At 34.0% G+C, this 63,347-nt stretch overlaps 3 protein-coding genes across 16 annotated transcripts; 1 reads left to right on the top strand and 2 right to left on the bottom strand.

Moving 5' to 3' along the window:
* Positions 1–13,872: 13,872 nt before the first annotated feature.
* On the bottom strand, positions 13,873–23,880 carry LOC112776480 (mitochondrial intermembrane space import and assembly protein 40 homolog). 14 transcript variants are annotated; one of them, XR_011878169.1, is made up of 7 exons: positions 23,321–23,880; positions 23,169–23,206; positions 22,948–23,073; positions 21,793–22,058; positions 17,840–19,743; positions 17,261–17,562; positions 15,196–17,157 (listed from the first exon to the last, which is right to left on the bottom strand). XR_011878169.1 is itself a non-coding variant. In XM_072229019.1 (5 exons), exons 1-4 carry the CDS (start codon positions 23,439–23,441, stop codon positions 21,879–21,881), a joined length of 465 nt encoding a protein of 154 aa, XP_072085120.1. In that variant the 5' UTR covers positions 23,442–23,880; the 3' UTR covers positions 13,873–14,286; positions 21,840–21,878. The 14 variants fall into 14 exon arrangements, 3 of the variants coding, with proteins under 3 accessions (XP_072085120.1, XP_025676454.1, XP_025676453.1); XR_011878175.1 differs by lacking the exon at positions 17,840–19,743 and having other exon boundaries at positions 15,196–16,572; positions 16,931–17,157; positions 21,840–22,058; XR_011878177.1 differs by lacking the exon at positions 17,840–19,743 and having other exon boundaries at positions 15,360–16,572; positions 16,931–17,028; positions 21,840–22,058.
* A 26,939-nt stretch (positions 23,881–50,819) lies between these two features.
* On the bottom strand, positions 50,820–53,200 carry LOC112779759 (protein NODULATION SIGNALING PATHWAY 1). The gene is made up of 2 exons (XM_025824096.3): positions 52,494–53,200; positions 50,820–52,348 (listed from the first exon to the last, which is right to left on the bottom strand). Exons 1-2 carry the CDS (start codon positions 52,945–52,947, stop codon positions 51,327–51,329), a joined length of 1,476 nt encoding a protein of 491 aa, XP_025679881.1. The 5' UTR covers positions 52,948–53,200; the 3' UTR covers positions 50,820–51,326.
* Positions 53,201–58,691: 5,491 nt separating this feature from the next.
* LOC112778004 (protein MAIN-LIKE 2-like) lies at positions 58,692–59,261 on the top strand. Its single transcript, XM_025822375.1, has 2 exons — positions 58,692–59,048; positions 59,160–59,261. Exons 1-2 carry the CDS (start codon positions 58,692–58,694, stop codon positions 59,259–59,261), a joined length of 459 nt encoding a protein of 152 aa, XP_025678160.1.
* Positions 59,262–63,347: the final 4,086 nt, after the last annotated feature.

Below are 63,347 nucleotides of genomic sequence, written 5' to 3'. Positions count from 1 at the left end.
AAAAATACAAGAACAATTCTATTGTCATAATTATAATCTAACTTTATAAGCAGTACAATACAATGAAACTATATATAAGTAATATAACTAAATTTTACCTACATCTATAGTCACATTTCATAAATAATATAATTAAATTATATTTATGTTTATAATTAAAATATGAATAAAAATACAAAAAAGTATCAGGATGGTTAATTTTTTTCATTCATAATTTTTTATTATTTTTGTTGTGAAAAATTTAATTATTTTAATAATTAATTATTTTTTAAAAAAAGATAATTGAATAACACAAAAAAGTCTTATTAAGAGTAATTTATTTATATATGATTTAAAAATAATTGAATAATTATATACGGTAAAAAATTAATATTATTAAAAAATAAAAATAAAATTTATTTTAAAATAAAAAATAAAGTTTATTTAAAAATAAAATTAAAAATCATGGTTTTTTTTTCTTTTTTCCAAAATTTATCTACGAGTAATTCTATAAATATTTTATGATGAATAAAAATATTAAACTCATACTAAAATTTATTCTAATAAAATTTATTTTTATTCTACTAAACATTAAATAAATTATTGAAAAGAATTTTGTTTCCTCCATTAGAGAAGAATGATAAACTTCCATACTTCTATTATGTTATGGCAATAATTTGGCCTGTTATTTTTTAATGTACATAATAATAATAATAATAATAATAATAATAATAATAATAATAATAAACAAGTATATCACAGTAAAAAAGAAAGCACGTCACCAAATAATTTATCATCCGAATTATATATGAATCAAATTGATAATATGAGAGCTAACACTACAAAAATCGACAACAAAGTTAGAGACTTACAAAACCTTTCTTAAGATCATAGAAAAAAAAAACGTTTATATTTGTGTGATATACAAAGCAATTATCATATTATTATTATTATTATTATTATTATTATTATTATTATTATTATTATTATTATTATTATTATTATTATTATTATTATTATTATTATTATATATATATATGAGCAAAAAAAGTCCAACTGTATGTTTTAAAGTAAAAATTTTTTTAATATTTGATTAAATGTTCTTGTATTTAGTACTTTTTTTTGCACTTCCTCTTAGTTAAAAATATAATCATTATAATTTTTTAGTTATTATTGCTAGGGGTATTTACAGATGGGATATGGCTGACATTTCTATCCAATCCGCACTAAACTCATTAGATCAAATTCGATATTCGCACTTTTTATGTTTGGATCAGATATCATATATATCCTTAAAATAAAAAATATAAAAAAAATTTATTTTTATAAAAAAAGTCAATAATTTTTTTTGTTTACTTTTTTAAACATATTTACTTCTATCTGATTAGAGTGTGGATCCGATTCGATCCAATCCGATCATCTTACAGATCAGATCATATTCTCAAATTACAGATCAGATACGGATAAATACTGTGGATTTATATGGATATGATCTAATCTATGAACACCCCTAACTATTACTATAGGTTCATTGTTGCAAAAGAATGTTTCTTTTATTATAAACTATTATTAGATTTTAATTACCATTAAAACAACTGAATGGTCAACTTAATTACCATTATTATATCCATAGTTGTAAAAACCGAACTGGATCGGTTGGTTTGACAAAATTTTTAAAATGTCTCCACAAGGTCTCGAACCAAGAACCTTGGAGCAAAAATAACCTCTACTTGCCACTTAGCCATTGCACTTCTAAGTACTATATTTGACAAATACTAATTATATAGTATACATAAATATCTAATTTAATTTAATTTTTGTTTTTTCTATTTTTAAAATTAATTATATTTGAATTATATACCATTATTAATATAAATATAAATTTCACTAAAAATTTATTAATTTACTTGATCTATTTTATTGCTAGTATTGTGATTAAGGTTATTTGTTTTGATGTTAGTGTTAAAATCTACTGATATTATAGTTAGATGATAGGCTTTGTGAATTAATTATTTTTTTATTGTGTCAAAATAAGATACTATTGTAGTATTAAAATTTTATGATTTTTTTTATATTAGTTATTTTTAGAAGTTGAGACTTGATTCTTCATAAAATGTTAGTGAAGATATGCATTTCAAATTTTAATTTTAAGTTTTTAACTATTTTATATTTTATATTTACGTGAGACCAGTTTTATCGGTTCAACCAGTGATTTATCAGTTGAACCAATAAACCAGTGAACCAGTAGCTTGATCGGTTCGATCACTGGTTCAGTTCTAACAATTATATTTCAATCTAATTTCAAAAATTTCAATTTACTCAATTTAATAGTTATGACTCACAATTGGTTCCTAATCAAGCAACAACAAATTATGTCTCCCAATTGGTTCCTAATCAGTTCTAACAATTATGTCTTCCAACTTAATAGTTATGACTCACATTGGTTCCTAATATTATTTTTGTCACTGTCTCACAAAATCGTTAACGACATGTTGAAATGGACTAACGACTGCTACATTATACATTCTAGCGACTATTTGATGTGACAATTGAAATTTTTTTACCTTATTTTTTATTTTCAACTAAACACTTAAAACCCTAATATAAGTTACGGATACCTAAGTTAAAAAATCAAACTAAGTAAATTGAAACTTTAAAAATCAGATTAAAGCTCGAATATAACTTCAAAACAGAACTTTAACTTATGTAGTGATTAATTTAAATGAAAATCAAATAAATCAAAATTCAACATAATTTTTATCAATGTTTTTAAATTCGAAATTTCTATATCAAAATTAACTAGGATTTTTCTTTAAATTAAAAATTTAATGAAATAGTGACTTTAATTATCTTAACCAATGTCCTAATTAATTGCTTTTATATCTTAAAAAAACCGTATATGAGAAGAAAATAATTAATTTGTCTACTTTAATAAATAGTTATTTTACTAAAATGAGAAACTATTTTTTTAAAATTTTGAAGAACTAATTAATATTATATATATTTTGTTACACTACATTTAATTATAAAAATTTTATTTATTTCTAATACTTATATTAAAAATAAAAAAATTAAATTAGTGAATCTTAATTTATAATATAATAATAATATAGTAATTATTTTATATATTGTATGAATATAAATTAATTATTTTTTTATTTATAAAAATTTTTAAACGCTTGAGCTTGTTATATATATATATATATATATATTTATTGACGAATGTGATATATTTTTTTATGTAAATAATCTTTAAAAAAAAATCTAATAGTTAATCTATTACCTTTTTTGTTTTAGTCCAAATTAAATGTTTTTTATTGTTTTTGGAAAGAAAATATTTTGACAAATTTAATAATATGTGATGAGGAACACCGAATAAATTATACCAAAACCAATTAAAATACAACATAAAGACATCTTTAAAAAAAGACGTTTTAGGCGTGTTTATCTGAGTGGCCTCCTTATTGTTATTAGCGACCCGGGTACTTAATTTAGAAAATTACTAATAACAAAACTAGGGATATATTGACTACATAAACACCAAACACCAAACAGCAAAGCGCAGACCACGTCCTAACCGTCTCCATTCCAATTGGAACTGCCTAATGATACCAGTTCACGAGGGAGTTATTGCAATTCCATAATAAATACAATAATTGTCCATAAACCGTTTTCACAAACTCCAACTAAACACTTTCTGCCGTCTCGGCTTCCACATTTATGATAATAAGTTGTATGCTCTTCAATTTACTCCATATTAAATGGTATACTACGTTCTCAAAAAAAATTTTCAACCATCACTGGAATCACTTTAAATTTAACATCATTTGAAAGCAATGCACTGTAATCTATAACAAAATAACGCCTACCTTCATGACTATATATGGACTGAAAATAATATATCATATAGATTGTAAGTATTACATATTATTGTAATAACTAGATTGATGTTAGAGTCAGGAACCAAAAACATGAATAAGAAACCCTTGACCACAAACCTTAAAACCGTCAACCACGAACCGTAACCAACAAACCCGAATCCCCATAAACTGTTAAGGGTATGCCCAACACCAAACCAACCTTATCCACGGCCGTGCAAGGTCTCCCAAGAAGCCAGGCGCTCCCTTAAGCGAGCGTTCTCAGCCTCCAGTTCAGCGACACGGGAGTCGACGGACAGACTACATATCCGCTCCAACTCCACAACACGTTCCCTGCAACTCTTAGCCACGTAGTAATTGTAGTCGAGGATCTCCTTCCCTGACTCTCCAACAACCGCTTGCAGGGATGATAAAGCGGCATCTTGCCTGGCCATGCGTTCATCGCGGGAGAACCTGCCATAGGCAACAAAGTTGACTCCGTCCGGTGGGCCCACCACATGAACCACAAACCCATAGTAGCGGACGCCATGGACGGAAACGCAATCGCGGGCCTTAAACACTGGAGGCTCTGTCTTAAGGGCGTCGTATGCCCTCCGCAGCGTCTGCTCAAGGTCCTCCGTGATGACAAACTGGTCAGGACTCACGGTGGGGACAACTTCTAGACTTCGAAATGACAAAAAACAATAACAATGAGCAGACGTAAAGGAAAACCGGGAAAGAAGATAATGTGAAACCGCCTACCGTCGTCGCCGAGAGGGTCGCTAGGGCCAGGTCCTCCGGAAGAACCACTTGCATCACCAACGCTGGGGCTCCACATTGTTCCAACCCAATGAACACCGACTCACTCACTGGAGGATGTATAACAACCTTCGATCTTATTAACAAATTCCGCAACAACGAAGTAATCTCAAACATCAAACTTATATATATTTATATGGGAAGTTCTATGGTAGCATTGGTTTTGATGGCTAAGAGTGATATAAATTTGACCAACAAATAAAATATTGACACATGACAAAAAAAAATTAAATCTAAAACTAAAATGATTCTCTCTTTTTTATAATTTTTTATAATTACTTTTATCAAAATAATTTTTTATAATTTTTTTTGTAATTATAAAAATAATTTAAAAAAATATTAAAATAATTTTTAATTATATTTTTAATTATTATTTTATTTTTAAAAAATAATATCTTATAATTATTTTTATAATTATTTTTACTAAAATAATTTTTTTATAATTATTTTTATTTTTTAATTATTTTTATTATTATTAGTTTTAATAATTTCTAAAAATAATACCAAAATTATTTTTTAAGTATTTTTATTATTATTTATTATCAAAATAAAATCTTTTATAATTATTTTTTCTTTTTGTAATTTTGGAAAACTAAAACTAAAATAATATTTTTTCTCTTAGAATTTTTTATGATTATTTTTAAACTAACACCAAGAGAGAGAATATCATTTTGGTGTTAGTTTTTTGAAATTATAAAAAAAATAATTATAAAAAATTATTTTTAGAAATAAAAATAATAATAAAAATAATTAAAAAAATAATATTGGTGTTATTTTTAGAAATTACTAAAAATAATAATAATAAAAATAATTAAAAAATAAAAATAATTATAAAAAATTATTTTAGTAAAAATAATTATAAAATTATTTTTTAAAAATAAATAAAATAATAATTATAAATATAATTATAAAATTATTTTGGTGTTATTTTTTTTGAAATTATTTTTTATAATTATGAAAATAATTATAAGAAATTATTTTGATAAAAATAATTATAAAAAATTACAAGAGAGAGAATCATTTTTATTTTAAATTTAATTTTCTTGTCATATGTCAATGTTTTATTTGTTAGTCAAACTTATGCCACACTTAGCCACCAAAACCAATGCCACCATAGAACTTCCCTATTTATATATGGCGTGCCCCATCACATTCTCCAATCCAATTATGTATACACACTTATCTCATTCGACAGTCACACCGCTTCCCCAGGGCTTTAAATTGGATAATAAATGCATTAACCTCACCTAACCGTTTTTCCCACCCTCCACCAAATGTTGAACGCTTTTTTATCTCTCATTAGACGCGTCTCATCATCTCCTCTCTATGTGATAAAGAAAACAAATTTCAAAAACACTAACTTCAAATACGTGATATTAAACTATCGTGCACTATGCAGATAACACAAGTAATTAACGATTAACTATTCATATATTAAACGGCTAAGTATCTGCCCGAAACTTTAACATTCTACTAGTTGCACGTGGAATAATGTATACAACAACAGCTTAACAAAAATAAACCCATATTTACAACTTTTGTTTAAGAACGGGTGAACAATGTATTATAATAACATTAATAGAGTTAATTTAATTAGGATAGTGCTAGGGGAACATTGTTAAAACATTTTCTGGTTCATCTATTCTTTTCCAATAATTAATACCATTCCCCATACAGTTTTCAGTTTTCACCACACTACACTTACGCTTACTCTAACGTTTAATATAACGAATGCGATACTCACAACGTATCCGCTACACTCAGGTTCAGGTTTCCAACGGGATAGGTGGACTTATAAATATGGAGCCTGTCTACACTCCTATGCGACACTCAAAACACCATACTCTAACGACGTATCCCCATCCACATCGAAAGAGGAACCAACAGGAACAAACTGAAAATGACAATCGACTGTTGTTCAAATATCGCTTTCATTCCGAACGACATATGGGAAGCAATAACCATTAAAGTTGCGACAGACTCCATCCGATCCCTGTGCAGTCTCAGAATGAGCTGTAAGGCTGCACACGATGCGGGAGAGGCCGATATCGTTCACCGGAGTGTTTCCATACCACCCCCGCATGCTACGCCCTGGTGGTGGTGCCTCAACCCGGAGGCAAAGAGATTCTTTGATCGCTGCATGGCAGCTGGCAACCCAGAGCTTCTGTTTCGGGAGGCACTGCGGGAACTCTTCATCAGACGCAACGAAAACGTTGGCATCCAGATGCTGAACAGTGCATCAAGTAGAGGCCATGCAGCAGCCAAATACGCAATGAGCATGATGTTGATGCTTCGCACGGACTACAACGTAGAAAAACAAAAAGGGCTGGAACTGTATCGGGAGCTTGATGCGGCTGGTTTACTCGCTGGCAGTAACGCGAGGTGCTTTTCAATTCTGACAGTATCGTGGCCAGGTGAGGTCCAAATGCCCCGTTTAGAAGAACAACACACTGTCTGTGCCTCACCTACGTGCTCCACCAGGGGCCACATGCCTCTTCTCTATGATTATCGCAGACGTGCGGCAGAGCGAAACTCCGTCCATGCTTTCGGCAGGGCCGCTCATATCCCCTGCATCCAGTGTCGCGCAGACTACGACCTGCAAGCCTTCGTCAATCTCCCATGACTTAATACAATTTAATTACAACCTGCATATTAAACATTAAATAAATGACTTGCTACAATTGAATTTCCCACTTGTTTTATATTTAGTTTTGGTAATTAAGTTTCGAAGTTTATAGATTATTTCATAATATTTAATTTCAAGCGCAACCCTGCCCATCATCGAAGCAAAATTAGGCAGCTTTATGCTCCTATCAGAACGACACATGTGAGCCCCACATTCGCTAACTTTCCTACCGTTGGAAATATTACAGTTGCAAAATTTTAATTTTCCGTTCAAATCACAGGCACATTCCTCGTTGCCTATAAAAACCACCAAAACCAACCTCCCATCTTAAACATGCGCAACCTCTTAACCTCCCATCTATACTCTCACTAGGAATCTCAACATGGTCCGTGCCAAGAAGAAATACTATGTTGTTTTCATAGGGAGGGTCCCTGGTATCTATAGTTCCTGGCCGGGCTGTCATAGGCAAGTTAACGAATTTAGCGGCAACCTCCATAAGTCTTACGAAACCTTCGATGAAGCTCGTTTGGCGTTCGAACAATTCGTATCTGCCAACCAATTACAGACTCAGCTCACCGACAATGGTTCTCTAGTGCATCCAATGCATGCAGCATCCATTCGACACAACCCATCACAGATCCCTGAGCAACTACTACCTTTCGACCAAGGTATACAGGAGCAATGTCAAATTGAAGGAGGGGACAACCACTCAACTGTCCGTCAAAGCAACCGATCCAACCAGAGCCGCCGCCAACAAAATCCCTACCACTTTATCCTGTTTATCTTCGTAACCATCCTCGTCCTATTCTTAACTCTGGTTAGGTTGGTAGGCTCCTCTTAACCTTACATATAACAGCACCTACAAGCATGTGTTACCTGGTTTGTAGCAGTCTTACTTTCCAATGTCTTGCCTTGTTTACTTTTTATCGTATATTCTATTGTATTAATTAGTCTAATGCTCACTTCACGCAGAACATCAGCTTATTATTCGACGTGAACTGTTATTAACTCAGCGAAGTCTAGTTTTTCATACGTGATTTTAGCAACTTAATCCCTTAATCCATTTACCCTCCTCCTCTGTTCAGGACATCTGAACATTTGCCGGTATATGCAGGCTAAGATTTATACAAATCGACAAATTTAACTTGAAAAGCGATGATTTTTTGTTCATTCTGATTTTTTACATTCCTAGTATGATAGAACGTAACGTTACTTCATAAAACTTCTATTTTTTAAAATATAAAAAGACAAAACGTCGTTACTGAACAATGAAAGATTGCTTCTAATTATGAAAAGCGACTACGTCATACGCGTTTTGTTAAAAAGACAAATTTGTTATACTGAAAACAAAATAACTTACCCAATGTAACTAACGACAAAAAACCACAAGAATCATACGATCTGGTGCAATTGGGGATTGAGAATGACACACACTTAATTAATGATAATAATTTGAAGAATCACGCACAGCTAAAAAAAATTTTATAAACTGAAAACTGCCATAGGAAAGGCAAACTGCATAAAACATTATTTCGTAGTGCAATGCAACGATGCAAGTAAGGGAAAAAGACGACTACATTCTTTACCCACTCTATGACACCTACAACTAATACGCAGAGATTATTAGCGGAATAAAAACATGAATGGCGGAAAAATGTAAAAAACTTCCATGACAAACACAACTGCTTCACTTGCTAAAAGCTGCGTGAAAATGTATAGCACAAAGTAGAGGTGTAATTCATCTTTCAGCCCGACTGGGAAGTAGAAAACGAGAGTTGATGAAATGGACGGGAGGAAAAGGAATGGCATGTCATGAACTTTCCAAGTTAAAACACCTCCATGATGGTTAGATTATTGACAGTCATGGATCCGATTGAGACTGTGTTCCTTCATTGAAGCGATGTCTAAATACAAACAAATTCCGTACAACCCGGTTGTAACATGAATAGGAACTAGACATTTCTTGTATAGTTTCACCATTCTGTAATGAATTGGAGCAGATCTTTCACCAACCCCCTGTCATGAAAGTGACACATTTGAGTTAAAAGGGTTGAAAATTTAAGGCATGTTTGGAAATCTAAAAAAATATCAACGGAAAACGACAATACAGAAGATTTAGTTGGCGAAAACCAAGTCCAAAACAGCTAAAGTGGTTCATCGGCTTCTGTATTTTCTTCATCAAATAATAAGTATAGTTTTGAAAGGGACAATACAAAGTCAAAGGAGGTTCTTTAAACGATTCATAAAAATATATAAATTTTCAAAAAAAGGGAGGAAGAAACATTGGCATAACGATGGAAAAAACAACAAAAAAAAACAAGAACAGAACATAAGCATACCTGAACCGGATAAGCATAGAAGACAAACATGGGTTCCAGCCAACACAGCAAACCGTGTCTTTGCCTTCCACTAAACGAAACACAAAACCCGTGGTTTGTTTTACAAAGCAAAACAGAAAGAACCAGACTTGAACCTTCAAACAATGTAAAAGAACAGAAGCAACCGAACCTATGCTTGTCACTAAAACTGAAGAACCAAGGCAAAGCAATACAGTAAGATGCAACATTAGTCTGATGCTAATAAAGCTTTCACTGCAATAAAACTAGCAAAACTGAACAAAAAAATGGGCCACAAGAAGATACACAATCTAAACAAAAATGAATTAACGTTATATTCAGTAAGTTTATTTCCAACAGAGAAAAAAGGATGAATATATACAGCCTCATGGCCCCAGCGAGGTCAACAAACACAGTCACCTGTTCGGCATGTCACGTGAATGAAATTTATAAGGTACAAATACTGAAACAACATGGCAACAACATATATGTACCTCTCCAACAAAATATCCTTTTCATGTTGCGCAGAATGTAAATCCCGTTTCTGACATCTGCTCACTTTAAATTGCTTCGCTCTTGCCTTCCCTCCTGACGAAAACAGGATTTATAGCCAAAGACGACGGTACATGTCGGCATAAACTTTGCATTCTTCCCCGTATTTTCCAATGCGCGCACGCAACATTTTCTAATCCCCCGTTGTGGGCCTCGTCCTCGGGAAGTCAGCGAGAATTACATGCACATCAAAAAAAATTTCACTGTATATATTATTTCTATTGCGTAATTTTTCGACGGCAAAAGAGATTATACATCATATCAGTTTCAATTTCGTGCATTCCTATTGGATTTTCGTGCTAACAACAATCATTAGAAGACCATGTTGGCAACATCACGAGGTACCATCGAATTTCTTAAAACAGAAATTTTCGAGTAGCCTGCGGAAACAAATATTGTTGGAGCTACCAACCGGGAAAAAATAGAAGTAAAATGGAGCAAGAAAAAAAATGACAGTGTTTGACTGAAAGAACGCTGAGACAAAGTTGTAGAGTGATCGGAACTAAAGCAAGAGTTTCTCGTGGCATTTAAGTACAAAGGAGAATCCAAATTTAAATCCGCGGCGATTCGTTTGGCTGCCTCCGAAATTGATTACTCAAGTTTCAGAGGTTTTCATAGTGATCACCATCATATGAATCGGAAAATTATTTCCCACACAGCGGTCATCTTCATGTAAACTTATCAAACTTGAATAATCAATATCGGAGTCACTCAAATGAATCACCAGGAATTTGAATTTAAATTCCCCGTTGTTCTCAAAAACAACGAAATAATCTTGCTTTAACTCCGATAAGTATACAACTCCGTAACGACCTTCATTCAAACAAACGCTAAAATCTTCTCTCTACCTCCATTTTACTTCTATTCCATCCCCAGCTGGTAGGTCCAACAATATTCAAGTTTTCAAATTACATTACAATAATTCTTTGATCTCTAACTGGCACAATAAAACATAACCAACAAGCCAGCAACTTCTGATGCAACATGAAACAAACCAAATCATCAACTTATACACCCTTTTCGGGCACCAAACAACTATTTCTAAATTTATTTACCAGCACTAATCCCCTTCTTAATTAATTATTTAATATTTGTAAGGCAGTCATCAACTGATTCAAAAATATAAATGACACAAGGACAAACTTCAACGTCACTCACCTCGCCAATTGATACACACGAACTGAATGCCCTATGGCAGAACAATATTGGTTTTGCATCCACATCTCTCATCCCATACATTACGGCAGTATTCTATAACCAAAAATTTATATAAAATAAATTCAAAAAACAAATAAGCTCATTCATAACCAAAATTAGAACTTCAGGATCTCCGAATACAGGTGGTTATACTTACAGTTTTTCCAACGTCTGGGTGTGCTTCCTACACTTGTCCCACCACACTGCACACTCGATCGGTAATCGCTGACATAAACACTCGGGATTTCATCCACCAAATACAACCGACTTCCAGATCCGTCGGAAGGCATCTCTCTCAACCTCTATCAAACAGATTTCAGATTAACCAAATTTAGAGGAAGTTTGACATCAACAAAGATAAAGATCACACACCTGAATGGGAGAAGATGGGCCCCACAACTTACGTAGCAAACAACAACGGCAACCCATTTCTATCCGTATCATGCATGCAGCTGGAACTACTAGATCTGCCAGGTATTAAGTTTCAATTACAAACACTGTTAATGACAATCAATCGGCTATTTGAAACAAAATAAAATGACAAATTCAGAGAAGTTCAAAAATTCAAAAACCATGATAACAGTAACAATTACCAGGAAATTCAAAGAAAGCTACACTGGATTACACACCAAACAAAAGAAATCGTCCAAATTAATACCTAACTTGGAGCCTCCATATCTGGAGTCGAACGGGTTCGGTTCGCCGGTATGCCACTGTTGGGAGGGGATGGTCAACGCTTCATCTTCGCTGTCCGGCGCTGCTTCGACGCCGTTCTTCAACGGGACTCCCATGGGATTAGGGGCCGTCGGTTCCTGGGACTGGGAGTGGCTGTGGGCTGCTGCTTCCGCGCGACTACGACGGTTTGCGAGGGACTGGGATGACTACGTCGGGTTGGGTATCGCGTTTAGAGAGCGGGGTTTCTAGTTTCTTCTACCATGGCTGCGCTAGGTTACGACTACTGATATTTAGGAAATCAAATGGGGGTGGGACATGGTTTTTATACCTGACCCGATCCAACATCAACAACCAGGCCCATGCCTTTTACTGCACAAAAAAACCAACTCCATGCTACCACTCTCCACTACCGCGCTGGCTTAATAGCTGCGGCTCAACTCCATAATTTAACAACACACCACAGCTGGCTGCCCCCCATAACAACAAATTCCTGTGGGTTTTCCTGGTCACCTTTTCAATATGTTTTCAAAACACCTTGCACCCTTTTTCTATGAGTCTACACCATAATAATCCCAATAAATCTACACCCTCAACATTTTTAATGATATATCTCAAGGGTACTGCATCCTGGATCACCAAAGATCCAAAAAAGTGGTCTGGACCACTTGAAAAGTTTCCTATAGTTATATACTATGAAGATACTTATCAAGTTCAAGGTTATAACTGAATTTTTCCTACGAAGAACATTCAAAGTTTAAATTTTTAATATATTTATTATCAATTTATTACAATAAAACTTTTTATAATACCTATTAATAATAATCTTAACATATATTTTTAGAATATATATTAACTAAATTTTTTATTTTACTATTTTAATTTTATTAAACCAAGTCTACTTTAAATACATAAATTCTGTGCAGCTCATTAATTACTGGCTGTATAGCCCAACAACCTTATCAAAGGAAACCATCTCAAATAATGGACAAACATTGATCACATGTACCCTGAATAATTTAGAGGACATCTCCAGCAAATCAAAAGATTAAGGTAAAAGGTTAGGGGCGTTCAAATTTAATTCGATCAAAATTAAATCGTTTATTCAATTCAATCTAAATTGAAAATCGATTAAAACCACACTAATTTAGATTTGATTGGATTCTATTTTTTTCAAATCGCTTGATCGGATCGGTTTTTTCAAATCGCTTGATCGGATCGGATTTTGTCTCTACTATTCATAACCGATCCAATCAAATTCAAACTGTATAATGTGCTATAATATTATTATTTTATTATTATATTTACAATTATACTTATAACATGTTCAATTTGTTATATATTTTTATATTATTCATGTATTATTATTATTTAATAAATATAAATATTTTATGTTCAAAATATGATTTATTTATTTATTTATTTTAACTGACTTATAATTTTATTTTTATTGTTATGTTATCGTTGGCTTCTTAAAATATTGTTGAGACTTGTTATGTCATTATTGATTATTTAAAATGTGATGTTGAGACTTGTTATATGTTTTAATTTTTTTTAATTTACAAAACCGCAAATCCAATCCAATCCAAACTGCTTGAAATTGGATGAGATCGGATCGGATTTTTTTAAAAAAAAATCATCCAATCCAAATCGCACTACAAGTAAAATTAGTGTTCGGATTAAACGATTTTTTTACTCAAAACCGATCCAAACCGCACCGCGAACACTCCTAGTAAAGCCAGATACATTATTCATAAATCATAATGCCTTTTTTTTTTTCTGTCTAACCCATGATAACTTTTTGCTAACATGTTCAAGGTGACATCTATAATACAAAATAAAGATTTTATGACACTCGTTAAAATGCATACTCAGTCTCTCCTCATCACATTAGCTTATAAGAAAGTACGACTTCCATTTACAGTAATAATAAAGGAATCGGTAAAAGCCACTCTCATTTTTTATAACGTTACTCCTCATAATATTTTTACATTGTATATTTGTATAAATTTATAAAAAAAAATAATTAAAATAAGAGTGGCATTATCATTTCTCTATTAAGGGCCATATTTCTGAGAAAATGAATACAATAAAGGTGACCAAATCTTAAATCACTTCGAAGTCCTATGGAGATCCTTCAATGTAAAGCAGCATCATATACTTGAAAAGGTTTCCAATCTTGAAGAAAATTGTAGCCGTGATATTTTCTTATTCCATTTAGTATGCCCAGAGAAGTAAGGGAAGCCATCTATTGTGAAGGAAAAAAAGATGGCACTTTAGTATTTTGTTTGGCGCAAAGTGGGAGACAGAAATTGAAACAAGAATAAAACTCTAATTTAATTTGCACAAAGGTTAAAATTGAAATTAATTAATTGAAACGAGGATATTTTAAGTATAAAATGTTATTAAAGTTTCAGTGTTCATCTTTAAAAATTTCAGTCCTTTGTGTCTCTACTTTTTGGAGGTACTGAAATACTGAAATTTTAGAGACAGAGACAGAAATTTTAGTATTAGTCTCTGAGCCAACAAACATGATACTGAGTCTCAGTCTTTTAGTCTCTGTCTCAGTATCTCAAAACAAACACTACATTCGCGTGCTCCCTGACCCTGAGAATATGATAACTAAGCCTTCAAGGCTTCAACAGCCATGAATCAAAATTTTAAATGTTTTCTTTATATATGATATCCATATGCATGGAAGTATTCACCTTCTATGTGAATTGTTTCACCTCCAGGCCTTCTGATCTTTCTATCTATAAATTAATTGTTGAGGCATTATTCATCTTGTCTACTTTTCTAGGTACTCTAACACCCAAGCTCTTATTGTGTCATTCGATTGGGTTAGGTGTCCATAGGCACACAACTTTTGGATGCTCAAGTATCATATCTCTATGCTAGAGCTACTTAAAGCAAGATTATATGATTTTTTTTTTAAATGGTGTACACTTGTTAATTCCATCTATCTATTTTTCTATATCCAATGCAGCATTCTCATTTGTGATTTGTGAAACATTTAATAAGTTGTTCTTTAGCTGGAATTCTAATTCCTGCTCAACACTTAGTCCAGACACCTTAAGCACCGCCACGGTGAGAGAAATATTTATCTAACCTAGTGCATGCATGGAAAATAAAATAAAAAAGATAAAGAACAAGAAAAGGGAAAAAAAAAAAAGAGCTTGAATCTTGGCATCTATCTCAAGATTATAAAAATATCACTAGATAACAAAATGCGTGGATTATTGTTAGATGTGCATGGATCCCATAGTTCTCTGTTGACTCTGTTACTTTCATAGCTATCATAAACAAAGACGAAATGATCCATAAACAAAGGCTGAAATAATTGCATGACCTGAAATAGAAAAATTCCACTATTCAGATTAGGAGATCCAACAGACATTAATAATCTAAAAGGGCAGCTCGGTGCAGAAGCATTCCGCGTTAACGCAAGATCCAAAGAAAGCCTGCATCCAAAGGGTATAATGTACGCAGCCTAACCTGATAATTAGATCCGTGGCTGTTTCCACGAACAGACATTAATAATCTATATTTAAAAATTAAAAAGACCAGAAAAGAAACAAGAGATGCACGCATACTACTAACTCCCACACTTTTGTCTACATACTATGCTATGCTATCTGCTAACTTGACACCTTGAAAAATTTTGCAAAAACACCACAGAAAAATCAACCATTTCCAAATAAGCATCTGGAGGCAGAAAGCTGTCTCACAAAACACGGGAGGCACAAGCCATCAACAGAAGTGACAAGCAGCCATTCTGCTTGTCTTCGGAAGAAACACTTACTGAAGATGCTCAATCATTCAAAGACTTCTGATTGCATTCAGCCGGAGGAAGACAACACCAGTTTCTATGCAAAGTGGATTCTCTGGTTGTTGATAATTGGTTGGTTTGGTATTTCTTTGTGGTATGATTGTTGGCTCATCTACTACAAAGGAAAGGTCAAATGGATAAAAGAACAAATTGCCATTCCTGAAAGCTCTGAGAGATGACCATTATCAACTTACTAAGGAAGCAGACAAGTTAAGATCGCGAGGCCGTGAATTCTGGGGTTCAGAAGATCTATCTGACATTAATCTGTGGCTAAGCAAGGAAGAAAGTCTTTGGGTAAATTCAACAAAGACACTGGTCAGTGATGCAGATGCCTGTATCAAAAACTACGAAAAACAGAGCCAAACATGGATTCCTGGTTGTTTTTCGGCTATCCTTAGATTGATACCCATCAGAGATGTTCTTCATCAAATAGATAGAGTTAAAACATTGGTGGAAGGTCATCTTGAAAATAAGGATAAAGATGCCAAGGACATCTATGACTCCATGCAGAAGTCACGGTTGAGGAATAGAAGTTTGCTGGATCAATATGCAGCTGAGGAGAGCCAAAAGACAGTCAAAACTGAAGACGACAAAGAAGATCAAAAGCAACGGAAGCCTTCTACTAGCCTTGATGAATTGATGAGAAAGAGCAATGATCTATTTTCAGGCATGGAAAAGAGACGGTCTGTACATCTGCTGCTTCCACTGCATGCTTTCACAAATGAATTAAGTCAGCTGCAGTTGGAAACTAACACAGAAAATCTCTGGAAAGGACAAGCTAAAATGCTAATTGCAGAAGCTGAAGTCCTCATCAGCACCTACTCATGGTGGGTATCACATTTTGGCAGCATAAGCAAAGCAACAACCCTATTAAAGAAATACTCCAATGGCATCCCCATAGTAGGGAGAATGTTTAAGAAATACTTCAATGGCATCCCCATTGTAACAACTCTATTCGAAGAGGACATGGAACGCATTGTCGATGAATTCCATAACCTCCTTGATACAAAGAGCAAATGGAAATTTGATTTCAGTGATAGCGATGCAATGGAGTCTGAATTACCATTTCAGAATGCAGATGATGATGAAATCACGTCAACTGTGAATAGCATCCGTATCAAGCTAGATGAAAGTGGCTCAAAGCAAGAGCCAATGAACTCGCTGTATCATCAATTAGAAGAAATGAATAAGGAGCTTCGGGGAAGGAGGGAAGAAACAGCTGTAAGAAAAGCATGTTTGGAGCACTTAAAGTCAATTAGTCAGGAGGTGGACCATTCAGTGTCCAATTTCCTAAAAGAGAAAATGAACAATCCGGAGCTTCAGCAAATATTAAAGGCAACGGATCTGCTTCAGAAAATAGTAAAAAATTGTTATACCAAGAGGCAGAACTCACCCTCAATTCCTGCTACGAAAAATGTTGCAAGAGAATTGGTCTCCAAGCTGACCACCAGCAGTGGTAATCTTTTGACACTTTCCATTGTGGGGATGAAGGGGGTGGGGAAGACAACTCTGGCAAAGGAAATCTTTTACAATAAAGATGTTATAAACCACTTCCCCATCCGTGTCTGGGTGGCCGATGGAGCTGCTTCCAAAGTAAAAGTTCTGCTGATGAAACAGGATGGAACCATAGACCACCAGGCATTGTCCATCACAGAGGTACGTGATCACTTGAAAGGGAAGCGAGGCCTTATTGTCCTGGATAACATCACAAAAAAGGATGATTTTGATCAATATAAAAAGGAACTGATATCAGAGACTGGAATGACAAATGGAAGCAGAATATTGCTTACAACACCCTCAAACAACATAGCTTCGTATGCTGACACATGTGGCGGCCCTCACCAAATTAGATTAATGACAAAAGACGAAAGTTGGGCACTGTTTCAGAAGGTGACCATGACTGTAAAGCCCAAAGAAAATTCTCAAGAGGAAAAGCTTGCCAAGAAAGTGGTGGGCAGATGCGGGGGCTTACCACTGCTTATTGTTTCTATTGGGTTTCTATTGTCAGTGAAAGGCAGCATTACAGAAGATAACTTGCGGCCACTGCTTCGTCAAATCAATCATGGCCATCAGAATATTCGATGGCTACAAGCTTGGGTGAATACCAATCAAGAACTGAATGAAACTTTGAGCGACTGTCTCTACTACATGACACTCTTCCCTGCAGACTTTGAAATCCCGGTCAGGAGATTAGTCAATCTATGGATAGCAGAAGGATTGGTGAAACAAAGGGATGACAACCAAGAAACATTAGAAGCCACAGCAGAAACATATTTAGAAAACTTGAACAAATGCAACATGATTCAAGCAGTGGCACTGAAGTCTAATGGGAATATTAATACATATCGCTTGCCAAGTATGCTCAGAGAGATCATTTTGGCTGACAAAACAAGCCATAGCCAGTACTCAGGTACACATGTAGAGCGGCGATTTGCCTACCGCTTTGATGATCGTGGTCTTGATGCAAATGCAGCAAATGTATTCAGCAAGAAAAAAATTCCCCTATCTGTTTTCTTCTTTGACAAACGTGAGGGATGTAAGCCAGGAGAACACATAGGGAGGATCCTCTCAACAGGCATCGCAAATGAGCAATTCATGGAAATCAGTGTTCTTGATCTAGAACGCATATTCAGACCACAGTTGCCAGATACTCTAGGTATGTTGATTCATCTCAAGTATCTTGGATTAAGATGGACTTACTTGGAGGAGTTCCCAACATTCATACGCAAACTAGAGAACCTGGAAACACTTGATGTAAAGCATACATGCATCCGTGTATTCCCCAGCTTCATCTGGAAATTGAAGAAATTGAAGAACTTATATCTGAACCAAGACTATCGCAGTAGACTTGAGGGTAGGCCAAGTGGAAACTTTCAGCATAATCTTTACAGATTATGGGGTGTGTTCATATATGGGAGGTGCCCTCTTCTTTTTGACTTTCAAAGGCTGAAGAATCTTGGGAAATTGAAATTGGCCTTCCAGTTAAAAGCAGAAAAACAAGATACACTAGCCAAGAAGATTGTGCAGCTGAACCAGCTTGAGTCGCTCAGACTTAGATCAGTAAATGAAATGGGTGAACCTGAAAAGCTAATATTGAGAGATATATCAAAGCTGGAGAAGCTCGCATCCCTGCAATTGTATGGGAAATTAGAAAATGGTCTTCGCATGAATCACCTCCCACAAAATCTTATTAATCTCACATTGTCAGCTTCAAAGCTGCAAGATGGTCAGGATCCTATGCAACTATTGCAGAGCCTGGAGAAGCTTGAGTCTTTGTGTTTCTATGCTGACTCTTATCATGGAAAAAGCATGCTTTGTAACCCAGGTAGCTTTCCAAAACTTCTAGTGCTAAGATTTTGGAATTTAAGGAATCTGGAGGAATGGAATGTGAAAGAAGGAGCAATGCCTAGCCTCAGGGAATTTGAAGCACGGTCATGTGAAAAATTAGCAGTTCCCAAAGGATTGAAGTACTTGGGGAATATTCAATTGATCAAGTTACATAAAATGTCAAACGCATTCATGAGAGAAATTTTGAGTAGTTATAAGAAGAAGATATTATCACCAGACGTTCGTATCTCACCCTTCAAGTAAAACAGGTACGTTTCCGACTCCCCACCCACTCTTCTCTCTGAATCTGTTCATAATAATACCTAACTTCTCACTCTAACTTGTCACAGGCTTCCTCTTGCTCTTCATTATTCGGATTTGTATCTGTCCAAAAAGCAGGCAAGAAGAGACTACTGTTTTGGTGAATCAGTATTTTCAGTTCTCCATGTTTCACCTCCTTCCCAGGCTTTGTTAGCTTTAAGAATAAGTGGAGGTTTCTTCAGTCATTAAGGCTTTCAATGTACTTCTCAAACTGCTGCACCATTATTTCTGTTTAATTTGGTTGTTATTTTTGAGATGTTGATCTACATGACTAAAAGGTCATGGAATAATATCTATATTATTGCATAGTTGCATTGCTATGTTGGAAGAGTTAAGGCAATTTCTTCGTTTACAAGTTTGTATTATCTTATTGATGAAATTACTAGAGGATTTAGAAATATCATGGATTGCATTGTTATCCACGAGTTATTAAAAAATACTAATGATAATATCAGCAACTTATATCTTAATGATAAATTTTTTGAATGTTTAAAATGTGAACGGAAGAGAAGGTAAGGGTAGGGAATGAAGCAAAAGTTACCAAAACCAAATTCTCTATTTTACCTAGATAAACCTTGCTGTTCTTTCAAGGAGATAAAGTAATTTCTATCAACTCCACCGGGATAGGAAGCCAATGTATCAATGTATTTATGTATTGAACATACGAAAGAATGTAACTTTTAAGATGATTCAAATAAATTATTTACTATTTGAAAAGGTATATAATGGGAAATGGAAGAAGTTTGGTGCACGACCTTTTCTTCTTTGAAAACATACTTCAACATATATAATCCATAAATAACTATATTTTCCTATTTCCAAGACTTATTCTGGACCTCTTAGTTAAAGTATAAGGTACTTCCATTTTGACTAATTTTACATTTATTATTATTACACATATACCCTGGCCAGTAGACAGTCAAGGCCAACTGCCAACCGACTGTCGACCAAGCCCCAACTGATACCACTGACCACCATCCAACCCTGGCCGACTGTCGGCCAACCTCAAGCGGCCAGTGTCACATCAACAGCGGCGGAGGATTATGTAAATAATTGAAAAGTAAATGATAAAAATGTAAAATCGTACTCTTAAAATCAATTCAGTTCTAAGTAATTTATTATCCAAACATAAACTTGATTTGTATTCTCAATTTATGTCATTTATCCCAAACACAATATTTAATTAACATTCAATTCAATTCTAAATATTTTTTTCCAAACACACCCAGAGAGAATCATCAAAATACCTCCTTATTCCAGTTTCTCATTAACACAATAACTGCACACTGTACCCAGAAACAACCTTCATCTTTTGGCAAGCCTCAACAGTAACAACCCAAAACCAAGAGATGGAGGGGAGATGACTAATTACACACTACTAGGCACATTCAGCCTTTCTTCTTCCTTCACTTTCCGGCACTTTAAAGATGACAAAGATTGCTACAACAAGGATGGAGGAGTGGTGTGACACAGTCAATAAGGAAAACAGCTACAACAAAGATGGCATGACAACAGAGAAGTTGATGTGGCAACCTTGTAGGGTTCTTCAAGGGCAGCCACAAATTCTTCTCTTTTCTGTTGGCCACTTGTTAAAAGGATATGACAACAACAAAGCCATATCCCATCAGATGGAACTGACTATATGAATTATAAGGGTTTTCATGTCTTCTGGTAACATATATATAGATTTGAACCGTTAAAATGAATCTGAATCTCCTTTGGTCTCATCAGTAGTTATTGACCAGAAAATATGTGACTGACAAAACAGGAGGAGTGTAAGAAAGGATAAGATAGAATCCGGAGGAAAGGAGACAAAGATGATTGATTTTATGTAGTTTAACATTTAAGCTTCCAACCACCTTTTCCAATTTAGGGATCACAATCTATAAGCATCTATAGTATTTCATAGGCAACTCTAATCATTGTTGCATCATTATGTCACCTATGCTATCAATCTGCATATATTTTGATTCTTTCTTTCCCTTTTCCCATCACTTAATTAGGCAGCATTTTTTAACTCCTGTTTCATAATTAAATGATAACATGAATCAAACTGGAGAGGGAATTTTCTTTTTTCTTTTTTTTTTTTTTGGGCCAAATCCTTGCAGATCTTAGATTTCAATGACTATCTAGAAGAGAATAAAAGATGCCAATTTTTTATTAAGAAAAGTTTAACCACTAAGTTATTGCAGATGTGGTACAGAAAAGCAATTATATATTTTAATCAGAAAATAGACGTGCACAACATGAAGAATTATAAGAAGATTGTCTATCTACCTTTTGACTATTAGGATAAAGGTAAATTTAAAATGAACTTTGCGTACTTCTATCTGAGCCGCAATGGAGAGAATCAAACTCTTCTCTTAAAGCCTGGATTTTGGACTTTGTGGCTCCCTAGACCATTGTGGAGGAAGTATCTTATATTCCTGTGTTGGTTCAGACTTCTCACTTTCATCTTCACCTAGAACATCTTTAGAAAATGCATTTGGATTGGCCTTGATGCAGCTCTGCAGGGCGACAAATGGACTTACGCAGTCTGAGCCCTACAAAAGAGGATTGCATTTCATACATCAACCCTTGTCAATAATATATAAATTAAAAAAATTTTGAATCTTGACCATTTGCACAAAATAATGAAATTCAAGACAAAAACATATAAGTTCACAATTAAAATGGGGTTCAACAATTATGCATGTACGTGATGTACCCAATGTGTTTCTGCAAGCCTCACATGACATCAGCAATATGAAGAGCCCAAATTAAATACATAAAGCCTAGAGTTTAGATTCACTTCTCACCTACTAACGTTAAAGATATTGTTGATCATCAAAAAATGCTATGTGCATACCAAAAATGAGCTACCAAATTAGCCATCATGTATTTGTGTATGAATGAATACATGTATTGTTTAACTCATTTTTAATGTGTATTTTGTATTTCAACATGTATTTTATACAGGTAGCCGATTTTTGTATACATCTAGCATAGTTGATATATCATACTTATCACAGGCTCTTATATTTAAAAGAAACAAAAATCATAACTGAAGAAAAATGCTTATTTATTCAACACTAAATAGTTCTAATAAAATCTGGTTAACATGTATATCGCTACTAATTGCAATTATATGGATTATCATTATCATAATACTAACAATAAAATATACGGCCGAAAACAAATTATATGATGATAACTAATTACTGTCACATTAACCGCAAAACACACTTTGTTAATTCCAAACTTGTACATCCTCAACCAATGTAATCAACTAAACAAAGCTCTAAAAAGGAATAAAAAACAATTAAATAAAATGGCACAAACTATGAAGTAATAAATACATCATTACAAGCTAACAGGGTTACTTAGACCTGGTTTGTAAGTTACTTAGATTTATATAGGAATACATATATGACAGACATGTTTGGAACTTACCTTTTCTTCAGCAGTGCTCTTTAGAAAACAGAGAAACGCCTCCGAGAACTGGAAGCCGCAGGGACCAGTTCGCAAGTCAGCAATGCAAGGACATTCTAGAGCTCTCTGAGCCTTTGCCTCAATAGACTGAACAGAAAAAAAGTTACACAAAAGAGGGCACAATTTTCAACACTTCCATTCGCTCATTGGCATGTCAATTCATGAGATTATCATGTACAAACCTCTTCAGTGTCATCGTTGTTTCCATATGCCGCAGCTTCTGTAACAAAACGAACGAAGACACAGCTTTAAGGCATTTACACAAACAGTTGAAAGGCATAAAAGAACAATAAAATAGAGAGAGTGCAATCAATGAACGAAAAAGTGAAAGAACCTGCAAGAACGGAATCGAGGGAAGTGGAATTAGAATTGTTCGAGGTTGAGGTCTGGGTTGAGGTTTGGGTTTGGGTTTGGGTGACGTGTGCCGCAGCTTCGGCGCTTTGAGCTAGACCCATGCTCTGAAACTTGATTGACGATTAGTTATCGCAGTTGAGTTTGAATAACCACCTTCCTTGAATCCTTGTTAGCTCTGTTTGGAAAACACAAGTATTAGAATTCTATTCAGAATTGGATTCTTTTTCTTATTTTAAAATTTAAAAAATATATAATTTAAATTTTTGTGAGAATTTTAATTCTCAACTTTAAGCCAAAAATAAATCAGATCGAAATAAGTTTAATTTATAAATTTAACCTAGTAAAATTTATATTTAAAGTTAAAATATCTAAATTAATTCTAATATAATTTAATTTTTTAAATATATTTATTTTTCTCTCCTTTTTTTCTTTTCGTTTATCGAGGGTAACATAATAATATTATGTAAATTTTAACATTTTTTAAAATTTATTTGTTCTAAATTTAAAAATTGATGTGAGAACTGAAATACAAATTAATTCGTTTTAGAATTCAATCCAATTAATCTCATTAAAGTTTCAAAACACACCGTGTGTTTCCTTTCACTTTCCTCGAAGCAACGCTCGCTTCATTTGCCTCCTTGCAATCCACAAGTTGAGGAGAAATGATATAGAAGTAACATTTTTTGGAGTTTTTTGGGCGAGTTTTTGAGATAGTATTTTTTTAGTTTATTTTTTAAAAAAATTAGAAAAAATAAAAGTAATTTGATGATTAGATATGAGATAAACATTTTTTTATTTATAAATTATATTTAAGTATAATAACATAAAAATAATTATTTTTTATTATGTTAAAATATTTTTTAATATTTTTTTAAACAAAGATATAAATTATAATTTTTAAAAAATATATTTTTATTTTTTAATATTTATATTTTTATTATTAAATTTTTTTAAATATACTAAAAATAAAAAAATTATTAAAAATATTTTTTTAACAGTTTAATGATACTCAAATAAATTCTTTATTCATATTAGTTAATATTTTGTTTAAAATTTGTGATGTAAATATAAATTATTTAATCTTATTCTCGTGTATTATTGTATGAGTATAAAACTCCAGTCTTTTGAGATTAAAATTTAATTGGATCAATTTTAAAAAGTTATCCAAAATCCTGTTAAATTCATGTCGACAATTGTGTAGAAAAAGTATATAAAAATGTGATCCAATTTATATAATTTAGAGAAAAGAATAAATAGGTATATGACTTTTTGTTTCGCGGACATTTTCGTTTCTAACTATTTGAAAATATTTTTAAATCCCTCACCTCCTTAAAAGTTTGACGGATTAGTCCCTCCGTGCAAATACTTCCGTCAAACTCTGTCAAACTCAACGGAAAAATTTGACGTCACTCCCGTTCTGATGACCTAGCATTACGGCTGCACACGTGGCACATTAGTGGAAGGGTAATTTTGAAAACTGGACAAAAAAGTCTCCCTCCCTCATCCAACAAAATCAACCGACCGACGACCCCCTCAACACCACCATTAACTTTCTCCTCCACCTCAATCACACCACCAAAACCAACCGCCACCTCCGCGGCAGCAGCAGCAACAACAATCTTCGGTAGTACTATATCCCGTCGTCGCATTAATGAGTCCCACAATTCCATTTGTACCCTCGTCCCCGTGGCAATCCAATCCCATCCCTCAGCTCCATCACCATCACCATCATCAACAACAACAGAACCATCTTCAGCTTTTTTGGCCACATTCTCTCTCTTACCCGTAAAATCTCTTCGAGTTGACTCATAATCCGTTTGCCCCTCCTCCTGGTGTACCCCAAACCTAAACCCTAACCCCAATTCCCAACTCCAACATTGGAATCAACGATCTTAGGAGATTAGGATTTTCAGTCAAAACTGTCGCTACTATTACTACTAATATAAGCAATAACAGCAACATTAAAGTTGATGCTTTTTGTTCAGTAGCAGGAGCTGAAGCTAAAGTTCAGGTTTGATCTTTGCCTAATGACACTTTTGCTCATAAAGTTTCACTTAATGGGGTGGTGGATTCGTTGTTGTACTTAAAGTTGAACAATGGAAACTTAAACTTCCATGTTAAACTGCATAAACAAGGTCCAAATTTTTTAAATTCTGCTGCGAATTTATATGTTGTTGAACAAGATAGGAGAGGGATTGAGAGGAGGAATAACAACAACAACATAAATATTAATAACAATAGTTTTCATGGTGGTGGAAGGAATCTTAGGTTTGAGACTAGTACGCCAGGGTTTGGGAACAAGCAAAGGGGAAAGGGTCATTGGGGCTCTACGGGGAGAAGGAAGGGTTCAGAGGTTGAAGATGATCGAATGATGCCTGTTGATTCTGGGGGATTGGGTGGTAGGATTGAGGGTATGCACCCTAGGAAGGAAAATTTTAGGATGGTGTCTGGTGGGAGAGGGAGAGGGACTTTTTTGTCCAATTTTCAAAACTACCCTTCCATTAATGTGCCACGTGTGCAGCCATAACGCCAGATCATCAGAACAGAACCACGTCAGACTTTTTTGATGAGGAATAAGTTTACATAAATTAAGTTTACATGTGGTATCAGAGCATGTGTTTTGAAAGTATGTGATTTTCTCTAATTTATTATGATGTTCACTATGTTTCAGATTAATTATTTATAATTGAATTTTAATTGAGTTTCAATTTCATGCCATCAAAACTACATATTTATGGTTGTATATATTCTATATGTTTTCTTTTGAATATTTTAATTTGACCATAAATTATACTCATGTATGAATTTAATTTTGAGTTTATGTTTAGTGATGATGACAATTATGAAATTATTTTGAATACGTAATGTATTCTAGTTTTATGAAAAGTCTATAAATATTTTATTTATAGTATTAAATTTATTTCGACTATTTACTGCTTGTGTACACCAAAGTGACCAAGTTATAACGTAAAATGCCAGTATAGTTAATAATGTGTTAATTAATTTTAGAATTAGATTTACCCAAAGAAAATCTCTTCTATTATTAATAGACTTGAACGAGAAAATTTATTATTCTTGGGTCAGATATATGTATTGTCCAAAGATGGTATATGTATTTGGTAGAGAATTTTAATCTTCAAGTATGATAAATATGGCATTTATTTTGTATGTTAGTATATTATAGAATTTTACCCAAAGGTGAACTATAATATGCTTTGTTATGTTCTATAATCTGAGTAGATAATAAAATTAAAATTAATATGAGCATTGTATAATTAAATGACAGGTATTTCAATTCATTCACAAGCTTCATCTGTTACCATGTTTAATGGCTTAAACTTCTCTGAATGGAGTGAACAAGTGAAGTTCCATTTAAGTCTTTTGGATCTTGACTTGTCACTTTTGGAATAAAAACTCATTATCACTGATAATAATGATGAGAATGAAAAGTATGCACTTAAGACATGGAAGCGTTCTAGCAGATTAAGCCTTATGTTTATGCAAATGACTACTGCAAGCAATATTAAGACTACCCTTCCACAAACAGAAAGTGCTAAAGAATATCTTACGTTTGTGGAAGACCGTTTTCGTTCTACTGATAAGTCACTTGCTAGTACATTAATGTCACAGCTCACGGTCATGAAGTTTGATGGGTCTAAGAGCATGCAAGAGCATACTATTGAGATGACTAATATTGCTGCAAAATTAAAGTCACTGGGTATGGCAGTTGATGACTCATTTATGATGCAGTTCATTCTGAACTCACTACCTTCTGAGTATGGAGCTTTTCAAATTAATTATAATGTCATGAAGGAAAATGGGACATTAATGAATTGATTGGAAAGCTCATACAGGAAGAAAATAGACTTAAAAATTGTGGTGGTCATTCTATCAAATTGGTTCAAGGAGCTGGCAAATCAGAAAAGAAATTAAAGACAAAACCCAAGAATTTTAAGAAGAAAGGACATGCTAATGCAAAACAGTGTCATTTCTATAAGAAGGAAGGACATTTCCAAAAGAATTGTCCTAAACGTAAGGCATGGTTCGAAAAGAAAGGTATATCTGAAACATATGTATGTACTTATGAATCAAATTTGATTGATATTCCTCATAATTCTTGGTGGCTTGATTCTGGTGCTATAACTCATGTATCTAATGTAATGCAGGGATTCCTTACGATCCAAACCACAAGCCAAAGTAAGATATTCCTCTACATGGAAAATCGTGTGAAAGCACCAATTAAAGGAATAGGAACTTATCGTTTGGTGTTGGATACAAGCTTTCATTTAAATTTACCTAAGACTCTTTATGTACCTTCAATGTCTAGGAATTTGATTTCTGTTTCAAAGTTGGACAATTGTGGTTTTTCTTTTAATAGTGGACATGGTTGTTTTAATTTATTTAAAAATTCTAATATTTTTGGTTATCGTGTTTTAATTGATGGCTTATATAGATTAAAACTTCTTGATCAATTTTCTGAATCCTTGCTTATTGAGTACCAGAATGATGTAGTTAGGCCAAATACACCTAAAGAAAGTTCTGTATTCTTGTGGCGTAAATGCTTGGGTCACATATCCAAGGAAAGAATAGAAAGATTAGTAAAGAATGAGATTTTACAAAATCTAAATTTTACTGATCTTGGTTTATGTGTGGATTGTATTAAGGAAAAACAAACCAAACAAAACAAGAAAGGTGCCACAAGAAGTAGTCAACTTCTTTAAATTATACACACTGATGTATGCGGACCTTTTGATGCTCCATCTATTGGTGGAGAAAAATATTTCATCACTTTTATTGATGACTTTTCACGTTATGAATATGTCTATTTGCTTAAAGAAAAGTCTCAAGCAGTTGATGCTATTGAGATTTATATTAAAGAAGTTGAAAGGCAATTAGACAAAAAGGTAAAAGTTGTTAGGTCAGATAGAGGTGGTGAATATTATGGAAAACATAATGAAACAGGACAATGTCCTGGTCCATTTTCAAAACTTCTAGAAAGACATGGCATATGTGCACAATACACAATGCCATACACACCGCAACAAAATGGTGTGGCAGAAAGGCGTAATCGAACGTTAATGGATATGATTAGAAGTATGATGAGCAATTCTTCTTTACCCAAATTCTTGTGGATGTATGCATTAAAGACTGCCATGTATTTACTAAATAGAATTCCTAGTAAAGCTGTTCCAAAGACTCCTTTTGAGTTATGGACTAATAGGAAACCCAGTTTATGGCATTTACATGTTTGGGGTTGACCAGCAGAAGCAAGAATATTTAATCCACAAAAAAAGAAATTACATTCTCGAACAGTGAGTGGCTATTTTATTGGCTATCCAGAGAAGTCTAAAGGGTATATTTTTTATTGTCCAAACCATAGTCCAAGAATTGTAGAAACTGGTAATGCAAAATTCTTTGAAAGTGGTGAAGTTAGTGGGAGTGAAAATCATCAAAATGTAGAAATAAAGGAAATTAAAGTTAATGTTCCTATACAAGTTAGTGTTCCTTTATCCACACCTACTCAAAGAGTTGTTCCAACTATTGTTGAACACATTAATAGTAATGAACAAGATTTGAATGATAATGCTCCCAATGAAGAAATTAACTCACAAATATCAAAAAGAAATGAGTCTCAAGAAATGCCATTGAGGAGATCTCAAAGGAAAAGAAAGTCAGCTATTCCAAACTATTATGAGACTTATTTACAAGAAGAAGATATTGGAATATCTAAAGATCCAGTTTCATTTACACAAGCCATAAATAGTGATGATTCAGAAAAATGGATTGATGCCATGAAAGAAGAGTTAAAATCCATGGAAGATAATAAAGTTTGGGATATTGTTGCATTGCCAAAAGGTGCTAAATGTATTGGTTGTAAATGGGTCTTCAAAGTTAAGCGAGACTCAAAAAGCAATGTTGAACGATATAAAGCTAGACTTGTTGCTAAGGGATTTACTCAAAAGAATGGTGTTGATTATAAAAAAACATTTTCACCTGTTTCTAAGAAAGATTCATTGCGTATCATTATGGCACTTGTAGCTCATTATGATTTAGAGTTACATCAAATGGATGTAAAAACTGCCTTTCTGAATGGTAATCTTGATGAAGAAGTTTATATGGATCAACCTGAAGGTTTTCCAACTGAAGGAAAAGATCGTATGGTGTGTAAACTTAAGAAATCAATATATGGACTAAAACAAGCCTCACGACAATGGTATATTAAGTTTAATAATATCATTCTTTCTTTCGGTTTTGAAGAAAATGTTGTTGATGTATGCATATACCGAAAGGTCAGTGGGAGTAAGTTTATCTTTCTAGTCTTATATGTTGATGATATTTTGCTTGCAACAAATAATTTGGGAATGTTGCATGAGACTAAAGAATATCTTTCTAGAAACTTTGAAATGAAAGATATGGGAGAGGTATCCTATGTAATAGGAATTGAAATTTTTCGTGATAAATCACAAAGATTGTTAGGATTGTCTCAGAAGGCCTATATAAATAAAGTTCTAGAGAGGTTCAACATAGAAAAGTGTTCCGCAGGAATTGCACCAATTCAAAAAGGGGACACATTTAGTCTTATGCAATGCCCAAAAAATGACATAGAACGGAAGTAAATGGAAGGAATTTCATATAGTTCTGTAGTGGGAAGTCTTATGTATGTGCAAACATGCACAAGACCGGACATTAGCTTTGCAGTAGGAATGCTTGGAAGGTATCAAAGTAATCCTGGAATGGATCATTGGAAAGCTGCAAAGAAGGTTTTAAGATATCTTCAAGGTACAAAGGATTATATGCTCATGTACAAAAGGTCTAGCCAATTATAAGTAATTAGTTATTCAGATTCAGATTTTGGCTACTTATTCTTATTTGGAGAAGCTGCCATATCATGGAAAAACTCCAAGCAAAGCGTTGTGGCAACATCTACTATGGAGGCAGAATTTTTAGCATGTTTTGAAGCTACAAATCAAACTTTATGGCTGCGAAATTTCATTTTAGGACTTGGCATTGTTGACTCAATTGCTAGGCCATTAAAAATTTATTGTGATAATTCTGCAGCAGTATTTTTCTCAAAAAATGATAGATATTCTAAAGGTGCCAAGCATATGGAAATAAAGTACTTTGGCATTAAAGAAGAAGTTCGTAAACAAAGAGTGTCCATAGAACATGTTAGAACAGAACTTATGATTGCTGATCCATTGACTAAAGGATTGCAACCAAAGACATTTAAGGAACATGTACATAGAATGGGTCTTGGTTCTTCTGAATGATGCTAACACTCTGAGCTCACTATGTTTATTTATGTATTTTCTGAACATTGATAGTTTGTTGTTTCTAGTTAAAGTAATATTATTTTGAGTTATAACATAATGATCTAGAAACTTTATGGGATCGATATGAAATTGTGTTATTTATGTAGCTTGTGTAGTAAGATGCTAGTGGTTGTAGTATATGGAAGGAAATGTGTTTCATATTAAATGCATGACTGCCATAACTCACACAAAGTATTTTACCATATTAAAGCAATTATGTAACGTGTGAAAATATAATTACACTTAGGCCAAGTGGGAGAATGTTGGAAGTTTATTGTAATTTAAACTTCTGTGGTGGCCTAATTGTAATTATCTATAAACTATTAATGATTTAATCTCATCCGTTAATTCTAATGTTTGATGGACGCATTAGATTTAAAGATAATAACACATAAAAGGTGGTCCTCTCTCTGCCTCTATACATGATGTTTTTTTTACGGTTTCCACTCACTGAAAATATTGAGAAACTGTCATCCTGATGAACGTCTGCAAGAAAGGAAAGAGAGAGAAACCAGTCTTGAAGTTCAACTCTACTGTAACCAAAACTCTTCTAAATCAGTCTTGAAGTTCAATTCTATCATAATCAAAACTTATTATGGCAACCAATCCAAGTATGAAAATCACAACTTTTAAGATCCTAGTTAATGCTTCCGCTAAAATAAGTTTACATAAATTAAGTTTACAGGAGGTATTTGCACGGAGGGACTAATCTGTCCAACTTTTAAGGAGGTGAAAGACTTAAAAGTATTTTTAAATGGTTAGAGACAAAAATATCCGTGGGACAAAAAATCAGGGACCTATTTGTCCTTTTCACTATAATTTATTTGAAACAAATTCAATTCAATCTAATCTAATCTTTTGTGATTATGATCAATATATTATTTTAGTATAGATTTGATTAGATTCAATTGAATCGGCCATTTGTGATTTTGATCTTATATTGAAACCGTCCACATATCCATTGAGACGCTCATGATGATATTGAAACATGAAAACCTTAATATAAACAGAATAATACAATAGAATAGTAAAATAGATGGTAGATGAGATAAGTCTCAAAGTAGTCTTTGAAGTTGCACTCGAGTTTTATAGTAGTCCCTGAACTTAAAAGTTACCCATATTCATCCCTGAAGTTGCATTCCGAGACTCAGATTCGTCCTTCCGGCATATTCCGTCTACCTGACACCACCGGAAAGCTAATCTGGACTTCTCCGTGACACGCTGGCCAGGTAACGGCTAGTTGACGTGGATTAGTAAACTTTTATGGTGCAATTTGGTCCTTAAATCAAAATTAAAAATTTTAATCCCCAAATTTAATCATCATTCTCTTCTCTATAGTAATCCCTCTTTTCTCTACAGGCATAGATCTTCATATCCCAAATTCACAAGATTTTTCTTTTTGTTTATTTTTAGTTGAAGTTGATGTTTCAGTGGCTAAGAGAAGGGGGGTTGAATCCAATGTTCTGAAAACCGGTTCGAACCGGCCGGTCAAACCGGTCGAACCGTGAACCGGACGCTGAAGCGGTTCGGATAATAAGAAAAACCGCAGAATTTGAATATCGGCGTTGAACCGACGAACCGGCCGGTTTTTTAACCTTGCAGCAAAACGCCGCCGTTTTGTGTTTTGGGAACCCTAATTCCCTTTTCCCCTTCGCAGCTCCCACTTTCGTCCAGCACTCCAGCTGCTCTGCACTCCATCGTCCCACAGAAGAGTGAAGACAGAGCAACACCCACGACTCCACGAGGCCGCCACGACCCACCACAGTTCAGCATGGGTCAGACTTCAGAGAGAGTGAGACTGTGAGAGACATAGAGAACGCCTGAAGCCCTCAACGCACTCACCTCCGTCGCGCCTTCAGCACCGTCACGCCGTCAGCTCCGTGGCGCCATTGGGTCCGTCGCGCCTTCAGATACCTCACGTAGTCAGCACCGTCCGCCGTCAACTCCGTCGCGCACTCAGCTCCGTCGCGCCCTCAGCCACTTCGCATGTCACCTCCGTCGAGCTCTGCCTCTGAGAAAGCAATAGAGAAGCGTTGAAGCGTTGAAAAAATTAAAGCCTGAAGTCCTTCGAGCTCTGAGAGAAAGCAATAGATTTCCTCATTTCCAGGTAAATTTTAATTTAGTGATTCTGATTCTGATGAACTGAACTCTGATGAACTGAATTCTGATTCTGATACTGATTCTGATGAATTGAACTCTGATGAACTGAACTCTGAGTCTCTAAAACTGTTATGAACTGATATAGTGATATGTGAACTCTGTGAACTCTGATGAAACTGTGATGAAATATGAACTGATTTTGTGAAATCTGATTGTGTTAACTTTGATTTTGTGACATGATTTTGTGAAATCTCATTGTGTTAATTCTGATTTTTTGAACCTGAGATGTTGTTTGTATACTCTGATTTTGGAATTTGGATATTGTTTGTTCATTTGTTGTGAACTTGAGAGTTGAGATTATTGGGTTGGATTGCTGGTAATATTTAGGTATGGAAGAAAGTATCAACCAAGACATACCTAGGAATAATAATGCTGAAAATAATTCTGCTTCGAATAAACGTTCTCTTCCTCCGCGAGTAACGAAAATCAATCACAAACTTGTAGTGTTCGGGGGAAAACTCATCCTGCTTGGAGATACGTTGCTTTACAGAATATAAATGGAAAACCGCATTACCAATGCTTATTTTGTCTGAGTACTTTTGGGGGCGGGGGAATTAATAGAATGAAAAAGCATTTGGCGAACTTGGATTTTGATGATTGATGACAAACTTGGATCATTTTGATGCTGCTATGTTATGTTTGATTGGTTGTTTGTTGACTTTTGAACTTTGAATTTGTATTTGAATGAGATTATAACATTTGGTTTATGTAGTACTTTTAATTTGAATGATATTTTAAAGTTTAGATTAGACTATAATTATATTTTCATGTGCTTATTTATATTATATTTATTATTTTATTATAAAACGGTTTTTACGGTTCAACCACGATCAAACCGGTTGAACCTATGAACCAGTGAACCAGTGCCTAGAGCGGTTCGATGACCGGTTCGATTTTCAGAACCTTGGTTGAATCTTAGCCCCCCTTTTTTCTTGATAACACTTGCTGACCTTTAAGACCAATTCAGGAAACTTCTTTTCTTTTTATCTCGTGACTAGCCACGAGACTTTTTCTTTTGTCTCGTCCCCAGCCACGAGACTTTTCTTTTTGTCTCGTCAATTGACACGAGATAATTTTTGGTTTTTGCTCCTGTGCAGTAGAAACAGGAATGGAGTAGGAAAGAGAGAAAGTTACACCCAGATATATCCTGGTTCAGCTGCTAAGTGCAGTGCAGCCTACATCCAATCTCCACCACAAACATGATGGAATTTCACTATAATCTTCCAGATTACAAACTGTAAAGTGCTAACCCAACTTACAAGGGGATTCCCACAGAATCATGAAACACAACATAGATGAACAAAGGAACTCTTAAGACATCTATGGCTTTTTCTTTTAATTTTGCACTCTCTGCCTTTTTCCGCTCTATGGCTTTTTTATACAAACCTCACTGTTTGCCTTTTTCCATGAGACTCAAGACATGACAAAATTAAACAGAAAATTACTAAACAGAATACATTAAAGGAGAAGAAAATCTGTAAGCTTAGGTAGCTCTGAGAATCCTATGCCTTGCACTCTCACTGCTTACTTCTAACTCGTTTCTTCAAACCGTGACTGTTCACTCTTTTTATAGAAGAAGGAAGCCTCCACACTTGAAGCCAAAACCCAAGCTTAACTTCTTTTCCTTCACACATAACCGGTTCGGCCACACAGAGAGAGAAGAGATAACCATGTAAAAACCAACATGCAATTACCTCTAATCCTTCCTTGATCATCACTCTTCATCAATCTGAGCTCTCCATCCTTGGCTTGCTCTCCAAGATGGATTTCTGGCCCTTGATGCTTCATGATGATGATGACTTCATCTGCTTCAATCTCTGCCTCTACCATCACTTCGCCACTCTAGCTACTTTTTGTGGTGGTTGAGCAGAATCAAAGACAAGTCATGCCTCCAAGAATCTCACCTTGCTGGCCCAATCTTCTTCATCCTTTTTGAGCATGAAGAGCTCGAGATTACCACACCAAATCTAACCATATTTAGTGAAAATCTAAGCCACAGCACACTTTTATTTTGTTATGTTTTCTTGCCATCATTGTGATGGTCTTTAGACTTGCTCTTCCTTCACTTCGGTAGCTCCATGTAGCTTCCATGGCATCCATTTTTTCCTGTGTAATAACCGAAAAGGAGAAGCAAATAGAGAGAAAAAGAAATTCGAAAAGCATTGAATTAGGAAAGAGAATGAGATTAAATGAAATGATTCTTTCCTTGCTGAGTAGCGTGTAGCCATAAGTGCTACAATCAAATCAAATGTCTTGTTTTCTCTCTCATAGTTCCCATACAATAAATGACAATGTAATGAATTTTGGAATCCATCACATGGTAAAATGCTTGGATCCGTTGGAAGCAATTTTGCTTTCTTTTTCCATTGGTTTTGGATCATGCATGAGGAACTTTCATCAAATATAAAATTGGGCTTAGTTGCAATAACAATTAATTCTGGCCCAATAATAACATTTGCTTTCCTGATGAATTTTTGGATCATGCATTGAGCAAATAGGAAAGCATTTATTTGGGCTTGTAGTAATAATAACTCAATCTGGCCCGATTAGCACAATAAACAATTCAGCCATACTCATCATATATTCTAGCATCAAACTAAAGCTGAATTTTTTTTATTTAATTGGGCTTGTATCAGAATTTTATTTTCGGCCCAATTAGAAACCTGCATCACAAAATTATTAATTAACATATGTTAAATAAAAATCAAATTAATAATTTTGTAATTAATTATTTCAATAATGTTTGTTCATCATCAAAATTAAATTAGAGTTTTCCAAACTCATCAATCTCTCCCTTGATGACAAACATTATTAAAATTGAAATGGAAAGAAATTCTAAAGATTAGAGTATAGAGTACTCCCTTTGAATATTTGAATTTCTCCCCCTTTCAAATTGTTACATGGCTCCCCCTTAATATATACTATTTTACCAAGGGAAGCTTTATACCTGTAACAATTTTATCAAGCCTGAGGCAACAATGTTATTCAACACATTCAATGTAAGATGTTGAATGGCTTGATTTATGATCAGAATTGGATGATAATCAAAACTCATTTGTTATCAATAATTTGATTTTCTGCTCAACCTTTTTACACATATCAATCAACAAGAAAGTTTATTCAAATATTTTTCCTAGACAAGATATCAGAGCAAAATTATTATGGTAAGGAAAATATTTGAAGCATACATGGTCAAAACATGGCAATTTTTATACTTTCCATAGTTTAAAGGAACTGCCAAAAAATATCAAGCATATTAACCAGGATGAAACAGAGTATTCAATATAAGCATGCACATTCATCAAGGTTAATTAATAGCCAGTCATCCATGTAATCAAAACAAATGCATTGCCAAATCATTATAAAACAATAGCAGCAAACATAATGTAGTTTCAATATTATCAACATGCTATCATCAAGCATCAAAATATAACAAGGGTGATCATGAATTTTCAACAGAAAATTTCATCCCCTGTTTTCTCCCCTGTTTTTTCAGATTTCAATTTTTAGCTTTTCTTCCCCTTTTGTCATCAAAGGGGCACCTGCAAGGAATGATTATCATAGAAAACAGAGTATGCAAAATATATCCCAAAACATAATCAAAAAGTGTCATCAGAGTATCACATAGGTATGCTACTGTCAATTTCCAACCTAACAAAATAAAGTAACTAATTGAGCCAAAGTGTGCCAATATCAAACAGTAAACATAAATTTAATCATCCGAGAGATTAAAGTCAGATCCCTCAGCCCCTGCTTCACCACCAGCTTCATCATCAAGGCTTTCTAACATTAAACCGACCCTTTCTTGGCATTTCTTCCAGGCCGACTCATTTTCATATGCAAGTTTGCGAGCAGACTTGTGAAATTGAACCATGAGATCAGACATGTTAGAGAATTCTGTGAGAATGTCTCTTAGGGAATCGGTCGCCTTTGAGGATTCTAGCCGGCTCTCAAAGTCATCATTAAAAGCCATTGATTTCTTTCCCTTTTTAGTAGCGCCGCCTCCTTTAATCATAGAAACCTTGTTCTCTACATCCTCATTTGTTAAATCTACCTTAAAGTACTCAAAAATGCATGTGAGGAACATTCCATAAGGTAAATTAGCCTTTTTTGTACTCTTTACAGATTCCCACATATGTCTAATCATAAGGTAACTAAATGAAATGGAAGAAGATGTAATAAGAGCAAATATTATGAGACAGTCAGATACAGTTACCCTGTTATGAGAACCACTTTGTGGGGTGAGGATGTGAGTTATGATGCGGTGCAACAGGGAGTTGGTTGGACCCAAAGCTTTGTGAGTAGGAACGGTTCCATCCAAGCCAGATAGATTTTCACAGATTTGATGAAGAACTTGCTTGTAGGCAACCCCAACATGTGAATCCCATTTATCGCTCATGTAAACCTTCGGCCCTTCATCAATGTAACCAAGGGCAGAAGCAATGGTCTCAGTATTCAGAGTGATGTGCACCCGTTTTACGTAGGAGTGAAGGCTACCATCAATATGCCTCAGATTCGCATAAAACTGTCTCACCAACCCTGGGTAAACCATTTTATGAATAAGGAGCAATGGTGACCATTTGAGACCATCAAACAGGGGTTGTAGGTTGATTCCTTTGGAGGCCAGAGACTCGAGATTAACCAGATAGGAGGGGCACAGATGCCGTTTTTCCAAAACCTCTTTGTGAAACTCATAGAAAGCACATGTTGAAAATCTTGAAGGATCAAAATGGGAGTGTGGTTTGTGAAATTTATTCTTGAACTCCATTGAACTAAGGTTCGTGGGTTCTCTGGTTTCATGAAGCATGAATTCTTTTGTCTTCTGTGAACTCTTCTGGGATGCATGTGGAGTGGTTCTTTTCGGCGATGATGGAGGGGGTGATGTATGAGATTCCTCTTCTTCTTCTTCCATGCTTGGCTCCTTCGCCTTCTCGCTTTTTCTTCTTCCAGAGGATTTTTGAGCAATAACTTTGCGCCTCATAGTTTCGGTCTTCTTGGTGGGGGGTGAAGGGGAAGATGAAGAGGTGGAGTGAATATGAATGTGTGTATGTGTTTGGGGTGTAGAGGGCTTCTGAGATAGGCAAATTCTCTCACTCTTCCTTGGTGCTGTTTTCTTTTTCATAATGATGAAGATCAATGGAAATGGAAGTTGGAGAGGGAGAGGTGGCCGAATGGTGAGGTGAGTGGAGGGAGGTTAGAGGAGCATTAAATGCTTGATTGGAAAGAGAGAGTGGGGGGAGTTATTAGCCATTAAGAGGGCGGTTATTATCCAAAGGGGTTTCAAAAAAAACTGAAAAGGGGTTTCCTTGAATCAAGGAATTAGTTGGAAGGAAAGATTTGATTTGCTTCTTCCAACAAGATTTGATAAGACAACCAAGAGATTTTGTGAATTTATTTTCCAAACAAAACGGGAAACTAACAAAACTGTCATGGTGAGGTTAAGAAATTTTGGTGGGACCCATAGAAATTTAAATCTGCGTTGCCTCCCCTTTGATCATAGCTCTTCCATCATCTCGCATTTTTATCTCGTCCAAACCTACGAGACAAAACTGAGCAGAATCAACTTTTCACAAATTATCAATGAAACTTAAATCAAACATTCCCAAACTTTTTCTCAAGGTACAGAATCTGTCTTCAGAGAGGGGTTTTGTAAAAATATCAGCAATTTAGTCTTCAGATTTTACAAATTGAATATCAATAGTACCCTTTTGCACATGTTCTCTAATGAAATAATATTTTATCTCAATGTGCTTGGTTCTTGAGTGCAAAACAGGATTTTTTGAAATGTTTATAGCACTCATATTATCACAAAATAAGGGTATACTATTGATTTTTAATTTGTAATCTTCCAATTATGTTTTTAACCAAATTAATTGAGAGCAACATGCAGATGCGGAAATGTATTCTGCTTCAGCTGTGGATAAAGCCACTGTGACTTGCTTCTTGCTTGACCACATGTTGAGTGAGCTTCCAAGGAAGCAACACATGTCGGATGTGCTTCGTCTATCTACCCTATCTCCCGCATAATCTGCATCACAAAACCCTACTGCACAAAAATCATCAGATTTAGGATACCATAACCTATAATTACAAGTTCCCTTAATGTATCTAATGATGCGTTTAATAGCCGTAAGATGGAATTCTTTTGGGTGAGATTGAAACCTTGAGCATACACCCACACTTTGAACAATATCCGGTCTAGAGGAGGTAAGGTACATGAGTGAACCTATCATTCCTCTATACCTTGTTTCATCCACATCTTGGCCATCATCATCCTTTTCAAGTTTTGTATTAGGATGCATTGGTGTACCCATTGGTTTGGAATTTTCTAGGCCAAACTTTTTGATAAGTTCTTTTGCATACTTTCCTTGGTGAATAAAAGTACCACTAGGAGTTTGTTTGATTTGGAGGCCAAGAAAGAAGGTTAGCTCTCCCATTAAACTCATTTCAAACTCACTAGTCATGAGTTTTCCAAACTCTTCACACAAGGATACATTGGCCGATCCAAATACAATGTCATCAACATAAACTTGAACAAGGAGTATATCATCATTAGATGCTTTAATAAATAAAGTAGTGTCGGTGGTACCCCTTTGAAATTGATTTTCCAACAAGAAGGCACTAAGCCTTTTCATACCAAGCCCTTGGAGCTTGTCTAAGACCATAAAGAGCCTTAGTTAGTTTGAAAACATGATTTGGAAACTCTTTATCCTCAAAACCGGGGGGTTGAGCCACATACACTTCTCTATCAATAAAGCCATTAAGGAAAGCACGCTTAACATCCATTTGAAACATTTTGAATCCCTTATGGGCAGCATAGGCAAGAAGCAGCCTAATTACTTCCATTCTAGCTACCGGAGCAAAAGACTCATCAAAATCTATACCCTCTTCTTGATCGTAACCTTGGGCCACTAATCTAGCCTTGTTACGAACAACTTGTCCATCCTCACCAAGTTTATTTTTAAAAACCCACTTAGTACCCGTTACCTTCTTACCATCCGGATGAGGTACTAGTGTCCAAACCTCATTCTTGTCAAATTGAGCAAGCTCCTCTTGCATGGCCTTGACCCAAGATGGATCTTCATGAGCTTGTTTGACATTGTTGGGCTCCATTTGTGACAAGAGAGCAAAGTTGCTAGGTTCAGTTTGCCTTTTGGTGGAGGATCTTGTTGTTACACCTTGAGAGGGGTCACCAATGATGAAGTCATGAGGATAACCCCTCATAGACTTCCATTCTCTAGGCTTTCGGACAGGTGTTGAGCTTTGATGAATTTCTGGTTGTCTCACTGTTTCAGTTTCTCGTGCCTGCTCAGGAGACAAAATAGAAATGTCTCCTCCAATCTGACGAGACAAAACTGGGCTGACAAATTCCTCATGTTGAACAGATTTGGGATTTTCTTTACTTGTTCCAGCTTCTTCACCATCTGAATCATTATCTATCACAGTACTGGAAATTAAGTTAGAATCACAAAAAGTAACATGTAAGGATTCCTTCATAGGATTTTGGATCAAACTTTCCAAGGTTTTCCTTATTGTTAAGTACAAAGCATTTGCATCCAAAAACATGAAAGTACTTAAGATTTGGAGGGGTTCCTTTCCATAACTCATAAGGGGTTTTCTTTACTCCTTTTCTAATGATTGTTCTATTCAAAATATAGCATGCTGTGTTCACAGTTTCAGCCCATAAAAATTTAGGAATCTCATTCTCACATAGTACAGCCCTAGTCATCTCTTGAAGGCTTCTATTCCTTCTTTCAACCACCCCATTTTGTTGGGGGGTTCTAGGGCATGAAAAATTATGAGAAATTCCTAAGTCATCACAGAATTTTTCAAAATCTTGATTTTCAAATTCTCTTCCGTGATCACTTCTCAAATGGGCAATTTTCAAATCCTTTTCATTTTGAATTTTCTTGCAAAGGGTGGAAAAGGCATGAAAGGCATCATTATTTTGAGCAAGGAAAAGTACTCAACCAAATCTAGAATAATCATCTACCACCACAAGACCATAGTGTTTACCTCCTAAACTTTGAGTTCTAGTAGGACCAAAAAGATCAATATGTAACATTTCCAATGGCCTTTTGGTTGAGATTCCATCTTTTGATTTAAAAGATGATTTTACTTGTTTGTCCAATTGGCAAGCATCACAAGTAAGATCCTTATCAAACTTGATATTTGGAATTCCTCTAACCAAATTCTTTTTGACTAGCTTAGAAATTTGGTACATGCTAGCATGACCCAACTTTCTATGCCAAAGCCATTTTTCAGATTCAAGAGATGTAAAGCATGTTATATTTTGTTCCTTTAAATCCTCAAGAGTTAATCCATACACATTGTTGTATCTTTTGGCTTCAAATAAAATATCCCCAATTTTCTCACAAACAACCAAACAAACAAACTTCTTAAAAATAACTTCAAAACCTAAATCACACAATTGACTAACACTAAGTAAATTATGTTTTAAACCATTTACAAGAAGAACATCATTTATACAAGATGAAAAATTTTTACCAACTTTTTCAACAGCCACTATTTTTCATTTTGCATCATCACCAAAAGTGACAAGTCCTCCATCATATTCATCAAGCTTTATGAAGAAGGTTGTCTTTCCGGTCATATGCCTAGAGCATCCGCTACCCATATACCACATATTTTCCTTCCGTTTGGATGCTAGGCACACCTACAAAACAAGCTCAAGTGACCTTAGGTATCCATATTTTCTTGGATCCTTTCACGTTAAACCATCTCCTATGTCCTAAGCCATTATAATCAAAGACAACTCTACAAACTTTATCACCAATCATTCTCTCACCAAAAAAATATTGAATCGGAAAGTGTCCATTTCGATTGCATAGTCTACAAAATCTTGAAGTTGTTGTTTTGTTAAAGTAGGTGGGGTCTTGAAATCTTGTATCACTAGAGGATGAAGCAATGTTTTCAAAATGAGATTTTTCAGCAGATTTATAAAATCCCAACCCAGCCTTATCATAAAGAGGTTTTTGACTAGCCAAGATTTGATTCAGATTTTCAGAACTTTGGGTGAACTTAGCTAAGTCTTCCTTAAGCCTTTTAACCTCTTTAAGCAACTCTTCATTTTGCTTAAAACAATCTACATATGCAAGAACGGAATGATTACTTTCACAGCTCTTAATTTGGGCTCTTAACTGCTTATTTTCTTCAACAAGATCACAAGCAGTTTCGGCCTCTCTCACTTTCTCTTTAAGAAAACTATTTTCAGCTTTAAGAATGGTGATTTGTTGTTCAAGTTCTTGATTTTCCAGCAGGAGGCATCTTATTTTTTCAGAAAGGTGGTCTATCATAAGATGAAGGTCTTCAGTGTTAGGGTTGTGAAAGACTACATGATCTATGTGATCTGCCATGAGACATGGTTATGACTTGGTCTCGGTTTTTTCATCATCATCTTCTGAGTCATTCTCCAAGTCTTCCCATGAAGCCATCAGTCCCTTCTTCTTTCCTCTTTTCGGCTTCTCCTCCTTCTTTAACTTGGGACAATCAGATTTGAAATGCCCAATTTCCTTGCAGTTGTAACAGGTTACTTTGCTAAGGTCTTTCTTCACTTTTCTTGAGCTGCTGCCTTTGCCTTTGAGCTTCATCATTTTCCTGAATTTTTTGGCAAATAACACAAATTCATGTTCAGAGAAGTTATCACTGGATTCATCATCCAGAGGGTTAGTCACAGAAGAAAAAGCAATTCCTTTCTTTTTTGAATCTTTTTTCAAATAGGTGTTTTCAAAAGCAAGAAGATTTCCTCTCAAATCATCACAAGTCATGGAGTCTAAGCTACTGCTCTCAGAAATAATTAAAGCTTTTGTTTTCCACTCTTTTGTGAGACATCTCAGCACTCTCCTCACAAGCACAGAATCAGGATATGTAATTCCCAGAGCATCTAAGCCAACAATGATGATGTTGAATCGTTCAAACAGCTCATCAATAGATTCTCCTTCCTTCATTGCAAACATTTCATACTCTCTGTTCAACATATCTATCCGAGTCTTCTTTACAATAGTGGTTCCTTCATGGGTGATTTGTAATTTGTCCCAGATTTTCTTTGCCGTTGTGCATCTTGATACCCGTCGTTACTCCTCGAAGCTGATAGCACAGTTGAGCAGGTTTACTGCCTTGGCATTTAACTCCACCTTCTTCCTATCTTCCTCGGTCCAGCTTGCTTCTGGTTTGAGAGTGACTATTCCTTCAGCACTTGTGTTAGTTGAAAATTGAGGGCCTTCCAAGATGATCTTCCAAAGTCTGTAGTCTACTGCTTGCACAAAGATCTTCATTCTCTCTTTCCAATAGGTATAGTTTTTTCCATTGAAAAGAGGCGGTCTGTTGCTTGACTGTCCTTCTGTAAGATTGTAGGACACCACATTTGAGCCACTATTTTCTGCCATAAGGATCTTTACTCCAAGCTACAAAGCTTGATCTCTTTGAGACCAAGCTCTGATACCAATTGATGGTTTCAGTGGCTAAGAGAAGGGGGGTTGAATCTTAGCCCCCCTTTTTCTTGATAACACTTGCTGACCTTTAAGACCAATTCAGGAAACTTCTTTTCTTTTTATCTCGTGACTAGCCACGAGACTTTTTCTTTTGTCTCGTCCCCAGCCACGAGACTTTTCTTTTTGTCTCGTCAATTGACACGAGATAATTTTTTGTTTTTGCTCCTGTGCAGTAGAAACAGGAATGGAGTAGGAAAGAGAGAAAGTTACACCCAGATATATCCTGGTTCAGCTGCTAAGTGCAGTGCAGCCTACATCCAGTCTCCATCACAAACATGATGGAATTTCACTATAATCTTTCAGATTACAAACTATAAAGTGCTAACCCAACTTACAAGGGAATTCCCACAGAATCATGAAACATAACATAGATGAACAAAGGAACTCTTAAGACATCTATGGCTTTTTCTTTTAATTTTGCACTCTTTGCCTTTTTTCGCTCTATGGCTTTTTCATACAAACCTCACTGTTTGCCTTTTTCCATGAGACTCAAGACATGACAAAATTAAATAGAAAATTACTAAACAGAATACATTGAAGGAGAAGAAAATCTGTAAGCTTAGGTAGCTCTGAGAATCCTATGCCTTGCACTCTCACTGCTTACTTCTAACTCCTTTCTTCAAACCGTGACTGTTCACTCTTTTTATAGAAGAGGGAAGCCTCCACACTTGAAGCCAAAACCCAAGCTTAACTTCTTTTCCTTCACACATAACCGGTTCGGCCACACAGAGAGAGAAGAGATAACCATGTAAAAACCAACATGCAATTACCTCTAGTCCTTCCTTGATCATCACTCTTCATCAATCCGAGCTCTCCATCCTTGACTTGCTTTCCAAGATGGATTCTGGCCCTTGATGCTTCATGATGATGATGACTTCATCTGCTTCAATCTCTGCCTCTACCATCACTTCGCCGCTCTAGCTACTTGCTGTGGTGGTTGAACAGAATCAAAGACAAGTCATGCCTCCAAGAATCTCACCTTGCTGGCCCAATCTTCTTCATCCTTTTTGAGCATGAAGAGCTCGAGATTACCACACCAAATCTAACCATATTTGGTGAAAATCTCAGCCACAGCACACTTTTATTTTGTTATGTTTTCTTGCCATCATTGTGATGGTCTTTAGACTTGCTCTTCCTTCACTTCGGTAGCTCCATGTAGCTTCCATGGCATCCATTGTTTCCTGTGTAATAACCGAAGAGGAGAAGCAAATAGAGAGAGAAGAAAGAAATTCGAAAAGCATTGAATTAGGAAAGAGAATGAGATTAAATGAAATGATTCTTTCCTTGCTGAGTAGCGTGTAGCCATAAGTGCTACAATCAAATCAAATGTCTTGTTTTCTCTCTCATAGTTTCCATGCAATAAATGACAATGTAATGAATTTTAGAATCCATCACATGGTGAAATGCTTGGATCCGTTGGAAGCAATTTTGCTTTCTTTTTCCATTGGTTTCGGATCATGCATGAGGAACTTTCATCAAATATAAAATTGGGCTTAGTTGCAACAACAATTAATTCTGGCCCAATAATAACATTTGCTTTCCTGATGAATTTTTGGATCATGCATTGAGCAAATAGGAAAGTATTTATTTGGGCCTGTAGTAATAATAACTCAATCTGGCCCGATTAGCACAATAAACAATTCAGCCATACTCATCATATATTCTAGCATCAAACCAAAGCTGAATTTTTTTTATTTAATTGGACTTGTATCAGAATTTTATTTTTGGCCCAATTAGAAACCTGCATCACAAAATTATTAATTAACATATGTTAAATGAAAATCAAATTAATAATTTTGTAATTAATTATTTCAATAATGTTTGTTCATCATCAAAATTAAATTAGAGTTTTCCAAACTCATAAGAAGTCTTATAACAATAATAACAACTAGAGTCTTCTTAACAACTATTATTTGAACAAGTTTAACCGTTTTTATCCCTTTTTTTCTGTAAGAAAGATGGTAAAATTATAACATAAAAAAAGTTATGTGATATATATAACTAAAGAAATAATGCAAAGTTTAGTTTCTAAAATTGTGAACGTTCATAAAAATTTGTTGACTTTTAAAAATGATTAAATTGATTCCTAAATTCATAAATTGTGAATCTCAACTCATCTCTAATACTAATATAAAATATTAAAATGTCAGCATGACATTTGCAAACAAAAAGATGATATGATTAATATTTTAATATGACTAAATTAGTGTCTTAAATTAGTTAATTATATTTATTTTGCTTAATTAGTTTTTTATTAATTAGAGACTAAAATAATAAATATTAAATTAGGTAAATTTTTGCTATTTTTTTGTTTCTCTAATATTACCCTTAATTAATTTGAAATATCTATTTAATTATAATAAAATCTTAGACACATTATTTTAATGGAGATGTCATACGATTTGAAATACCATAATATAGCACTTTATATTAATATTATGTGAATGACAGTTAAATTAAGATGATGCATAGTTATTTTGGAACAGGATTCGAAAGGAAATATAATATAGTATATAATAATAACGATGTAACTTTTTAATTCCATAAATACAAGAGATAGATTTTTGTAAAATCATATAAAAATATAAAATTAAATTTTGTAAAATATTTTAATTAAACTAGAGTTAAATGAGTGCATAAAATGATAAATATAAAGACATAGTATGTGACTTTTAATTAACAAAACATATGCGTGCTTTCAATGAAGTTGTAATTTGTAGTCTCTTTCACATCTATATGGAGAAGAGAAGAGAAGAAAAGAAAAGAGAGGGGTTACTACTATAGAGAAGAGAATAATAATTAAATTTGGGGATTAAAATTTTTAATTTTGATTTAGGGATCAAATTGCACTATAAAAGTTTACTAATCCACGTCAACTAGCCGTTACCTGGACAGCGTATTACAGAGGAGTCCAGATCAGCTTTCCGTGGTGCCAGGTGGACGGAATGTACCAGAAGGACGAATCTAAGCCCGGGAGTACAACTTCAGGGATGAATATGGGTAACTTTTAAGTTCAAGACTACTATAAAACTCAAATACAACTTCAATGACCACTTTGAGACTTATCTCGATAGTAGATCGATCTAGTCATCTAGCAACGCAAACTCAAACTGAAACGATGACGTTACTGATCGTAATTATGAATGACGCGGAGAGGAATGCGTCAAGAGGACTGGTACTGCTCCATCGTCACACGGCCACCGCAAGAACACCGCCGCTGCCAGACCTTCCGGAGGAGTTGATAATGGAAATCTTGCTGAGGCTTCTAGCAAGGACGCTTGTTTTTCTAAGGAGCGTCTGCACTTCATGGAGAAACCTAATTTCCTCCCCTGACTTCACCTGCAACCACCTTTATCGTTCATGCTTACGCGATCCAAGTTTGACTCCGCCACGAATTGCTTATTACACTCACAGTTCTGACTACCGTGATTTGTATGGTGTTATCGAATCTTTCTCCGTGCAGTCAATATTGGATAATCCTTCTGAGCCTGCTAAAGTCGATTACTTCAGTGGACAACGCTACCACAGAATGGTTGGTTCTTGCCATGGATTGTTATGCTTTTTTTATGATGATGGCGGCCAGAATACGCATGGCATCTTGTGGAATCCCTGTACCGGATTCACATTCCAATCACCGCAAATCAGCGGTCAAGCCACCCTTTGTGGCTTTGGTTACGATCATCTCAGTGACAGCTACAAGCTTTTTGGAATTATAAGGAAGAAAGTGCCACTGCCATCTGGTTTGGAATTTAGTAGTAGAATTTATACATTTGGACCAACTTCTTCGTGGAGAAAAATTGATGATATCCCATTAGGCCTACTTGGTGTCCCAACTGACGACCTTTTTATGCCTGATAATATGGAAGGGGTATTTTTTGGTAGTAATAGAACATGCACTATTAATTGGAGTGAGGAATGTTAGGGCCAGCAATTTTTGTGATTTATAGTCATCAAATAGCCATCAATGATGGTTTTAATGGTGTGAGATTGGTGTGAGATTTCATCCAATGATCCACTTTCTTTACTAGTTACATGCTGATCAGAATTTAACAAAGTTGCTGGCCCCTAGATTTTTCCTAATTGGAGTGTTAATCATGTGGTTGTTTATTTTGATTTGGGTAAAGAGATTTATGGTCATTTTTTCCTGCCTTATACCGATTTAGATAATTATTTCTGAAGGATGAGCACTTACTTATGTATCTTGAAAAACTGTCTTTCTGTTTGTTATAAGCTTTTGAATGCACAACACTGGTTTCTGTGGCAGATGAAGGAATACGGAAATGCTCAACCTTGGACTAAATTGGCAATCATTCCCTTTCACCCGCAACTCGTAAATTTGGGTTTTCCTCTACAATCTCTCTACATCTCGGAAAGTGATGTTCTTTTGGCCATTTCTCCATCTTTAAGAATAGTTTTGTTTAATTTAAATGATGGTAGCATAGATTTACCTGTGATTGACGGCACTGGTGATGGCATGGAGAACTAAATGGTCTTCGAAGCAACTCGTCCGAAATGCTCAAACCCAAGCCTATTGTCTCTTAAAACCTGTGTGCACCTTCACTTGGTGAAGTCTTTTGTAACATTAGTTCACTACCAACTTTGTTATTAATAATGTTATCAAATTTATTTATATGTTTATTTTTCAGTTGGATTTAAATTAGATGTTGCAAGCATAATGTTCTTTACTGTTTATCGTTAAATATAACCAAAAAATAAATTTACGATCGAATTTGTTTGTATGTGGCCTATTATATATTAAAACTTTAACATTGTGAGTAAAAATTTCAAGTACACATTAGAAGTTTAGGAAGATTAACACTCTTTTTTGAATGCTAACTGCTCAACAAATCAGTCTTAACAAAAAGTATTTAATTATATCAAATTTTTTTTAAAATTAACAGACTCATATTTACATAATTTCTTTTAAATAAAAAATAAAGACGAACTTATTCAATAAACAGATCTCGTTACTAATAATTAGATCCTAAGAAATTCTCTTAGTAATTAAGGTTTATTAGAAAATGCTTGGCCACCCAACTTTTTTTTTTCCTTTTAGGACTACTCATAATGAGTATCTTTTGTAATAAACTTGTAAATAACATTAAAAAAAGAGAATACATTAGCTAATTGCAGCTAAACTTATTCTCTTGGTTTTTCTTTTGCTGCAGTAGTTATTACTTCATTAATTATTCTTGTCAATTTACCGTTCTATTGAATTTGTTGTTACTTTTTAATACACAACTGCATATATATCTTTATCTGTGAAATTTTTACTGTATAACACTTCCACAAATATTCAATAATCTTTATACTATTAGGATTTAAAAAATATAAAAAAAAAATAAATTCTAAATTTTTTAATCTTTTGACAAATTAGTCCTTTAAAATATTTAATTATAAAAACATTTTTATTTTTACAAACAAGAGATATATAGATTTTTTCATTTATTTACTGGCTATCCATTACCCATTACGGTAGCAAGGAAAAAGGAACCAACAATTTAAAAGACATTTAGATTTAGGTCATATTTTGTGAACCTCATGATCTTGTGCTTGATAAACCTTTTTCACTGACCATGACTCCATGAGTAACAGCACCAAGACCCTAAGCAATTAGCAGCGATAAACCTTTCTCACTGACCATGACTCCATGAGTAACAAGCATCAAGACCCTAAGCAATTAGCAGCGGCGATGTTGGCATTACTTAACAATCACCCAATTTAAAGACCTAAATGTCCTCTTACTTTTTGGTCTCTTTTTTTACTTTGGCATTGTAATAGAAAGACACTCTAATATTCACATCATTAATTTTTGTGATTCTAGAAAGGTAGATGGACATAAGAACTTATATGCCTCAAATTTATAAAACATGAGTATTTTGTAATTAAATATTTAAAAAAATAACTTATCAAAAAATTAAAAGATAACCTATTTTTTTCCCTAAAATTTAATATTTAGAGTTTAATGTTAGTCAAGTGTTAGCCAAAAATAATAAATTTTATTAATAGAAATTTCATGGTTCATTCACTTATTTGAGTGCTCAAAAAGTTAATCAGAATAAAAGAATAAGAATAAAAAATTAAATTTTAATTAATTAATATTAATTCATTTATATTGTAAAATTATTTTTTAATACTTATTTTTAGAGAATTTAAAATTAATATTTAAGATTTGACCAGTAGGATTTAGAATTTATTTTTTAACATGCATTTCATAGAGTTTAGCTTTTTAGCTTTATTCTATATATTTTGAATGTACCTTTTAGCTAATTATCCAAAATTTTATAAATATTAATTAAATATATAAATTATTTATTAAATATAAAAGTTATCTAAAAAATTATTTGTTAAATTTATACTATTTTTGAGCTTTTTTAATCATTCTCTTATTTCGAAGTTATTTAACTAAATATTTCAAGTGCATTTGTCCGAATTAACAAAAATTCTGCTATTGAAGATGCTTTTATTTAAGAGTGATGTTACACGTATAAATATTTTTATAATTAAATTTAATTAAGTTGGTGTAATTTAGTGAAAAAATGTGAATGTAGATTAGACATAAGTATTAATTTTTTTTTCACGCTTTTTGCAATATAAATTTTTATTGGATAACACAAAAATTTATTGATTATAGTATACAAATTTTTAAAATATAACACACAAAAATTTACATATAACACAAAATTATTAATATAGTATATAAATATTTACATATAACATACAAACTTTTATACTTAGCACAAAAATTGTAGTCTTTCAAAAATTTTTATGTTACACATCAAAATTTATATATTATGTACCAAAATTTTTATATTGTGCATATTTTATTGGTATAATTACAAATTTTTATATATAATGCACAAATTTTTACATATAATACACAAATTTTGTTGCAAATGTATTTTATTTATTGGATAAGTCAATGTTCGAAATACATAGTCCTCACAAAATTTGTGTGATGGACATCAAAATTGACATGTTATATACTAAAATTTTTGTGTTGTATATATTTTATTGATATATTTTGTTTATTAGATAAGTTAATGTTCTGAATATATATTCCTTCAAAAATTTGTGTGATAGACATCAAAATTGATATGTTATATACTAAGATTTTTGTGTTGTATATTAAAATTTATATGTTATGTATTAAAATTTTTGTACTCTAATTTTTTTAACATTTATAGTGACAAATAATATTTTTGTTTTTAAAATTAATTTGTTATTTTTTAAAAAATTATTTAAAGACTTAAAGTGCTTATAAAAAATTTAAACAAATGATTTTTTTATAATAATTTTTTTTAAATAAATATTTTTATGATTAAAAAATTAAATATAAAATAATTTATTTATAACTTAGACTTAATGTAAGTTTTTATGTTTTAAATTTTTTTAAAATGAATTTAATTAAATTATTTATTCAAATAAATTCTTAATTTTAATTGGAGAAAATAATGGCCACTCAAGGAATAGCAATAAAACACAACGCGCAGCCTTGCTATAATCATACAATTTTATAATCAAGAATTTCAGATAGATGGTATACAATGGTGAGAGATTATAGGCAAAATAGAAATTACAAAAAAAAAAAAAAAAGTTAAAGACTCTGAAATCCTGGGCTACCATTTTGGTTCTGAAAACCTCTCTTAAACTGACAAAGACAAACAAGCAAGCGACTCACCCTATAAATAACTATGTCTAAGACAGAAATATAAAGATAACAATATAGAGACCTTTATGATTTATCAAACACACCCTATAAACGCGAATTCAATGTAGAACTTGATCTACCTTGTTTTTCTCCCCCATCCAACTTCCACATAGAACAGAAAGAAACAGCCTGTCCCTTCCAGAATAGTCCAACACACTTGTTATCCTCCTCAACTTTCATCTCCCAATTACTATCATATTTCCTTAACAAAGCTCTAGCTCCATCAATGGTATCCTCTCCAAGCATTCCTCCTACAAACCCTGCCTCCTTCATTCTTTTCTTTCCCTTCATTCATCTCCTCTGGTTGGTCAGGGCCTTCGCCGCCTCGCCTTCCATCACTCTCCTTTCGTCACTCTCCCGGCCCTTGAATGCAACACTCGTGGAATCCAAGAAACTCCACAGGTACTCCACTCTCCGGGAGAATCCGGCCGCGAAGTTTCCACAGCCATTGCAACTGCATTCAATGTTGTTATCACTTAGTATCACTCCTTTAGGCTCCATGCTTCTCAAAGCCTTCAGAAACTCGCTTCTCTCGTCAGGATTTCTGTGATTCAAGTGGTGGAGCCTAAACTGCGCACAGACAATAAATGTTTCATCCGAAGATGTGTCGATACTCTTCGAATTCAGTGTCTGTAATTCAAGATTATCAATCCTGTTTATCTGCAAATTGAGCTTAATGGTTTGAGCATAACCAAGGAGGTAAGAAGAGAAGTTATCACCGGGTGGACCTACAGAGAAAGGAGTTTCCATGTTCTGTTCATTTTCATTGGAGGAAGCGGTTACAACGGTTAGGCGAACCAGAGGAGGAGGTCCGCCGGGTCTTCGGGTTAACGCCTCAAGAAAAGTAGGCCATTGGACACCATGGGAGACTCCAATGTCAAGGATGTGAAGAGTACGCGAACTACTTGATTCTTCTTCGGAAAGGAATTGAAGGATTGAAGCGTTTGCAATGTTGTTAGGAAAAGAAAACCAAGGGCTAACCTCATAGAACTTGAGGAGTGTCTTATGGAAGAATCTGGAGTCCACTGATGCAAAAGTCTTAGTCCCTGAATCGTTTGTTATGGTAGAAGAAGATGAAGAAGACGAATACGATGAGGATAGATGGTGTGTCAGTGCGCTGAGTCCGTGTGCCGCGAGTCGGTGATTCGCATCGCCTGTAGGCGAGGCTAGCTCATGGAGCACATACAAGAGGTGCTGTACACGATTCAAATTTTTAGCATTTATAGCTAAAGCACAAGGGATGAGCAACTGTTCCGCCCACCTACCTTCCTTGTTTCCATTGTTGCAGTTATTGCCATTGTTCTTGCCTCCACCTATATTGCATAGTTACAACTTACAAATATGAATATGGTGTTTGATAAGATAAAAGGTCTAAAGTAATTAATATGCTTCATTATTGTTGTGTTGAGCTCTAGCTTTCAGAAAGTAAAGAATTAAAGGAGTATATAGAGCTTCTACCTTTTTTGTTCCCACCAGATTTTCTAACACTAGTCCCTTCGGCAACTGAATCGCCATTGTCAACTTCATTAGTTGAACGAGCCTTGAATTTCTTGGCTCTGTGGCTCTGTGAAGGCTTTTGGACCGAGCAATCATTGTCGCTGGAGTTTCGTTTCTTCGTCGGCAAGTCTGAAACTGGTAGGTTGTTGTAACTGTAAGGTTCAGGATCCGAGGGTGTTGTGCAGGTTGTACTGGTGGCAGTGGTGGCCACCACGGCGGCAGTGCCGTTTGCGGCATTCGGGGATCCGGTGCCGGCATCAATTTGGTTATGGTAGCAGATTATGTCTTGGTTTTGATCCCAGAACTGATAATCTTGAATGGGATATGGATAATCCAAGAATGGTGGGAAGAAAGAGGCAGAACCTTCTAGCTGCCAGTCAAGAGCATCTTGTGTTGGGTTTGGTTCCATGTTCATTGTTAATGGTAATAGAAGGAAGAAAATTGAGAAGGATTATTGAAGGTTTTGAAGGGGCCTAGCTAGTACTGTTGGATCATTGACTGAATGAAGCTAGGAAGGGTAGGACAATAAGAAGTGTTTTTTTAAGTTCATCTTTTTTTTTTCCTGCAAAATCATTTTAATATTAGGCATATGGGTTAGTGTGATGTGATGATGTTTCCTAGTAGTGCCAAAAGAGGGAATTTTCTAATTGTTCGTGTGCTGTTCGTTTGGAAGATGTGATGTTTTATTAAGGCTTTTAATAACACATGAGTAGTAAATATTTGAAAAATCTGACAAGGGTAATGCTATTTGTGATTTGTATATTAGGTTAATGTCTTAGCTAGAGGAGGAGATGGAAAATGTTGAATAGGTGAGGTCTGAGGTGAGAGCGTAGGGATTATTATTTTATAAATAGTTTGAAACTAATTGTTTAAAAATAAAATATGAATTTAGATATACAAATAATATTACTCATTTAGTTTTCTTTTGTTAATAACAAATAAGATCTCAATTTTTTAAAAAGAGTTTGGGATTGAAAATTGGATTGTTTTTTTTTTAATATATATATATATAGATAAATTATTGTACTCTCAAGTCTCAATTAACGTTTATTACACTATTTTAAATTTTGGCATGATTTGCTCCAACTATGAATTTTTGTATTTTACCTTATATTTTATTAGGTACAATTAGAAATTTGACTGTATATACTAAGTGTACACTAAAATCAGTTACTAATATAAAATATATGTTAGAATATAAATACACATTGAACATAAATTAAATTACATATGTATTTATACATAATATACATAAATATATTGGTGACTAATTTTAGTATACGAAAAGTATTTTTGTTATAAATTATATTTTTATTTTCAAATTATATTGCTAAGAATTTTGCTATGTAAAAAATTAGTTAAAAATGTCTTAAAATTAGTGGTTAAAAAATTAAAATAAAACATTTTGATTTTTTAATACACAATTAATGTATTCAATATATTAAAAATAACCAAGTTAAATTAAGTTTTTTTTTTTCTTATTCTTTCATCGTTCTTTTTCATTTGATTTTTACTATGCCAATAAATTATTAAACTAATTTGGTTGAACTTATTACTAAAATAATTTAGTCATGTAATATGGTTGTATGTATTCTAATTAAATTTTTTATTTGTATTAATATCCTTAAAATACTTATTAGTAAAATCCCTATTGAGTGGTTAGGAAATTAAGATAAAAAAAGGTAGGAGACTATTTAGAAACCCTATTTTTATAAACACTTGCATCGGCAACTAGGAGACGATTATGTCTCTTCTTTATATCGTGTGGTTAACTTGTTGTTTTTGTATTTATTAGAGATTGAGATCTACAATGCATAGGATTGGTAGAGGAATTTCTTGGAGTTAGTTGAGGTAGTAGGATTGTGATGGGTTCTTTTCAAAACTCTAGCCGGCAAAAGGTGTTTGACTAATTGGAAATTCTTTAAGAAAAGTTTTCGTCTGGCAAGGCTTCTCCAACTTTTTGTGGGTTTGTGCTGTATTTTGTTGTTATGTGATGTGTTTATCATTTTACATTTATTCCCCTAAACTGATGTAAGTAGGGTATCATCTAAAAATGTAATATTTAACATTTCAGGTCTTAACAACTTTTCGCACCATTTTATTCAATGAAAAAATAATAATTAATTCTCAGTTTTAACTTGATAATCAAAACAGTTTTCTAATTTTTTTTTTTTTACCAAAGATATAAAGACTTGAACCCGCAACCTCTTAGATGAGTATGGAGATATTATGCCATTTAAGTTATTACTCATTGGCAATAGTTTTCTAATTTTTAAACTAATTAAAATGGTCTATTGTATTGAGTTTAAATCGTTAATCAAATTAGTCACCAAGTTAATGTCGTTGACAAAAATTTTACGTGCTATGCTAACTTTCACGCTGACATAATATTAGATAGATATAATAGTTAAACTGATCTCTTAGTTTTAACTTAATAATCAAAATACTTCCCTAATTTTTTAAACTAATCTAAATGGTCCATTAATTTTAGTATTAATTGGGTAATGTTAAGTAGAAAAAAAAAAACAGCCAAAACTTGTTTTATTTAGTATTAATTAATTGTCACAACAATTAATAAATGCTAAATAAGGCAAGTTATGGCTGTTTTTGGCTGATTTTCTTTGGTTACCAAACATTTCCGTAATTTTTTAAACTATAAATCAAAATGGTCGCTCCATCAAATATGCAAAAAAGCCAAACTCATTCTCTTGCAGTATCTCTTAAAAGAGGCCTGCTACACATATAAGTCTTTTTGGCTTACAAGTCTTACAAGTTGGCACAAGCTCAACAAAAAACACGCATTACATTCCCACATTCAAGAGTAAATAAACGCACGTTATTCAACCATTTCCTGTTTCCAAAGCGTGCTACTCACCATGCATTATAAACGACTCTTCTTCTTCTTCCTCCATGAAAACGAGTTTCTTGCTAAATTTGAAGATAATGAAACTTCAGAAATACACCCAAATGATTACAGAAATGCACCCAAAGGATTACAGAAATACACCCAAACGGTTACAGGAATTCACCCAAAGAATTACAGAAATACACCCAAAGGATTACAAAAACTACACCCAAAGAATTTAAGAAATACATCCAAAATTCGTTGAAGTACACCTTATGCATAATTCATAACTCTTTCTCTTTCTCCTCCTCATCTTCTGCTTCTTCTTCTTCAAAAACGATTTTAGAACTTGATGTAAAAAAACAATGGAAATCAAGAATAACGAAGAAAGAAAACAGAGAGAAAAGCACGTAAATGAAGAAGGAGAAAGAGAAGGCAAGAAACGAAAGAAAAGAAGAAGAAGAAGAAGAAGAAAAAGAAGAAGAGGAAGAAGAACGTGCAGCAAGAAGAAGAAGAACGTGCAGTAAAAACGTGCAGTAACGGTTGAAGAAGGAGAAAGAGAAGGCAAGAAACGAAAGAAAAGAAGAAGAAGAAGAGGAAGAGGAAGAAGAACGTGCAGCAAGAAGAAGAAGGTGCAGTGAAAACGTGCAGTAATGGTTGAAGAAGAAGAAAAAGAAGGCAAGAAATGAAAGAAAAGAAGAAGAAGAGGAAGAGGAAGAAGAACGTGCGCAAAAAAAAAGAAGAAGGTGCACTTGTAAAGACTTGTATAAAAAAACGCTTGTATGTGGAGAATTTCTCCTCTTAAAATAACACTTTAACCATGAATATGGATGAAAATAGAGTTCATAGACCTCAAGTATGTAAATGGCAATTTATATAACCAAATCCAGCACCTGTAACTTGGGTTTATCGACAGGGGCGGAGCCACCTATACCAAAAGGGGGGCAATGGCCCCTCCCAAACTTCAAATCTTTTTTATAAATTGTGTACAAATTTTATTTTAGCCCCCCTTAAAAATTTTATTTTACTTTTTGTTTATTACAAGATTAATTTTTGGCCCCTTCCTCAACTTTAACTTAGCTTTGTCCCTGTTTGTCGAGTGGTTAACTCATTTATTTATTTAAATAACTGTGGAGAAGTTTAAATCCTATCTTATGCATATAACAATCCTTAACCAACACCTTTAAATAGAATTTACATTCGCAACAAATTAGTATTTAACTTGTTAGACTTAAAAATATTGTAGAAAAATAAAAATAAATCAAGCCGCTGTACTTGTGCAAATAAAGTCCCAACACAAAATTAATCTGACATTACTACATCACTAAATTAATAGATCATACCACGATATCTATTGTTTAATATTTATTAAAGAAATGTTGGTCCTCCTGAATAACTCTTCACACAAAAAATTTGCAATCCATCCCAGAGAAAAAAAAATCATGAGATTTATTGTACCACAAAAATTTTGAAAGTCGGTAATTTTTAATAATTTTAATCAGTAATTAATCAATATAAATATTAAATTATTTTTAATAATTAAAATTTATTAATTAATGTATACAAATTTTAATAAATATAAATATAAATTTTATTAATTTATGTGTTTAAATTTTGATAAATATAAATATAAATTATATATTTTATGTATATAAATTTTTATAAATATAAATATAAATTATTATTAATTAAATACTAAATACTGATTTAAAATGATAGTATTTAAAAATGAGTACTTTAAAACTTTCACCAGCCATGCCAACCTAGTCAAATCAGTTCGAGAGTTTCACACAATTTGTTAGCATTATTGTTAGTATTTAAGGAGTGTTACGAGAGATGTATTCTTTTTGAACATCAGAAGTAGAAAAGAAGAGGAAGAGATTCTTTCTTTTAAACATGATGGCACTGTGAGTAGGTTTTCTTTTTGAATTTTTTAAATTTTATAATCTTCCAATGATATTATTTTCAGTTATTCTCTCTACCCAAGCAGTAAAATAACGTCATTTTAATGCTACGCAAGCGTAGAAGTTAATGTGTTATGTAAAATTTTTATTGGTGACGATTGATGGAAATATCATTTTGACTATGATTTAAAATTAAGGGACTATTTTGCCGAGTTTTAAAATTTGGGGACTATTTTAAGGGCAAATCACTGGTTTAAGTCAGGTTAGAAGAAAATTACGCAAATCAGCCAAATCAAAAATTGGTTCATAAATCTACTAATGCACATTTGTATATAATTCGAATTAGGTAGCTTCGAACTCAATTTACATGTAATTCGAATCACATAGATTCGAACTACACACACGCACACACTCAATAATTCGAATTAGCGTGATTCAAATTACACAAAGCTTAATTCGAATCAGGGTGATTCGAATTACACCCAACAACGAAACCCTAAGTAATTCAAATCAAGTTGATTCGAATTACTCATTTGTTAGCTTTAGTGGTAATTCGAATTGGGGTGTTTCGAATTACACTTGGTTCGCCTATAAAAGGAGTTCGAACCACCCTCATTCGGATCACTTTTCCAAACCCATACCCTACCAAGTCCCAGAGAAAACAACCCAGATTCGCTCCGACAGAGGCTCGAGCAGGATACTGAGGCGATGGAGACGATCCGGAAAGACTATATCGTTTGGATGAAGTTGCTCATATAGCCGGGGTCATCAACGACGAAGTTAGTAGTTAAAGTTTTTTTTAAGTGGTTTGTTTTAGTGGTTTTGCAAGTGGTTTTGTAAGTGGTTTATTATAGCGGTTTATGTTAGTGGTTTATGTTAGTTGTTTTGAAAGTAGTTTTGTAAGTGGTTTTGTATGTGGTCTCTTGTAGTGGTTTATATTGGTGGTTTATGTTAGTGATTTTGCAAGTGGTTTTGTAAGTGCGGATGGCCTGTGGTTTATTTTAGTTGTTTATGTTAGTGGTTTATGTTAGTGATTTTGCAAGTGGTTTTGTTAGTTGTTTTGCATGTGGTTTATGTTTGTGGTTTTGCATGTGATTTACTTTAGTAGTTTTGTTTGTGGTTTTTTTGTTGGTGGTTTATGTGAACGATCTTGTTAGTGGTTTCGGAAGTGGTTTATGTTCATGGTTTTGTTAGTGGTTTTGGAAGTGGTTTATGTTAATGGTTTATGCCAGTGGTTTTACAAGTGGTTTATGCTAGTGGTCTTGATAGTGGTTTATTTTGCTGGATTTGTTAGTGGTTTTTTTAATGATTTTGCATGCGGTCTTTGTTAGTAATTTCTGTTAGTGGTTTTCTAAGTAGTTTTTATTATGCGGTCCATCATATGCGCAGCCCCAGAGATGCATCTCGAGCATGCGGCGCCAGCAGGGCATGCGACTCGACGAGAGGTACGTTCCGTACTTGCAGATGGCTGGATTATACTATCTTGCGAGACTGAACGATAGATGGTTCAGATTGAATGAGCCCCTTGTCAGTGCTTTTGTCGAGCAGTGGCGTTCGGAGACGCACACATTCCACATGCCGTTTGTGGAGTGCACGATCACACTACAGGACGTGGCGTACCAGTTGGGGTTGCCGGTCGACGGACGTTATGTCAGCGGTTGTTTGACCGATTTCCAGATATACATCCAGGGTGGCCGTCCAGCATGGGTGTGGTTCCAGGAGTTGCTTGGAGTGTTACCTCTTGCAAACCAAATTCAGAAGTTTGCAGTGAACTGCACGTAGTTCCAGGAGACTTTTGGAGAGTGCCCCGTGGGAGCCGACGAGGAGACAGTGAGACGCTATGCTCGTGCCTATATCATGATGTTGTTGGGCACTCAGCTGTTTGCCGACAAGTCCGGCAACCGTATTCACATGAGATGGCTACCCTACGTGGCTAGGCTTGAGGAGATGGGTGGCTACAGTTGGGGTCGGCAGCACTAGCTTGGTTGTACCGGTGCATGTGCCGAGTGGCCAACAGACATGTGGTCAAGTTAGCTGGCCCGTTGCAGTTACTTCAGTCTTCGATCTTTTGGCGCTTCCCTGGGTTTAGACCTGTCGGGTATGATACGTTCAGCTGGCCCTTGGCCTCGAGGTACTGTTGTCGCATTTTTATCTTTTGAGTTAAATTATTTTATTCCATGTCCGCCTATACTGTTATAGTATTTTGTTACACTTTTCTTTCGTTATAACACCGATGTGAGTTGCAGATGGTCAGGTCATAACCCTTCCGCTAGCGAGAAGGGACCTCGAGTGCAGATGTGGAGGCTAAGGATAGACCTGTTACAGGCAGGGGATGTGAGTATACTAACCGCTTATGTTTAGTTAAGTAACCTTTCATACTTCGCATCAAGATATGGCCTAATATTGTTGATATGTATTTGTAGTTTATTTGGATGCCGTATAGCTCTCCCGATGTCCTTCAGGTTGTGCATCCGGAGGTGCTGGAACCTCGTCATACGGCGTTATGGCGGTGTGTGACGGCATTGATATATTTCGCCGTCATAGAGTGGCATCAGATTGATCGGGTGCTACGTAGTTCGGTGGAGTACAGTCCCGCTCCCAGCCCGCCCTGAACATCGAACGAAGGGGAGGCGACAGGCTCGACTGGAGGTTCATACACAGGGACGGATGAAGATGCACCCGCAGGTCTGGAGCTAGAACCGGCTACCGTGCCTACAGCGGGGTATTCCAGTTCGAACCCCCCGAGCTGGATATCACATCAACCAACTTCGCCAACAGTTCAGGTGTCCTAACTTCGGAAAACTGCCGACGACAATGAAACATGACCTGCAAGTCCTCATCATTCCCGATCGTGAAATAATCATACTTCACGATTTCTCGCAGTACGGAGATTGGAATGCGATAGAAAAACTTCTTAACCCGTTTCACGCTTTCCAGACCAAGTTTCTGTAGCACAGAATTAACAAGGTCATCATAGCTTATCGTAGGCCTCATAAAAATACTAAGAGGATCCTTATCGGTGAACTTCACACCGGATCGTGTTTTCCTCTTAATCGATCCTCTGTGGTGAACCAACACTACAAAACTCTCCTCACTAGCCATTTTTTCACTCTAATGAGATCAATTCACATTCACACCATATTTATACACATCTGGTCCTATATAATTTGAACCAGCTTAATTCGAACTATACATTGTGTAATTCGAATCAGCCATATTCGAATTACTTAGGGTTGCGTACTGGGGAGTAATTCGAATCAATCTGATTCGAATTACTGTGTGTGTAATTTGAATCAGGAAAATTCGAATTAGTGTGTGTGTGCGTGCATTTGTGTATAGTTCGAATCATATTGATTCGAATTATATGTAAAGGTAGTTCGAAATGACCTGGTTCGAACTATATAGAAAGCTGCATTGGTTGATTCATGAACCAGATTTTAATTTGGCGAATTTGTGTAAAATTTTCCTCTCCTTGGCTTAATTATGTGATTTGCCCCTATTTTAATTATTGAGTTAAAATCAAGAGATCATTTTAATTACCCTTTTAATTATATCGCTCGAGTGAAACCATCAAGAAACATTAAGATGACTAACGTTCAATTGTTTTTTATTAACTTAAAAAAATGTATTTTTTGTATAATTATAACTTAGAAAATTAATTTAAAAAGATAAAATATAAAAAATATAAAAAGTGTTCTTGTGTAGATGAACTTTTAAGGTATATCTCGTCTTAGAAATGTATATTTTGGCAAAAAGAACACGGATAGTAGGTACTTACAAAAGACACTCTAATGCTCAAGTTAGTAAATTTTTAAGAAGTATAAGAATTATATGATTATAGAATTTTAAATATGAAATAGAACTTATTATGTGTCCCTTTTGAGATATAGAAATTGGTGTATTTATAGACATATGGTTGATGTTATGACCGTTGGTCATTAAGTCAGAATAATGGTTATTAAAATTGTTCGTCATAAACTTAGAATAAAAGCAAATAAAGTCGAGTTATGACTCATAATCTACAATAAAGACCGAGTTATAAGGCGACAGATCACAGCCTCAAATTTTGTCTGCCGATCATATGATCCAGGCTAAGTTTAGAAAATAAAATGAGTTATAACTCGGTTAAAAAAATAAGTGAATAATGATATGGTGAGCCCCAATTAAGATAGTTGTGTGGTGATCGGAATATTTTTTTGCTTGAGAACAATTTTTCATGACATGCGTATAGCATTTGATTGTATGTGAATTAAAAAGTTCAGAAATATGTATCCATTGACGGAATCGATTGTATGATTCGAGGATATAATGATTAATTGTATTGGAAATTTTTTCGACCCACAACAACTTATTGATGAATTTCTCACTCAAAGCAATTAGTTATTGAATATTTACAATTTATATTGAATGTCATATGACATGAATAAGATAAATTGAGAAAATAAATATGTATAAAATCGTAACATATATTAAATAATATATATTGTAAAACTACAGGGAATTCAAAGAAAAAAAATATACCTTAAAAGTTGATAATTTTAGAAAACAAGACGACATATGAATGTCATACATACCAAATGTAAATTACTTAATTTTATTTGTTAATATTATAACTTTGTTTAATAGAATCTGCGTTAACTTGTTAATAAAGTAATAAAATAATTAGTAATTTGATAATATAATAAATCTTGTTTAGTTATGAGATATATTCCTTTTGTAAAAATAGCAAATTTGTATGTTTATACCTATTTTTTGCTTAATTTTTTACATTAAACAAATAGTAACATAAAATTTAATAGCATAAAGTAAATAATATAATAGTTATATACAATTAATTTTTTATGGAATCTAATTTTAAGATTTAAATTCATCATTACTGTCATTTAATTGTATAAATAAAATCATTAAGTAATAAAAAATGGCTTTGTATCCTAATATAGGATGTTTTTTCTTCATTAAAAAAAAAATACAAGAATCAATGATCTTTAGGAAAAGGATGAGTATTGTCTTGCAAAAATATAGATAAGAATAGAGAAAGGGAAAAAAAGATATACTAATTGTAAGAATTATTCAAAGTATAGAATATATATTGAGGTTTGAATATAACTAATAAATTAGTAAATATTATTAGTTACATAAAATATAAATGCAAAAGTATATATGAATAAAATATATAATTTTATTTGTGTAAGTAGAGAGTTTTGAAAAGGTTAGCAAAATTGATAGGCGAGTTTGTATTTGAATTGGTTTAAAGTCAAGTTTCTTCTCGGATCGATTAAAAGCCAAATTTATTTTTGGATTGGTTGAAAGCAGAGTTTGTTCTCAGATTGGTTGAAAGTCGAGTTTGTTCTCGAATTGATTCATTGATCGATTATGACATGTGAAATATTATGATATGTAAAAGTAAAGCAATTCGAATGTATAAGTACATACTTTATAAAAAATTACGATAGATTAAAATTTGATAAAAAAATATTAAATAAAATCTTAAACAAAATTATTGAAATTGGTTAAAAAATTTGAATGTAAGTCAAGTTTTATGAATTTGAGGGGAGTAGGATTTATTTTACTTTTCCTACAGACGGCGTCAATTATTCTTGTGTGGATGAACTTTCGAGGTATATCTCGTTTTAGAGGAAATTGAACTTGTCTCTTCGTCTCTAAAGAATGTATATTTCGGCAAGAGGATCATGGAAGGTGGATACCTACAAAAGACACTCCAATGCTCAAATCACTAAGTGTTTAAGAGGTATAAAAATTCTATGATTATAGAATGTTAAATATGAAATAGAACTTATCATGTATTCCTCTTTTGAGATATAAAAATTAGTGTTTTTATAAGCATAGAATTGATGTATAGAGTTAATGTTATGACCATTGATCATTAAGTCAAAATAATGATTATTAAGATTGCTAGTTATAAATTTAAAATGAAAGCAAATAAAGTCGAATTATAATTCATAATATACAATGAAAACTGAGCTATAAGATGACAGATAAAATCAAAAAGTATACCTTTAATAAATCATCATACAAATATAGAGTGAACTACCAACTCGGTCCCTG

This window comes from Arachis hypogaea, chromosome 19 (genome assembly GCF_003086295.3).
Source record: "Arachis hypogaea cultivar Tifrunner chromosome 19, arahy.Tifrunner.gnm2.J5K5, whole genome shotgun sequence".
In the NCBI taxonomy this organism is placed as follows: Eukaryota; Viridiplantae; Streptophyta; class Magnoliopsida; order Fabales; family Fabaceae; genus Arachis; species Arachis hypogaea.
The sequence above is the reverse complement of the archived record's forward strand: the minus strand, read 5'-3'. Positions and strand labels throughout refer to the sequence as shown.

What these genes read in the sequence shown, in the direction of transcription:
- LOC112776480 (XM_072229019.1), bottom strand. Translation starts at nt 23,441, where the DNA reads ATGGGTCTAGCTCAAAGCGCCGAAGCTGCGGCACACGTCACCCAAACC. An exon ending in CCTCGATTCCGTTCTTGCAG is followed by an intron (nt 23,207 to 23,320) that starts GTTCTTTCACTT and finishes GTTTTGTTACAG; the next exon opens with AAGCTGCGGCATATGGAAAC. An exon ending in ACAACGATGACACTGAAGAG is followed by an intron (nt 23,074 to 23,168) that starts GTTTGTACATGA and finishes TTTTCTGTTCAG; the next exon opens with TCTATTGAGGCAAAGGCTCA.
- LOC112779759 (XM_025824096.3), bottom strand. Translation starts at nt 52,947, where the DNA reads ATGAACATGGAACCAAACCCAACACAAGATGCTCTTGACTGGCAGCTA. An exon ending in ATCTGGTGGGAACAAAAAAG is followed by an intron (nt 52,349 to 52,493) that starts GTAGAAGCTCTA and finishes TATGCAATATAG; the next exon opens with GTGGAGGCAAGAACAATGGC.
- LOC112778004 (XM_025822375.1), top strand. Translation starts at nt 58,692, where the DNA reads ATGCGGCGCCAGCAGGGCATGCGACTCGACGAGAGGTACGTTCCGTAC. An exon ending in ACCAAATTCAGAAGTTTGCA is followed by an intron (nt 59,049 to 59,159) that starts GTGAACTGCACG and finishes TTGGGCACTCAG; the next exon opens with CTGTTTGCCGACAAGTCCGG.